Genomic DNA, 68956 nt, shown 5'->3' with positions numbered 1-68956 from the left:
AACACCTACACATGCCAGGTTCCCTAACTGGGGAACATAGGAGATGTGCTCAGACCACCAGAGCCATCGCGGATTCCGTGTCAGATTTCACCCATTCCCCGGGGGCCCAGGGCTCCGCACAGAGCCCGGCACTACCGGGTGGGCGCCAGGGTGTGGGGAACACAAACGCACGATGCAGTTACCGCCAGCCCAGGTCAGACGTCTTAACCGTTTGTATTGAAGTACGTTTGTATTGAAGTACGTTTTCTACTGCTGAATTACAGCAACTGTTTAAGTCCTTAAAAATGTAATTTAAAATTAAAAAAAAAAAAATCGGGTTTATTTTCCTTTAAAACCGGACAAAAGGATTATAGAACAGCCTTACTGTGTTTCCCCGAAAATAAGACCTAACCAGAAAATAGGCCCTAGCATGATTTTTCAAGATGACATCACCTGAACATAAGCCCTAATGCATCTTTTGGAGCAAAAATTAATAGAAGACCTGGTCTTATTTTCGGGAAAACGCGGTAGTTACGGTTCTCACACTGACGACTGCAGATATAAACGCTTCTCCACAAATCACCCCCTTTCCTGCTCCCGACCCATCTCAGGAGTCGGGGGGCACCTCCCTGGGGTAATAAAGTATGCTGAGGGCTCACTCACGTGAAACTCAGTCGTGTTGAGAACATGGCGCCCGTCTGGGCTCCAGCAGGAAGCCACCAGGCCTGCAGACCCCTCGTCTATCTTGCAGTGCCATTCCGGCTGTTCCAAAGACCATACCTATATCCATAAAGACAGAGACGCAGGATCACAAAGTAATCAGGGCAGGAATCAAGCTTAAACAACTGGCCACCAACAGATACCTTTACAAAGCTCTGTTACGATCTGGACTGGGGCCAGATTGTACCACAAAAGTCAGCCACGCTTCTTGGTGATTTCATTCTGTGGTCATTTCAAAAGGTTTATTCCCTTTGCCATCCCTAAGGCCTCATTTAGTCAAGCTCTAGGTCTGAAACGAAGTGCTACATCTTAGCACTTCCCAAAATGTACCACGCCCAAGCTGCTGGACAAAGGTCTGTAAACACTTCCTGTTATTGAATTCTATCTTTAGTTACAGATGAAGAATATTTAAGTGTTTTCTCATTGTCAAAGTACTTGAACAATGAAAGGACTTTTATAATTTTAAAAGGAAGCTGGCTTTGAGGAGCACGGCCTTTTTTCCACACCAGGAAGGCAGGGAACAGAGCCCCGTCCCCACGCCAGGCAGGTACCTGCACCAATCCCCGTTTGTACATGGCACACAGGATGAAGCGGGAGTCGGCCGACCATTCGACGTGCTGGATCTGGTCGAGGCACGTGTACAGCTGAAGGATCTGAAGGGTGTCCACATCCCGGACCACTAACCGGTACTGGACACAGGAAGCCTACAAATGGAAAAGAAAGCCCGAGTTCTGTACTCCGAAGGGAGGGACTTTTACAAACGGCATCACTCCCCACGTTCAGGAATCCTGCTTCCTTCTCGCCTTTCGATCTTGGTGGTTCCATGTTTAACATCAAGGGCACTGTCCACGCTAAAACTGAGATGAGCTGGGCGGCCGGTTGGTGCAGTGGTTAGAGCGCAGTGCTCATAACACCAAGGTTGCTGGTTCGATTCCCACATGGGCCAGCGAGCTGCGCCCTCCCCTTCCCAACTAGATTGAAAACGACTTGACACGGAGCTGATGGGTCCTGGGAAAACACTGTTCCTCAACACGCCCCAATAAAATTAAAAAAAAAATAAGGTAAAATAAAATAAAAATGAGATGAGCTAATAATAAAAAGATAAAGTTGGAATACATAAACTAGGTGTTCAAACTGTTATATTCCAGTATAAAGTATTATTTTAAACGTCTACTTGAGGTGTTTTCTACTCCTTTCCTCATTATATGTTAAAAAGTTAATGGGAACAGGAAGCAGCACAGGGACAAAGCTGTTCTGTGAACCACCCGCGTCCTCTCCTGGTTTTGTCACCTGTAGACAGTTTACGAGGCGGGATCGAGGGCTCACGGTTGGTGATGAGCTGGGCTGCAGACACGACAGCCCCCTTCTCAAAGCCTAGCTCTGAGCCGACGACCCAACAGGAGGGCAATGTATGTGTTTTAAATTCTGCAAATGCAAGGACACGTCAGAAATGTTCATTTGTCTCCTGCGAGACCACAGAGAACACATGCTGGTCGCCGCCCCGGCTGCCGACTCAGGGCTCCTGAAACCCTTGGAATTTCCTGGGTGACAGGAGCGCCTTTTGCTCTAATGAGGAGACTCTGGGTGGGCCCCTGATGGCTCCTGGATGGGGGTGAGTCACCAGGAAAACCAAGCCATTAAAACCTTGGAATTTTCAGCACCACCCCCATTCCCTTGAGAAGGGAGAAGGGGTGAATGAGCAATCATGCCTCGCTGAGGGGCTCTCCATAACTATCCCACAGGACAGGGTTCAGAGAGCTGCCAGAAGCGTGAACACACGCACAGGGAGGGGGCACCCCAACTCCACGGGGAGGGACAGGAGCTCCTGCACTCGTGACCCTCCCAGACCTCACCCCACGTGTCTCTTCATCTGGCTGTTCCTCTGTGTCCTTCATCATATCCCTTAATAATCTGGTGATGTGTTTCCCTGAGTTCTGTGAGCCACGTTAGCAAATTAATCGAAACTGAGGAGGGGGTCGTGGGACCCTCCCACTCGTCGCCAAGTCAGAGAGAAGCTGCAGATAATCTGGGTACCTGTTACTTTTGGATGAAGTGGGGGCCGTCCTGTGGGACTGTGCCCTTCACCTGGGGTCTGACGCTAACCCCAGGTAGTGTCAGAACTGAGTTAAATGGTAGGACACCCAGCTGGGGTCATGGAATTACTTGGAGAAAAATCCCCACACATTTGGGGACCAGGAGTGTTGTGAGTGTGGGCAGTCGTGTGACAGTACAGGCAGTGCACACGAGGGAAGACTGGTTTTTCTTACACACTCACATTGACTTACTCCTAGAACTGACTGGAAATGTTTGTGTTAATACTGTTTTCTGAGAGACAGTTTTTCCATGTCCATATGTGCTAATATCTGTAGCTAAGCAATTAGTTTGAGTAGACTTATCTGCTACTTATAGGTTACGATACAGTTTAAATATTAAGTACTGCTTTCTAAATGTTAATTATGTCATTTTTGTACATATCGAGGTCAACCTAGAATCAGTAGCTTGTATTTTATGAACTTCCATTTTTTAAAAAGCCACATGAATTTTCCACGAAAAAGAAGAGAGGCCAGGCAACTGAAGATTAGAATAAATATGTGTCATGAAGTTTATCTTTTCACATTGTAGCTTTGTGGTCAGTTCCAGTGAATTCACTAGGAGAGGGACTATTTGTAGGAACACTTGGGAAAACTGTATCGAATCTGTTGCACGCTATTTAAAATGGCAGCACCGACCTACCTTCTTCAGCATTTAAGATACAGCTTAGAAGAACATGATTCCAGTAACACAGTTATCTAGTGTCTCCATATTTTGACCAGGATGTAAAAACTAAAAACATACCAAAATTAAGCAAGGAGATATAATCTTTCTCTTTATAATTCAATGGAGTTTTCATAAATGATCTTTTCAAAATGAATTTATGGGGGGCACTTAGGAAAATGTACCAAGGTTTTTGGGGTGCCACTGAAACTAAAGACATTTTGTATTTTGTAGCTGAATGCTATTTTATGTGATTTAGAATAATACTTCCATAGAGAAGGCAGACATGTAACTTGGGAGTTATATTTCCAAAGACCTAGACAAGCGTAAAGGGAATACGAATAATGGCTCACCCTAAAAAGAACCATGAAGTATCAGTTAACAGAGGATAAATGAAACTAAGTACACTTTTTATCACACATGGTTTTTGTTCTAATGGCTTTCCAATGCCAATGATCACCTCCACCCCGAGATTCTGAGGATATATGCTGCTCATATTGGTATATTTCAAAACATAAGTATGGTGTGCAAGATACTCAGTGATTTTAGCACCATTCTGCCACCCGTGGAACTAACAGCTCCGATCCCGGCAGTGCGGATAACTCCCATCTAAACACAGAATGCTAGTTATTTAAACCATTGATTTGGCACGAGGCACAGACCTGCGAAGAGCAATGGAAAAGATGACAACACCGAGTGGCACCACGACACCGGTTTACAGCCAGCAGAACGACACACTCGCCTTTGTGTGACAAAAGAAAGGACGATGCCTCCCTGACTTCAAATGTGTACCGACAGCACGGTTTTTCACCTGCTGTCAACAAACGGGCACCCAGGTGCAGGGAGGCTGGCACCTGCCCAGATCCTGTGCTCAGGTCACCTGTCTGCGGCACTGCCTGGCCTGCCTGTCTGCGGCACCTGCCCAGGTCCCCCGCCTGCAGCCCCTGAGTTCCCTGCCCCGGTCCCCCGCCTGCAGCCCCTGAGTTCCCTGCCCAGGTCCCCCGCCTGCAGCACCGGCCTGAGTTCCCTGCCCAGGTCCCCCGCCTGCAGCCCCTGAGTTCCCTGCCCAGGTCCCCCGCCTGCAGCACCGGCCTGAGTTCCCTGCCCAGGTCCCCCGCCTGCAGCACCGGCCTGAGTTCCCTGCCCAGGTCCCCCGCCTGCAGCACCGGCCTGAGTTCCCTGCCCAGGTCCCCCGCCTGCAGCCCCTGAGTTCCCTGCCCAGGTCCCCCGCCTGCAGCCCCTGAGTTCCCTGCCCCGGTCCCCCGCCTGCAGCCCCTGAGTTCCCTGCCCAGGTCCCCCGCCTGCAGCACCGGCCTGAGTTCCCTGCCCAGGTCCCCCGCCTGCAGCACCGGCCTGAGTTCCCTGCCCAGGTCCCCCGCCTGCAGCCCCTGAGTTCCCTGCCCAGGTCCCCCGCCTGCAGCCCCTGAGTTCCCTGCCCAGGTCCCCCGCCTGCAGCCCCTGAGTTCCCTGCCCAGGTCCCCCGCCTGCAGCCCCTGAGTTCCCTGCCCAGGTCCCCCGCCTGCAGCACCGGCCTGAGTTCCCTGCCCAGGTCCCCCGCCTGCAGCACCGGCCTGTGTTCCCTGCGCAGGTCCCCCGCCTGCAGCCCCTGAGTTCCCTGCCCAGGTCCCCCGCCTGCAGCACCGGCCTGTGTTCCCTGCCCAGGTCCCCCGCCTGCAGCCCCTGAGTTCCCTGCCCAGGTCCCCCGCCTGCAGCCCCTGAGTTCCCTGCCCAGGTCCCCCGCCTGCAGCCCCTGAGTTCCCTGCCCAGGTCCCCCGCCTGCAGCACCGGCCTGTGTTCCCTGCCCAGGTCCCCCGCCTGCAGCCCCTGAGTTCCCTGCCCAGGTCCCCCGCCTGCAGCCCCTGAGTTCCCTGCCCAGGTCCCCCGCCTGCAGCCCCTGAGTTCCCTGCCCAGGTCCCCCGCCTGCAGCCCCTGCGTTCCCTGCCCAGGTCCCCCGCCTGCAGCCCCTGCGTTCCCTGCCCAGGTCCCCCGCCTGCAGCCCCTGAGTTCCCTGCCCAGGTCCCCCGCCTGCAGCCCCTGAGTTCCCTGCCCAGGTCCCCCGCCTGCAGCCCCTGCGTTCCCTGCCCAGGTCCCCCGCCTGCAGCCCCTGAGTTCCCTGCCCAGGTCCCCCGCCTGCAGCACCGGCCTGTGTTCCCTGCGCAGGTCCCCCGCCTGCAGCCCCTGAGTTCCCTGCCCAGGTCCCCCGCCTGCAGCCCCTGAGTTTCCTGCCCAGGTCCCCCGCCTGCAGCCCCTGTGTTCCCTGCCCAGGTCCCCCGCCTGCAGCCCCTGAGTTCCCTGCCCAGGTCCCCCGCCTGCAGCCCCTGCGTTCCCTGCCCAGGTCCCCCGCCTGCAGCCCCTGAGTTCCCTGCCCAGGTCCCCCGCCTGCAGCACCGGCCTGTGTTCCCTGCCCAGGTCCCCCGCCTGCAGCCCCTGAGTTCCCTGCCCAGGGTACCACGTCCCTGCAGCACCTGAGTTCCCTGCCCAGGTCCCCCGCCTGCAGCCCCTGAGTTCCCTGCCCAGGGTACCACGTCCCTGCAGCACCTGAGTTCCCTGCCCAGGTCCCCCGCCTGCAGCCCCTGCGTTCCCTGCCCAGGTCCCCCGCCTGCAGCCCCTGAGTTCCCTGCCCAGGTCCCCCGCCTGCAGCCCCTGCGTTCCCTGCCCAGGTCCCCCGCCTGCAGCCCCTGAGTTCCCTGCCCAGGTCCCCCGCCTGCAGCACCGGCCTGTGTTCCCTGCCCAGGTCCCCCGCCTGCAGCCCCTGAGTTCCCTGCCCAGGGTACCACGTCCCTGCAGCACCTGAGTTCCCTGCCCAGGTCCCCCGCCTGCAGCCCCTGAGTTCCCTGCCCAGGGTACCACGTCCCTGCAGCACCTGAGTTCCCTGCCCAGGTCCCCCGCCTGCAGCCCCTGAGTTCCCTGCCCAGGTCCCCCGCCTGCAGCCCCTGCGTTCCCTGCCCAGGTCCCCCGCCTGCAGCCCCTGAGTTCCCTGCCCAGGGTACCACGTCCCTGCAGCACCTGAGTTCCCTGCCCAGGTCCCCCGCCTGCAGCCCCTGAGTTCCCTGCCCAGGTCCCCCGCCTGCAGCCCCTGAGTTCCCTGCCCAGGTCCCCCGCCTGCAGCCCCTGAGTTCCCTGCCCAGGGTACCACGTCCCTGCAGCACCTGCCCGGCCCCCCCGCCCTGCACCACGGCCCAGCTCACCTGTCTGCTGCACACCCCCGGGCACCCATCCAGGCCCCTGTCAGGACACCTGCCTCCACCCCGGCCCTGCGGCCGCCCCGCGCCCCCATTCGGAGGTGCCCGCCGCCGGGGCAGATCCGCGTCTCCTGCGGAGGCCCGCCCTCGACCCAGGCCCCGCGGCCGCTCACCAGGTACTTGCCGTCCGGGGAGAACTTGCACAGCTGACTGGAGAGCTTGAACACCTCGGAGAAGTTCATGGCGGCCACCGCCCACCACGCGGGACCCCGCACTCGGGACCCTGCGCGGGATCCCGAGCCGGAGATCCTACGCGCGTCCGCCGCAACCGCCAGCCCCGAGCCCGGAAGTGACGGCAGGCGGGAAGCAGGCCGTGGCCTATCAGAGCCCCGGGCGCCCGCGCAGCATTGTGGAACTTGTAGTTCGCTTTCGAGGAGACGCCCGGCTTCTTGAGACCCGGGAATTTCGTGGTGCGTGGAGGGTGGGTGTTGTGGAGGGCGGGCGTTCTCCAGGCCCCTCCAGCCACAGTTACCAGATAAAATGCAGGACGGGCACTTAAATTTGAATTTCAGATAAACAACAAATCATTTTTAGTATAAAAAAACTACAGAGGGTTCCAAAAAATATATATACACAAGGAAACAACTATTAAAATTGTAATACTCAATATATACCAATAACAGAAGATGAATACAAGTCACGTGTGACTTCTGCAATGACAAGAGGTGCTCAAAGTGGTTCCCATCAGTGTCCAGACACTTCTGATGACAGCAAACTACTGCTTGAGTAACGTTGACCAACGTGGCCACTTGTGTACATTTTTGGGCACGCGTGTATATTTCTACCTACTGCGGGGTAATACTTATACTAAAAAATTACCCGCTTATCTGAAATGCAAGTTTAACTGGGCCTCCTGTGTGTCTGTATTTGTATTTATGTGTGGATTTCTACTTGTATGTAAATAGGTTTATGTGTAAATATACTTACCTATCAATACGCGTTTAGATGTCACCGTAATGGTGTGTATGTATGTATACCTATTTCATAATACATTTTATAACGTGCACATATATTTTATACACGGTTTATACATAAACATTCGTTTTTCTTTGCTTTTTGGCTAAATGGGGCCACCCACCTGCTGCGAGCTCCGTCCCCCGTCTCGAGCTCGGGGGCCGCGCAGGTCGGCGGAGAACGAATTCAACGCCGACTCCGCAGGAAGGGCGCGCGGAGGGCGCTCCCCTCACCCGCGGGTCCTGTCGCGCGCGCCTCTGCGCTTGGACCGCGCGGGGGCTGAAGCCCGGGCCGCCGCAGCCCGCCCTCGGTGGGGAGGAGCCACCACCCGCGTCGCGCCGCTCGGCGGACCTGGCTACACCCCCCGTCACGCGCGCCACGTCCGCTGGTCCACTTGGGACACCTGGTCTCCTTGCCCCCGAGTGGCCCCAGCCAGGCCCCGCCAAAACCGTCGCAGCCCTCCAGCTCGCGCGGACCCCGCCCCGAGCCCCGCCTGCACCCTCCTCTCACGCCCCCGCGCCCAGCCCAGGCTCCGCGCCCTGAGGCCCCCGGGCCCTCGCCCCAACTTCCCGGAACCAGCCGGTGGGGGACGCGTGCACGCGTCCCGCTGCTCCACGCCTTTTCTGCACGGCCACGCGGAGGATTCGTCGTCGTGTCCCCAGCCCCAGCGCCTCGCAAACAGTAGTTGAGCGATAAAGGTGTGAGTGTGGAAGTCAGCCAGGCGCGGGCAGGTGAGGTGCGACCCGGTGTGGCCAGAGAACCCGGTCGCGCCAGCCCCGCGCGCGCGCAGTTACCCAGGAGACAGAGTCCAGGGTCACCGTCGGGGCGGGGGGGGGGGGCATCGGTTCAGAGGCAGATGACGAGTCGCAGGAGCGTCGGGAGGCAGCGCACAGCTAGTGTCCGCGGCTGGACAGTCGTCGTGCCCCTGGGGCTCTCAGCCCAGGCCCTTTGAGGGACGGGTGCCCCTGGAAAGCCCGCCTGCCCTACCCGGCCCCGCCGCGAAGCTGGGGGAGTCTTGGGCCTGAGAGAAGCCTTGGCCTCGGGCGCGTCCTGCGCTCAGAGAGCAATTCCGTGCGCCTGACCCACGTGTCGCCGTGGACACCCGCGCGCACCTGCGCAGACCCAGAACGGAATCCGGTGCCCCAAGCCCGGAGGTGGCGGCCGGGGGAGGGAGCGGGTGTGCGCCGCGCCCCGGGGGCGTTGTCGTCGGGAGGGAGTCCCGAGGTGCCAAGAAGCGCACCTCCCCCAGGAGGAGCGCGGGCTGGGCCGAGAGTCTCTCCCAGAAGGTCCCGCAATGCCCGGCGCGGCCGAGACGCGGCCGTGACCTCGGCTCCGTGACCTCGCGCCCCTCCGCGGAGGAACCCCGCTGGAGCCACCCGGACGCAGACGGCTCCACCAGCCCCCGGCAGTGAGGCCGGCACCCTCATCCCTGTTCCCCGCGGGCCACAGCCAGTGCGGACACTCCACGGACCTGGGTGATGGTCCCTCCTACCGTGCGCGGCGCTTCCCCTGCGCCGTGAGCCCCCAGCGCCCCGCTTGCGGAGGGGCCAGAACCGGGGGGGGGGGGTGGAGAGGTGACACCTGGGTGTTGGGGACGGTGCGGCGTCCGGGGCAGAGGACGGCGTCGGGACGCGGAATCTGCCTCTCTGCGCCCACCCCGGCTCCCGCGCGTTTGTCCGCGCCCCCCAGGCAGCCGAGGGTCGCGGTCCCGTCTCGCGCCCGGCCCGCGTCCAGCCCCGCGTCCGGGGCTCTGCAGGGGCGACACGCGCCGAAAAGCGGCGGGAAAGAGGCGGGCGGAGCGCGCCCCGGGACCCCGACTCGCGGGCAGCCAGCTGTGTGGGCGGAGCGCGGGGCCGCAACCTCCGCCCTGGCCTGGGCCCCCGCCCCGCGCTGCTCCCGCCACGGCTGAGCGGCCCGCTCTGCCTTCCCGCTCCCCGGGCCGCGAAAGGCGCTAACGCTCGCGGCCGCCCCCTCCCCGCGCGCCTCCCCTCCCGGAGCCCATATAACCCGCCTCGACGGGTCCACCGCCCACCGTGCCTCCCCGCATCCCGGCCCGCTCCCGCGTGGGCTCAGGAAGGGGTCACCCGACGCAGCCAGGGCCAGCGCCGGGCCGGCGTGGGCATCGATGCCCGGGACTCCGACGGCATCAGGTAGGCGGTGCGGGGACCTGCCGCCCGTGGGGCCTGGGCGCTGCTCTGCTCCGCCTGCGGGGGCTGGAGCGCGGCGGCTCGGAAGCTGGGAGTTAGTGGGGTGGGGACACCGTGCACAAGCTGGGAGAGACCGTGACAGGGGGTCTCCCTCGGGGTCCCACCGCCTCCTAATACCTGGCTCGGGGGCAGGGAGCGGCAGGAGCCGAGCCCTCAGGAGAGACGGGGTCTTGCCCGCGGCGTGGCGGCCTCTGGGTCCAGAGCTATCGCGTTGGGGTTCCCGAGGGCCCTCCTCCTGCTCACCCTCCGTCACCCCGGCTTCGGAGGGGCGGTTCGGAGTGTGTTCAGGGCAGAGGCTCGGTCCAGGGGCAGGTGCGGGTGGCAGTTGGGAGCGTGCCTGTCGCCGACAAGCCCGCCCCGCCCCAGCGCCCACTCGCTGCTGACCCTCCGTGCTGTACGGATGCAGAGCCGTTAGCCCCCCACCTCCCAGGGCTGAGCGGGACCCAGGTGCTCCCGGGGACCAGGGCGTGATCGCTAAGCTGGACTCACCGAGTCCAGTCAGTGTTTAACCATCTAGGTTGCAGAGCGGTGTCTCCCGGTGGCTCTACGTCGGTCTGGGGTGCCTGGCCAGGTGGAGACAGGAGGCAGTGTCAGTGGTGGGAGACGGCCTCTCCTTCCTGGATCCCTTCTCTCTCTGCCCTCCTGGCCCAGCAGCCACTGTCCTCTTATCCTTTAAAACAACCTTCTTACTCAGCCTGTATTTTTGTCTGGTTCCTGAATCAATGTGTGCAAAGTCTGCTCATGTCTACATAAATAGCTGGGTGACAGGTAGACCATTGTCAACGAGCAAGGGGCCTGGAAAACAGTGAGCGGTCACTTCTGACGGGAGGCCATTTGGTCCAAATGTACTGTGGCCTGTTTATTAAATACCTGGACATTTGGGGACCATTACCCAATTGTTCGGTTTGGTTTGCTGTTATTGTTGGTGTCTATTTGTTTAGCCTGAATAACTAGCTTTGGAGGGAAATGAGTTCTGCAACCTTAAATAAATGCATTGCCCCTTTGATGTTTGTAGAAGTCCAGTCACCCATTTTTTGATTTATTCAATAAAAGATTTTTTTAAAAGCATTGCATTGAGAACCAAAAGACAGAGTGTTTGAAATTTTGCAACATATGAATTTATGGATTATGCCTGCAATTTCAAAAGTAAGCTAAAAAGGCAGGCACCTGAAGCTGTAAGGTGTGCCTGGTTAGGGGGCTGCCAGCGGTGAGGAAGGGTAGGCCTGGCTGTGGGTGCTTGTGCAATGGCCATGGGTGCTTAGCTCCATCTTGCGGTCCTTCTAGTGACGGTTCTGGAGGCCAGGGTTGCTGTGTCCAAATTCTGGAGGGTGGCCCCATGGAAAAGCCAGTCTGAGGCAGCGGTTAATCGGGTGCGTGTGCAAGTCGCAATGCTGGGCTCCAATCTCTTCTCTATTTTGTAGACACGGACCTATGACGTTACATACCCACTCTGATCCTCAATTTACCCATCTGTAAGGGTAGGAGCGGACGAATAGTCCCTGCCCCAGAGGCTTGGGAGAACAGTAAACAAGACCCTGCTTATAAAGTGCTGAGAACAGTGCCTGGCACCACAAAGTGCGTCCCCATGATGGCAATTGGCCCTAGGTGCTCCTGCAGAGGTGGGAGAGCCAGGAGCCCTTGCTGGGTGGGGCAGGGGTGGGGTGAAGTTCCCTGGTAGCAAATAGGTGTCCCCAAGGGCTGGCAGTGAGGCAGGAATGTGCCTGAGGCTTGGGCGGAAGCCGATGGATCTCCCAGGGATGCTGGAGGGAGGGTGCCTCAGTTCAGTATTTATAGAGCGTGCCCCACCCACATCCAAGAATGGATTCAGAACGTCGAACACATGCGAGCAATGCAGCTAAAATAGAGATGAAAAGGGGAGACTGAGGACTTAGACAGAGAGAGAGAAACACTGCAGAACCTGGCAGAGGTCCTGCGTGCAGCCAAGAATGGCATTCACCCTGAGATGCCGACACCCAAAGGGAATCGTTTCATTGGTGGGTACAAGGAAGCTTCACGGTCATCTTGATGGGAAGCCATTTCTGCTCACCAAATTCAACGGGGGTTTATCATCTAGATACTTCTGTAAGAGACCTTACGTACGTGATGAACTCTGGTTTGCAAAAAACCCAGAAACTTTCCTCAAATGTGCATTTCTGCTAACCAGCCCCCACAAAAGGGGTGGGGAGCATGCTTTTATTTTCCAATTTGGGCATTTCTGTGGGAGAGCCGAGTCCATATTTTAAAATATGTCATTTTCTGGTGGTTCAGCTTCATATAGGAAAAAGAAAAAGAAACTGAGATGAGTGGTTCAGTAACTCCTGGCTCCCTTGTTGCTCTACCGATGCTTCTATCTGGATGGTAAAAATCTTATTACTATGACCGATTTTGTCCTCAGGACACGGTGTGATAATTCACGCCTGCCAATGCCTCCGTGACATCCACAAACACAGAAAACACACCTGTAACTGGCAGCATCCATTGATACGTAACCGAAACATACAATGTCTTTCTTTAAAAGTTCGCCTTCTTAGGTAGGTTTTGCAGAGGACGCCTGGAAAATCCTTTCCTTGTGTGTTATGCAAAGGACAAGTGATTCTGGCTTCTAGAAAGCTCCCTCTGCCTGTTGGGGTACGCTAAGGACAGCTTACACCGAAGTCGGCTCTGCACGTCGTGCACACGTTGTCAGAAAACTTCCGTTGGGCCCCCTCCCTGTCCACTTGCTGGCCAGCATTCCTTTGCAAGGCAGACACCCGTTGTCAAAAGTGCTTTCTTTTCCAGGACAAGTTCCCCCAAATTAGAGACCCAAAGAGGGAAAGACTAGTCAGCCAAACAGTAGTTTACTGGATCTTCGCTGAATGGTTCACATTTTTTCCCTGTAACCGTCACAGCTGCCCGCAGAAGTAGACACTGTAAGTTATCCACTTACCAGGAGACTGAGGCTTCAACAGGTTGCACACTTGCCCACAGTGCAAAGCACAGGAGTGCACTGAGGACGTCCAGCTGCTGGACCCTCCTCGCTCCTGGGTCTGGCTAAACACGACACTTGGTCCCCAGACCCCCCAGTACCATGGAACATTCATGTGGGGGGGCCCTTCCAGGCCACCTAAGCCGCAAGCATAGACTTCAGAGGTGCTGTGAACTTGAACGGGGGGAACTGGCACCTTTATTTGTATTCACTTCAAGGTAAATTTCAGCATTTCCTCCGATTTTGAATGTAGACAACACACTTCCCTCATGTTTGCTCTTCCTGTGACTTTCTTTCCAGTCGGAATCACCCGTACGCACTGCGCATGACAGTGGCTGCAGAAATCTCAGAATTTTGTTTGAGCTGCTCACCAAGTGGAACATACAAGTTACTAGACCTGCTCCTGGGCCATGTCACTGGGTGTGCGAATAAAGATTCCCGCGCATGGCTATACCACGTTGGCTTTTTCAGTATTGTGGTCCCTGTGTTCGTTTCCTGGGGCTGCCATAACAAATGACCACAAACTGAGTGACTGTAGAGGTAGGAGAGGTCTCAGGAGGCGCCTTTGAGAGAGCAGGACAGACATGGGACAGAACCCAGGAGAGCCCAGGGAGCAGGAAGGGCTCTGCTGGGGACAGCGTGAGAAGGTGAGGACATCACAGGCAGACCTCAGGCTGTGGAGCAGACGTTTCGGGTGGGCGGGCACTGGAGGGTTAGTGGCGGGGACACTCTGTGAGCCCTGGACGTGGAATCAGGTTCCCCCAAGACCGAGCTCCTGGGATGGAGGCAGGGGCTGTCCCAGCACAGGCCTGGGAGGCGGGGCAGGGGGCAGTGCAGCCTGGGCTTCCAGCGCCCCATCGCTTCTGATTTCCTGTTTGGGTGCCAGGATGAGCAATAGACATGGCACTAGGTGTTTGTCATGTCTCTTCTCGTGTACTTGCTTGTCGTTCCGTGTGTCTGGGCACTCACCCCCACTCTCAGATGGGCGCCAAAGCCAGAAAGTGCAGATGATGAGACTAAGGTCAGCTGGAGGTGCCCGTCAGGCCACCCTTGCCTGCTACGCCTGGGGCACAGCACTCGGCCGTCAGGCCCAGGCTGCTGGTCCAGGTTCTGACTCCACCACGGCCGGTCCCCAGGCCCTTCACCTGTAGGCGAGGGGGTGGGGTCGTGGGCCTGCTTCTCTGTGTTGTAGGAGCCTGTGCCACCGCTCTCTGGGGAGGACCCAGCCCTTCCCTCCTGTGAGTGGCCCTTGGGGACACCCTGAGAACCCCCAAGGGCAGACACGAGGTGCCCAGGAAAGGCTGGTCCAACTCCCCTTTCTCTCGCCAGGCGACACTGAGGACCTGCGCATCTCCCATCCCGCTCTCCCACCAGCCAAGGCCTGTGCAGCCGGGGCAGCTCTTTTGTGACCCTGCTCAGGCGGCTGTCCCTGCTGTCCCTGCTGTCCCCGCCCAGTGCCAGCTGGTGAGTCACCCCTGAGGCACCCTGAGGGGTGCCTGTGGGGAGGGCCAGGGGCTAATTGCTCACCTGTTGCTCTGAGGTACCCTCCCTGGAGGGGCGAGCATCTGGGAAAGCCCCTGGCTAATTGGGCAGCTGGCTTCTCCTGGGCGCAGAGACGCCTGGGTTGCAGTGTGCCCTTCAAAATGGACAGGCGAGATGCCCCCTCACCCCCCGGGTTGTAAAGGTGATGTTCTCGGCCATGTTCTCTCTATTGGGCTGAAATAGGAGAGAAAGACCTAGGGTGTTCTCTTTTGCAGCCTCCTGGCCTCAGGGCTCACCTGGGTAGTGCCCACCTGGGCGGTGCCCACCTGCCAGACAGACTGCTCCTACACACTCCCTTGGGGCTGTGTGGGCGATAGGCCAGCGTGGGGACAAGAGCAGCTGGGCCGCCATGTGGGTCCTGCCCTCCTGTGCAGTGACGTGGGGATGGGGTGTCTTAAAGGGTCTCCGTGGCCAGGAGAGAGGTCTCACTTTTGCAGAGAAGGTGGCAGCCCTCCCCAGATGCCCTTGGGGCTCCAAAAGAGAAAGGTGTCTCCCTGGCAGGGCACATGATTAAATAAACAAATCACATGACCCTGCCTCGTAGGACTGCCCATCACTGTGCCCCTCAGTCACTGGCACTGCATGCCATGCAAACCTCTCCCGGCTCCCCAGGTGACAGAAGAAGGCGGGGGCTGGTCATTAGGCTGTAACGAGGGGGATCCCATTCCCCTTAGAGGCCCTCCTCTTTCGCTTTCACATTCGCGGTTCCGTGGTCAGTGACTGCCTGCAATTAGAAGTCTCCTATCAGTTTTTTCCTTAGGAGCAAGGCATGCTCCGACTTGCTCCTGGCTGTTAATTTTCGATCAGGGACGCTCCTTGTCTAATTATTTGGCAGTGACAAGGGAGGAGACACGAAATTGTGAACATTTCCCTGAGATTTTAGGACGAAGCTGCAAATTAAAAAAGGAGGGACTGGTAAACAGGACGCTAATTGGGTTAATATGAAAATAATGAATTCTGATTAAAATAGCAAAATAGATGAGTGGAAGATGAAGGTCAATATAATTCCAAGAGTATGACCTACCCTTCATCTGGGTGATGTGATATTTGAAAGTATGAGAATCATAGAAATAGGCGACTTTCGACAGTGAAATTCAGTGAGTAATGTATGCAAAACACGTTTGAAATGAGAAAGGCTCAACGTGAGTGGATGGTGTGTAAAACAGTCGTGACCTGGCAGGCTGCTTTTCCAGAGTTCTGGGACATTCTGACTCGGGGCCATCGGGAGTGAGGCACACAGCCCAAGTTGCTGACTCCCTTTCTTTCCTCTGCTGTCTTCCATTTTGCTTGTCTCCTGACAAATCCACTCTCATTAGAAGTAATGATAGCGTAGCCTCTGGGGAGGGGAACCGGGGTCTGGGACAGACCGTTGGGGTGACACCTGCTTTGCTCTGTGTGCACTTTTTGAAATTTGTGTTATTTGATGCCATTCCATTGACAAAAATCCCACGGTGGCCAGAGGGTGAGGACAGCCAGCTGTGGAGTCAGCCAGAAGTGGGAACAAATCCACCCCAGACCTGCAATGTGTTCATGTGACCTTTCAAATTGGGGAAGGGGAACAGGACTTTATTGGGGAACAGTGTGTACTTCCAGGACTTTTTTCCAAGTCAAGTTGTTGTCCTTTCAGTCTTAGTTGTGGAGGGCACAGCTCAGCTCCAGGTCCAGTTGCCGTTGCTAGTTGCAGGGGGCGCAGCCCACCATCCCTTGTGGGAGTGGAACTGGCAACCTTGTGGTTGAGAGGACGTGCTCCAACCAACTGAGCCATCCGGGAGCTCAGCGGCAGCTGAGCTCAAGGTGCCGTGTTCAATCTTAGTTGCAGGGGGCAGAGTCCACCATCCCTGTGGGAGTCGAGGAATTGAACTGGCAACCTTGTGGTTGAGAGCCCACTGACCCATGTGGGAATCGAACCGGCAGCCTTTGGAGTTAGGAGCACGGAGCTCCAATCGCCTGAGCCACCGGGCCGGCCCCCAAAGCTTGGTTTCTTAAGATGAGACAGGATGTGAGGCAGAGGAGAGCTGGGCCCGCGTGGTCCCAGGGATTGCCACCCCAGGCTGTCGTCTGGTCAGTTCATAGCTGGGCCTTGGGGCCTTTCAAACTGGGCTTGACCTATGGTACATGGTTGGACTTGCCATGTGGTACAAACGAATCATAGGCCCACCGTCCCTTGTCCCATACCCTGGGCCCCTGGTGGTTCAGAATTCAGATTAAAAAACAATTTATTTTAGAAAAGTAGCATAGCTGCTGAATCCTATATTTTGTAACACCACCAGTGGTCCTGATAGAAACGCCCTGCAATCGAGCTGACCCATGTGTCTGCCTCTACCCACACGGATAATCGCGCGAAACGGGCTGTGAGGACCAAGAAGAGCCTTGAGCAAGGAAAATCTTTTCTTTTCTGAGCTTTTTAGATTTCAAAATTCAGAAAAGAGAGCTGAGCTATGTGGTATTCACTGAGGACTTGGTCTGTTCACTTATCATTCCTTATTGAGCACCTGCAGTTTACCAGGCCCTATTCTGGGGGCTAGAGAACCATCAGCCTCGCCCGTCACTTATGTCAGCCTAATCCAGGACCCCCCTCCTCAGGGCCAGGCAGCACTAGTGAGAGGCAAGGGCTGATGAGGCGGGCAAGCACGTGGAGCCATGCTCAGGGTTCGCCAGGGCCCCACAGTTAGCAGTGCATCCTTTTTTTTCAGGGCCAGGGGTGGGGATGGGTCTTGATTGCCAGGCAGGATGGGCTGTGCTTGGACCTAAGACAGCAGGGCCATCGGAACCAGCTGGAACCAGCGGGGTTTTGCTGAGCCTTGGGGCATTGGCCCCTCCAAGCCTACTGTCGCTGGCGTTTGGAAGCAGGGAGAGCAGGGCCACCGAACATACCAAAGGTGTGCCAAAAGTGACAAACATTTGGCCAGATTGGTGCTCATAAGCAGTAAGACAGCTGACCATGGATTCAATTGCCAAGAACAAAAATAAATACATTGCTTGAAACACAGGAAGTATGGTGCCCAGGATATGTCTGAAATAGGCGGTTTAGTCCCGCATTTCATCATGGTTTTTCAGTCCGAGCTGTGCTGTTTACTAGCACTGTGAGGTTGGAAAAGTTACTTAGTGTCTGTGCGCCTCCATTTTCTCATCTATAAAATGGAGCGTATTGAGCAGTATGTTGGGCGGTGTATAAAGGGTTTTCTGTGTGTCCACTGAGATACATCGGACTTCCAACCACGTTTTCGGGAACTCATCATTGTTCGAGGGGCTGCTGGGAAATACTGAAGAGCTGGAGGAAGCAGAGGAGAGGAAGGGTGTGTCACAGTGAAAGGTGGGGTGGAGGGTGAGCCGTCTTAGACACCCCTACTGGCTCTCCCGACCCCCACCTGTCCACCTCACCTGCCCTTGGCTGTGAGCCAGGGAGACTTCTGATGTTGGAAAGGCCTGTCCTTGTCACCGGGCAGGAATGGGGCAACCCAGGAAGCCATTCGATCTTGAAAATGAGTCCATTTTGGCCCTGGGGCCTCAGAGCAGCATCGTGTAATCCGCACGCAGCGTGAAGCAGAGGTTTCAGCTCAGAGGCCCAGAGCAGCTTTAGGGCCCCTCCCCACACATGCGTGCACAGATGGCTCACAAGACGTGTCTCTGAACGAAGGACATTGAATGCAGAATAACGGGCTCCCAAAGGCATCCACGCCCTAATCTACGACGAGGACCTACGACGATGTTATTTCACAAGGCAAACAGCACCGTGATTAAATCCAGGATCTGGAGATGGGTGATGATTCGGGAGTGTCTGGGGGTCCAATGTCATCACAAAGGTGCTTATAAGAGGGAGGCAGAGGGTCAGAGGCAGCGGCGTGACAAGGGAAGCAGCGGGTGAGCAATGCTCTTCCAGGAGGGAGGAAACGGCCACGAGCCAAGGGATGTGCACAGCCGCTGGGAGCTGGGACGGCCTCGGACCAGAGGCTGTCCGGGAACCTCCAGAAGGAACCAGCCTTGCGGACACTCCCATAGACTCATTCTGCACTCTGACCTGCAGCGCCGTGACAGAGTAAAGGTATGTTGTTTCAGCTGCTGTGTGGTCATGCCTACAGCAGCGATAGGTGACTTAGTCAATGTGTGTCTGAACATAGTACCCTTTCCGCTCTCATCCCCATCAAAATAAGCAAGGCCTTGCTTGCCCTGGACGTCACACCGGGACCCCACTTTAACAGCGGGTCCTGGCCTAGGACAAGGGTGTCCCGGGAAGAGCTTTCCAAGCCGTGTCTCACGGTGGGGAGATGGTGAACAACAACACTCATTGAACTCCCATTGAATGCCCCACCCTGAGTGGTGGCAGCTGTCACTGTATGTCAACTGCTCTTTGGCCAGAGGTCTAGCTGAGATCATCACTCAAGAGCCATTTCCCCCCCTTTGTCTCCACAAGGATGTCAGCGGCTGTGGGAGGGAGGGCAGGGTTATGTCAACCCTAAGCGTTTGGGGCTGAGTCTCCACCCTCCCAGCCCTGAGGGCCAGCCACCAGCTTCCCTGAGCTCAGGCCTCCTCTCTCAACAGGGGAGGAGGTGGGTGGGAGGGGCGTGCCAGGAGATCACCCCACAGGAGCCCAGGGGGCTGAGACGCATCCACTCAGCTTTGAATGGGCAGGGGGGGCCCTTGCTGAGTCGCCTATCCTCCGCTCGTGCAGCTTCATGCCAGGCACAAACGTACTGCACATGGGCTCGGGCTCTGCACAGACGTCTCTGCACGTGCACCGCTGGGCAGCAGGAGCCCGGGAGCCATCACCCCACACTTTCACCAGGAGCAGCCACTGAGTGAGAGCCACTGCCCTCAGGTGACAGCCCAGACGCTGGCCTCCCCTGGCTGCCCCAGGGGGTGGAGGTGAGCGCACCAGGCTTCCTGCCAGTGTCAGTTGGACGGTGTGTGTGTGTGTGTGTGTGTGTGTGTGTGTGTGTGTGTGTGCGCTGGTAGGACAAAACAGGTGAATAGCAACAATTTCCTGGGTGGACCCAATATTGAAGAAGGCGGGTCCTTATTTGTTAGCAGCCTGACCACCATATGACCAGTGAAATGGCAGAAGGTGCTGCGGCTGGGGACAGACTGAAGCTGGAGCCAGGGACAGATTTATTGCACCCTTCTCTCTCCTTCTGTGTGTTCGGAAATCTCTACAGTGAGAAGCAGAGGAAAAGCGAGCAAACACGGGGTGGGGGAGGTACAGGGAGGGACCATGGCTCCAATCCCCGCTCCCCCTGCCCAACTCGGGTTCCCATGGGCAGGAGCGTCACCATGCGGCAGGCATGGCACCAGGAGCACTGAGCACAGGCTGGCCTCCAGCCCCAGGGCTCTCGGCCAGGCTCCACCCCACCCTGGCCAGCCCTGAGGCTCCAGGCCGCCACACCACTCCAATGTCATCACCTAGGCAACCAGGACGCTGCTGCCACCGCCTGCCTGCCTGCCGAGCCACAAGCCAGCCGGCCTCCTGGCCACCTCCCCTCGGCACCGACCCTCCAGGCCCAGGCTTGGCCAAGGTAGGCTTGGGCTCGGCCTGGCCCTCCTCTTTCAGGCATGAGCTTGGGGTCCTGTTCCCGGCCCCCTGCACAGCGGCTTCTCTGGGCCACTTGATGCAGAGCTAGTTCTGCACTCCCTTCCACCTGGTGCCCAGAATAGAGTGCCCAGGGGCAGGTTGGTGGCCAGGCCAGTGCAGGGAGGGCATGCCAGTGATTCCCCTGGCAGGACTTGGGTGACAAGGACAGGTCGCTGCTGCGTGGCACTCTGTGTGGCCCCGGGTTGGGGACAGACTGGGCGGGGACAGAAATGGCTCTGGTGCCATCGCCTACCCCTTGGACTGCCAGGAACTCTCTCCATTTCCTGCCCAGGAGGCACAGAGCGATACCCAGCCTGGCAGGTCCTGGGCTTGCCTGGCTGGGGGACACCACCCCTTAGCCTGATGAGGCCAATCTAGAACCGGCTTTCCCAGCTCCCCTCACCCGCACGGAGCCCCAGAGGCTGCCCTGGTCTCCCTGGCTTCACCTGGCCACCTGCAAAGCGACACCAAGTCCTGGACAGCAGGAGTCACTCCCTGTGTGTGGCCCACCTGCCACTGCTGTGCCACTTACATGGCTGGAGTCCTGAGGTCAGAAGTCCTCAGGGTCCCATCACACTTGAGGGAAGGGGCTGGTGTGGGGATTCTCTGTGAGGAAGGCAGTGTGCATGTGCATGTGCGTGTGTGCACTAGGTGAGCGTGCCTGTGTGTGCGTGCACAATGATGGTGGTGAGAAGGAGGGTGGGGAGGCTGAGTGGCTGCCTCTTGTCCCTGCCCTGGGCCGTTGGAGGCGAGAGATTGACCGAGAGATGACTAATTTGCAGATACGCAAATGGTCCCAGCGCACAGATGGGCAGTCATGCTTTACCCCCCACAACCCGATGCCCAGGAATACTGCCTAGATCAATCCTGCGCCGTAGGTGTGACCGTCTTCATGATACACATAAGAGAACGGAACCACACCCCCCCAACCCCCCGCAACACGCACAGCTGGTAGGCGGCTGCAGGCCTTGAATCTGAGGCGGGTTGAAGCCCTTCACTCAAAAGTGCATTAACCAATGTAAATTGACTTGGAAGGGCCCCGAGGCAGGAGGCAGGCTACGTGTCCTCCTGCCCTCCCGTTCCACCCACCTGCTCCCTGTTCCCCTGCCTGCCCTGGGCTCAGCAGGCCCGTGATGTACCAGCCAGTGTGGCCGTCCCCACGAAAACCCCACTGCATCTCTGGGAGCCAAGCCTCCCAACCCACTTCCCGAGGCGCACAGACTCAGAACCCTACCTTGGCTGAGACCTTGGGGGGCGCTGTCCCCCTCTTCAACCCACCTCACTAGTCCCACCTCCGCAACCTGAAGGGCCATCCAGGGATTGTCCTTGGCCGAGCCCTGTCTGTCGTAGCTTTTGTTGGGACATCTGGAGAGGGGGGCACAGCAGTGCCTTCCCCCCAGGGTCACTTTGAAAGTTGAGATCAAAAAGTACAGAGGGCTCTGGGTTGGGGCTGGCATAGGGTGGGTGCAGTAGATTCTGGGTGTCATTGTCAGGAAGACCATCCCAGGGCTGGGGGCAGGGGGCAGGGAGCGGGAATGAGGCAGATGCCATTCTCTGGAACACTCACGGAGGCTTCCGGAGAGAGGGATGGATGGATGAACCGAGGAACATCACAGCAGCGCAGATGAAGTCGTGTCAGATGTCAGCTGACTTCAGAGAAAGAAAAGAACATGATTCAGGAGTGAGACTGAGCGCTGGAAAGAAGCGTGGCCTCCGGAGCTGGGGTGGGGCAGCCCCACAGTGAGGAGCCCAGAGCATGGGAGGGGAGGGTCTGTGCGGGGTGACGACAGGTCGGAGTGGGGCATCGCTTTTTGAGGGATGTGAGGTGTCCTGAGCAGGGTGGCCAGGTGGGGACAACCATCCAGGGCACGGTTGAAGGAGCCATGTGCTTGTCTGGGGAAGATTCCAGATGCAGAGCAGGTGCTTCCAGTGGTGGCCATTGGCACATAGAAGTGTGGCCCCTTGGAGCAGAAAGAGGGCTGAGTGGGGGGATTGGAGGAGACAGGCGGAAAGGGCAGGGGTGCCTGGCAGCCTGGTGGGTGAGCAGGTGCTTTGTGGTCAGGACAAAACTTGACGACCCGTTCCCAGGTGTTCCCCAAGGCTCTTCCTGTGCCAGCAGCTGTTTGCCTGCCACCTGCACACACAGGCATCAACTGCCCTCCTGCTGTGTAGGGGCCACTCTTGGGTCCTGGGGATGTGGCCGTGACGGAGCCCTCAGGGGACCGACGACTCGGGGAGGGAGACGACAGGAAGCAGGGGTCTGTCCAGGGCTGATGAGGGCTCCCCGAGGGCCTGCCCTGTGACATGTTGGTCCCACACATTCTGCAGGTGCTGGGGTAGTGGTCTGCAAAGGCACCAGAGAAGGGGTGCAGGGTCACTGGAGCAAGGCAGGAGCCAGCCCCTCGGCGTCTGTGTGCAAGCCACAAGCTGGTGATTCGGGGAGGGCGGGCTGGGGCGGGTCCTGGGGGCTTCATCGCCCGGGAAGATGCCTTCTGATTCAATGCTGGCTAAGATCAGAGCCCAGAGTCCAGAGGGGTGGTGGTGAGATCCCGCCAAGTCTGATGCTGAGCTGGGGACATGAGGTGAGGCAGACACAGGGGGACCGGCCAAGAGGCTGCTGCATCATGGGGAGGGCTGAGGGGGACGGGAGGAAGGTCAGAGTCAGTCAGCAGTGGGCCTTGGATGTGGGTAGGGCCTCGACATGTGTCGGTGCAGATGGGTGGGCAAGGGACTCCCCAGGCAGGCTGCCTGGTGGGGTTGGGCAGGTGGGAATGCAGGTTGGGAGGGGGGTGGCTCTCTTGCCCACCTCCCGAGGACAAGCCAGGTAGAGTGCAGGGGTCAAGAGCGAGGATGCTGGAGCCAGACGCTGGGTTTTACTGTCCACTCGGGACAGCTGTGCGCCCTGGGGTGGCCTAACCTCTCTGCATGTTTCCACCTCATTCAGTAAAATGACCTACCTGCCGCGCTGGCTTGCCAGCCAACTGGGGCTCAGTGATGCTTTGCGGTTTTTTTTTCTTTGTTTCGTTTTGGTGCATGTAGTTTCCTCCACCAGAGAGCTGGTCTGCGGCAGACTCTTCCGCAGGGTGTGAGGGCCGTCGTCGTTTCCTCCCCAACTTTGCGCAGCCAAGGGCCGCTCCCAGCAAACGTCCCTGTGAATCCGCAGCCATTTGTAGAACCTGGAGGTTTGTTCAATCATTGTTTCTTTCTAGAAGGGCACGAAGCCCTTGTCGGTGCTGAGCCACTCAGGTTAAAAACTGCCGGATAACCTCATGGTTCTCTAGATGGGCCCATGTGCCAGAGGGGACCACCCACCATGGCCCGGCTGCTGGCAGGGACCACTTGCCTTAACAGAAGCTGGTGGCCGGAACGGAAGCTGGAGTCTTGGGTAAGAGGCCAGCAGGATCAGAAGCAGCGGCACCTGGGGGGTTCCTGGGTTTGCTCCAATCTGCTTCCACCACGAGCCCAGGAGGGAGAGATGGCCTCTTAACCGGCACCTCCAGCTGTTTCGTATTTTCCAACAGCCCCCTGCCTCAGGGTGCGGAGGCTAAACTGTCTCAGCGCCAGCATTCGGTCTCCCGGGCTGGGCCGCAGGGCAGAGGGAAGCAGGGTGCCATGTCAGGCTGCTGAAGGCCTCGGCCATGGCCCCCGCAGTAGGTTCTGCAGGGCCCAGTCTTTCTGCAGTAGGTCCAGGGCACAGTTGCGGCCAGCCCTGGCCCAGAGGCCCGTCCTGACTCCACCCCACCCCACCTCACTTGGTGAGCTGGACCGGAAGGCTGCCCGGCGCTCCTCTGGCCATGTGGCCAGGGTGCAGGCGGGAGGGGCAGGCGAAGAGGGGCACTGCCCTAGTCTACGAGGAGGGGGGCCTCCTGGTTGTTCCAGGCAGAACCCCGGGCCCACAGCTCCCCAAGGGCAAGGGCCCCCCTGTTCTGAGGGCAGCTGGGGCAGCAGAGGCCTCTCAGCACCAAGGACCCCAAGAGGCTGGGCTCTGAGTGTCCTGTCGGAATTGGGCTGGGCGCAGCCCCGAGAAGAGCACATTGTACAGGGGGCCACTGACCCCTCCACCCAGGTAGGAGACTTCTGGACGCTGGGACATTCTGCAGTCCCCTTCACAGGGCCACAGGATGACTGGAAGGGACCCTCCCGTGAGGGTCTGGCTTTACCTGACACCTCAGATTTCAGTCCGTCTAGGTTACTGAAATAAAAATAAGATAGACGGTGGGAAAGGGGCCACCAGCATGGTGATCGTGTGACTCAGAACAACTGAGATGGATTGTTTGGGGGGTCGGGAGCCAATGGAGTTCTTGGGTCTTTTCTCTGTTGAACTGAAGAGAGCGCCCTCTCCCTGAAAGCCGTCAGTGTCCCCATGACCAGGGTGGAGGAGTGTACACCCCACCTTGTCCCTCCCTCTGCTCAGGCCACGCGTCCACCCTCTGTCTCTGGGTTCTACGGGAGGGTGGGCAGCAGGAGCCCCGGCGACTAAGGTCAGAGGGTTGGGCAGAACCGGTGGGAGGGCTGTCCCATGGAGCCCTGGGAAGCGACAGGTGGGAGATGGGGAACAGGATGCCCCGCAATCCTGCCCTGTGGGCCACACAGCTGGAGGGGTGTCAGGTGATGGGAACAAGACAGGAGCGTCCTGATAAGGAGTCAGGGAGGACAGTGGCTTCCAAGAGGAGGCCGGGTCCTGGCCTGGCCTGGAAGGACACGGCGGGGCGGGGAGGGGGTCATGAACCAAGGGGACAGGGCAGGGAAGGGTCAGAGAGGACATACAGGCATATGGTAGGAGGCAGGGAGGTGACAGGTGGGGACAGGGCAAAGGGATCGTGAGAGGATATGTGAGGACAGGCAAGGGGTCCCGATGAGGCTGTGCTTCTGGCTGGGAAGCTGTGGATGAGAGACTGGGGGGCTGGGCAAAGCAGGGGGGCAGGGCAGCAGCCCCTCCAGGCCTAGAGCTTCCACCTGGAGCAGAGGGGCCCTTCGGGTGCTGGGTGCGGGGCGGGGGGTGTATGGAACAGCATCCCCTCCCCCACCACTGGTGACCGAAGCAGAAAACAGTTGAGCTGAGACCTAGAGATACTGTGAGTCACCCTGAGAAATCAGTGGAGCGTGCCTGTCTCCAGAGAGCCCCGCCTGTCTCTAGGGGTCCCAGGGCCCTGCGAGTGGGGGGTAGGTCCTCAGGCTGCAGGCCCCGGGACTCTCCCTGAGTTATAAATATTTGGGGGAAATTCCCCGCAGGGCCTGGAGCACAGGCTGGGCAGAATCAGCGATGCGATGATTCCACGACCGTCCAGCACCCCCACAAATGCCGCGCCTCATGTATCTGACACCCACAAATGTCCCACAGTCGTCCCCCTTGCCCGCGGGGGACACGTCCCAGACCCCAGGGGATGTGAAGCGCAGAGGGTCCCAGACCCCGTCATACACTGTTTGTTCCTGTGCTGACATACCTATGATGGAGTTTAATTTACAGATGAGGCCCAGTCGGAGAGGGACAACAGGACTAGTAATAAAGTAGAACAGTGACAGCCACCTGCTGGGTAGACTCAGTGCCTGTGCTCGGTCACCCTCCAGGGTCCCTTGCTGAAGTCCTCGCAGAGGCGCCACGCTTTCTGGGAAGCACGTTGCCGTCACTCGGAACGCGCTTCCCGTCCGTCTCCCACCACCAGTTCAAGGCCTTTTCCCTCCTAACTAGCTCCCCTCACGCACTGTGGCCGGGACTTTTGCGGCCCGAGGGGCGACAGCAGAACCGGCACCGATGTCTTTTTCCTTCTTCACAATTTCACAGACAGAAGATCCTTCCTCATCGTAGGGCTCAGCGACCTCAGCATATGATACTTGTCTTATTAAGGCGAGAGCTCTCGCCTCTGTACTTCCAGGAAGCACTTCACGGCTTCCCTCTGTCACACCCGACTGCCAGCACCCCCACTCCTGCGCTGTGGGGCCGATATTAAGGGAGACAGGGTGACGTGGACACAGCACTGGGAAAGCGTGACAGTCCATCTGATCCCCCAGACAGTTACTAAGTGACTAACGGGCGGGGAGCGTGTACAGCGGGGAGACGCTGGACAAAGGGATGATTCACGTCCTGGGCGGATAAAGCGAGAAGGAGCGAGACTTCATCACGCTCCTAGAAAGGCGCGATTTAAAACTTATGAATGGTGTATTTCTGTAATTTTCTTTTTTTAAATTTTTATTGGGGAACAGTGTGTTTTTCCAGGACCCGTAAGCTCTAAGTCAAGTCATTTTTTTTACTCTCATCGTGGAGGGCGCATCTCACTGGCCCATGTGGGAACAGAACCGGCGACTTGGGTGTTATGAGCACTGCGCTCTAACCAACTGAGCCAACCAGCTGCCCTATTTTTCTAATTTTCCATTGAATATTTTTGGACTGTGGTTGACTGCAGACAACTGAAAGCATGGAAAGTGAAACCGTAAATAAGCGGGTAGAGAGGATCGGAGTGTCCAGGGCAGCCTGGGGGTTCTGGGTGAAGAGCTTAAGTCTCTGCGCCTCCGATCTTTGGCTGAACGTCAGCATTTCCTCTTTCCCACACCGAGCTCCTGCTGGGGTGGCAGGTGTTCCCTGATGCCTGCAGGGACTGGGTGTGTGGCTCCGTCACTTGTGTTCTTGGGGGTCCTGGGTCTAGTACAACCAGCACTTCAGAGTTTTGCGGGGAAGCTGGACATCATAGCACCATGTGGCTTTCTGGTTCAAGTCCCATGGTGTCCTCTAGGTAAGACGGCCAGGTATCCAGACCCTCGCTGTTCCAATGACGAGCTGGAGTGGAAGTCCTGGGGAAGGCTGGTAGACAGCCGAACTGGGGGCCTGCTACTGAGGTCTGGGGATGATGGGTCTGGGGTGGGTTTGAGGGTCCATGTCCTGACACAGAGGAAGCCCCTGCTTTGCCCCATGCAGCTCGGGACCCTGTAGTGCCTGAGCTGCTCCTGGTGCACGTGGCCAGTGGTGTGCATGGCTGGTGGCACTCACCTGGCCAGGCATGGCAGCCGGGACACAGCAGGCGGGGTGCTCAGACAAAAAGGATGCCTTTCTTAATTCGAGGGTTTGTGGGAAGGAAGGGTGCAACGTAAGAACGCGGAGGAGAGTGAAAAGCAATGTCACTTCAAACATGAAACTAGTGTCCACGTTCAGGCACCTGGTCAAAGTGCGGCTTCGCTAACAGGCTCCCAGGGAGCCCTGCACAGAGGGCCCCCATCCCACCCCTGAATCCCAGCGCTGAGCGTCCACGGGGCCAGCTCCAGGCCAGCCAGCAGGAGGCAGACAGGCGATGCTGTTCTCTCTGTTTCTGTGTCTCACTCTGTCTGTCTGTCTCTCTGTCCCTGTCTCTCTCTCTCTGTGTGTCTCTCTGTCTCTGTCTCCCACAATTTTCAGGGAACCAACTCAGTGGTGTTTAGCACACTCACAATGTTGTGAAGCCACCACCTGTCCCCAGTTCCAGAACATTCTCATCACCCCAAAGGAGACCCGCACCCATTAGCAGTCAGGCCCCCTCCCCCAGCCGAGGGCAGCCACCAATCTGCCTCCTCTGGCATTGCCCATTCTGGACCCTTCATAAATGGAATCCTGGACACATGGTCCTTGACGTCTGGCTTTTCTCCCTGAGCATAGTATCTTGAGGTCCATCCACATTGTAGCATGTGTCAGGGTGTCACTCTTCTGATGGCAGAGTAATAGTCCATTGTGTGGCCCTACTGCAATTGGTGTATCCATCCATCGGTTGGTGCACATTTGGGCTGTTTCTGACTACTACGAATGGGAGATGGGATCCCGCCGCCCACTTGCTATGTGACGTTAACAAAGCTTTTTCCATCTCTGGTCTTGGAGGGTCCGTCAGCAAAATGAAGGAGGTGGAACAAATGGCCCAGACCAGTCAGGTTTCATGTCGGCACACGCTGCCCATACCGAGAGGCCACCCAATTCCTGCTTACCCACGCAGGGCAGCCTGGGGAGTGGGTGAAGGCGGGTTGCCCGGCTTCAGCTCAGCGGCCAGCCCACTTCCTCCCAAGCTTACCCCACGCTGAATTACGTGGGGGCCTGCTCCATGCCCAGTACTCAGCTGCACTGGCCTTTGGACACCTCGGCCCAGTTGGCAGTGACCTCCCAGCCCAGGAGGCAGCATGCAAGTGCGTTAAAACCCTGTGGATTGTGTGCTGAAGCTTTGGGGTAGACATGACTAAGTTGATTTCCAACTCTGAGAAAACCACTCGGCCATTCCTGCACCTACAGTTATACTGTGTGACCGCAGCAAGTCACGTAACCTCTCCTCTCGGAGCCTACGGTGGCCCTCGGGGCTCATGCCACGGCTCCAGGGACCGTGGTGGCCCTGGGGCAAGCCACAGGCCTCCCACAGTGCCTGTCTGCCTGGGGCAAAGTGACAGATTGCGGACACACCCTCCATCCCCTGATGGTCACGGGCAGGTCCAGGCCTGCCTGCTTGGGCACTGCCAGGCTGTGGCTGGGCCGAGTCCCGTGGTCCCCTGCCAAGGACCCAGAGGCCCGCCCAGAGGAGACTTCGCCTTGGCCTGAGTGGGGACGGTGGTTTCCTGCCCCTCCTTCCCACAGTGGGACAAGGGCCCCAGCTGAGTCCAGCCTGGTCACTGCTACCTCCTCCTGTGTGGCAGGGGCCACTTCAAGGTGGTACCTGGGCATGGGGCCTCTCAGGAGAGGCAATGGCAGGGACAAAGGCCAGCAGGGCGCTTGGTCGGGGCACCCCAACCCCTGGGCATCTTCCATGGTGAGGTGGCACACTCCAGGGACAGAGCAGCTTCCCAGCCTTGCCGAGCTTCCTCGTGGGGCCAGCAGTCATTCCTGTCAGGTCGCAGGACAGACCCTGCCTCAGAAAGGCCGTCTGCAGGGGACACAGCAAGGCTCGAACCCAGGGCTCTGCTCCTGCCTCTGGGGTGCCCTGCACTTGCCATCCCCAGAGCGAGTGATTTGTGATATGAGCTGTCCCCACGTCTTGGCACATTGGAGCCCCCAAGCCTGGCTCAAGCCTCCAGGCTGGAACTAGACACACAGTTACTAGTGGTGATGGCCACACGTCTTCGAGGGCTCACTGTGCCCGGACACAGCACGAACACGTTCAATCTGTGCTGCAATGGCCCGCAGCAGTCCACACAGGGAGTGCTGCTGTCACCCCCTCATAGGTGGTGGCTCTAAGGAGCCCCTCCTGCCCAGGACACCCTGGCCGGGTCTGAAGCCAGGCCTGCCCATCAGCAAGGCTGAGCGCCTGCCCGCTCACCTGGGTCTCGACTCAAGTTTCCTGCCCTGGAAATGGGCAGGATGAAATGCGGGGTGGGAGGTGGTGGGTGAAGGATGAGCGCCCCCCTGGCCTCTGCTCGAGCGGTGTCCTCGAGTGTCATCGTTGGCCCTGCCCGATTCCCCCCGACCCAGGGATGCTGGACAAGGAGCACAGAGAACGCCATCCACAGGGCTCACTCCTTCTTCCTCCCCACAGAACAAGCTGCCTCGGGGTAGGGTGTGGAGAAGATGTCCCAGTCCACCTCCACGGCCACCGACGAGGGAACCACGTTCGAGCACCTCTGGAGCTCTCTGTGAGTATTTCCTCTGAGTGGACCCCGGGCTGGACTCAGGCCAGCCTGCGGCAGAGCGAGGCGAACAAATTGGGTTGGAGCCAGGAGAGGTCCAGGGGACAGAGCCCACATGTGCTCATGCCTCCCTGGCACTCACACCAGCCCTGAGAGGCTGGCAGGGCGGGTGGGAGCTGAGGGCGGCCGGACCGAGCAGGGGAGGGAGGTCGGCCACGGGCTGGTCCGAACTCTGGTCTGGGTGGTCTGGGGCTGATGGCTGTGTGCCCTCTTCTCAGGGAGCCGGACAGCACCTACTTTGACCTGCCCCAGTCGAGCCAGGGCAGCAGCGAGGAGGTGGGCGCCGTGGAGGCCAGCATGGGTGTCTTCCACCTGCAGGGCATGGCCACTCCGTCCGTCATGGTGAGTGGGGCTGCCCTCTGCCGAGGCCTTGGGGTGGGGCAGTAGGTGTGGACTGTCCTGTCCCGGTAGCCTGCCGAGCCAGAAGGGAGGCTCCTGGTGCACAGCTTCCTCTGTGGCTTTGTCAGGACATTTCAATTGCAAAACAGAAACTGTATCAGCTTACATAACTGTCATTCCAGGGGTAGGAGTGGATTCAGGGATGGCTGGATCCAGGTATTTAACAGCTGCCTCCGCCTCTGGCCCGGCCTTCCCGTGGTGGCTTTGTTCTTAGACAGCCTTTCCTCTTGTGGTGAAGGGTGCCAGGCTCCAATAACGCCCCTCTCCCCCGGGGCTGCTTGGCCTGTAGGGCCACAGGCCCACCTCTCATTGGTCCAGATGTGGTCACATGCCCGTCTCTGAGCCTGCCCTGTTCCTTGGTCAACCTGGGTCCCCTGGAACAGGATCAGGATGGCATGGAATGGCTTGGGCTCCCCCACCACAGGGATTGAGTTACGGGGAAGAGAGTCCCAAAGGAAAATTGAGGAAGGGGAGTGAGTGGGGGCTGCAGGGGCAATGGGCACCCCTTGCCCCACTCAGGTCTTGCCATGCTGGGCATTTTTCTTGGCAAGAATGCAGGGCGGTGGTAACTGGGTGTGGCTGCATCCCTGCCTCTCTCCAGCCACCCCTGGCCAGGACGTGGGTGGCAAACAGGTGGGACACAAGGGGGACCCCTGGCCCTGGGAGAGGACCGGTAGTCCTGCTGTCCCCGGCACCCCTCTGAAATGGCCTCCTTGGACCAGCCCCGCCGGACCCTGGGGCTGCTCGGTCCTGCCCACCAGCCTTGTTCGCCAGGGCTCCCTCAGGTGGGGAGCTGTCGAGGGAACTTTGCTCCATGTGTGAGGGAAACAGAAACCCCGCAGATACATCCTGCACGCTGCTTGCTGGCTTCTGGCCTTCCTACAGTTGAGGGTGTCTGTCTCGGGGGCACCAGTGCCAGGCCAAGGGCTAGGACACAGGAGGCAGGCAGTGCTGGGGACTCTGGAGGCCAGGAGGGCACGGAGCCTGGAACCTTCCATAAACCCCCTCTTCCAGAACGTGGAGCCCCTCACCCAACACACCCAACATACACCTGTCTGAGGCACCTTGGGCGGCGGGTGCATAGTGGGGGCTGTGGGGGCTCCAGTCACATGAACGAGTCAGGGTGAAGTGGGGTAAGGGAGGAGGCAGCAGGGTCCCGTGTCCTCCATCTGTGTCCATTTCAGTGCTAGGCTGGCAGGACCCGCTGGCCCCCATGGCACTAGGACAGGGCAGCTGCTTGGGCAGCCACGGGCCAGGCTGTGGTGGGGTCCGGCGGGCAGCGAGCCTCTGTGATGCCTGTACCTTTGAGGACCCTCGGGCTGAGGGATTTAACTCCCTGGCCCAGCCTCCTGTCTCTGCTAGGAGATCATCAGGGTGGAATAGCCCATCTGAATTTAGCACCTGCTAGACTTCCATTTTACAGGTGAGGAAACCGAGGCAGATGCTGGGAAAGGTGGGCCTGGGATGGGCCAGTAGTGTCGTCCTACAGCAGGATGAGAAGGGACACTCTCTGAGCGGCCAACTGCTCCCCAGGGGCGAAGGGTCCTGAGCCTCCAGCCCCCTTCCTGGACATCAGTGTCCCCTCTTTTTGGGATTGGTCTTGGGCAGGCATAGTGACGCTCAGGGCTGCAGCGAGACCCCACAGACGTTTCCTTTTTTGGAGCCAGTGCTGCGGCTGGACCAGCCCTTGTCCAGATCTCATCATGTCAGCATGCAACCATCAGGGAGCTCAGAAGCACAAGGTGCATCACACACGGGTCCTACAGGGACCGGGGCGCCTGGCAGAGGGGTCACTGGGGTCGAGGCGGGGGCCTAGGATCCCACGGCTTCACTCTTTACTGGTTTACTTGAATCATAAGAGCGGGAAGGGAAAAGCAGGGTCACTCCAGCAGTCAGTTCTCTAGATCGCAGAGCTTCCTGGAAGGGGAACCCGCGGGTGGGGCAGCCTGGCTCCACCCAGTTGTGCGGTGGGCACTGTGCTTATTGGAGAAGGATGTCTGAGATGGACCCCTGGGCCATTTCAAGTGTAATGTCAGGCACTTGCATTCTCGTGACAAAGCTAATTGTCAGGCTCTAACACTACCTTCCCTCTGTGGTGGGACAGGAGCCGCCACCGGGCTCCAGGGCGTGGGGACCCCTGAATGCAGCCTCCTAAGAGGTCTGTCTCCCAAGTTCCAGACGCCACCCTCACCCAGCCTCCAGGCTCACCCCTCGAGGGCAGAGGTCTGGGGAGACCGCACAGACTCAGCGCCAGAAGGGCGTCCTGCGTGCAGGGAGCCCGAGGGGCCACTTCTGGGTTCTTGCAGGTGGGGTACGCTCCCCAACACCACCAGGAGTGTGCCTGGTACTGAGTCTGGGCGTGGAGGGGGAGACAAGCCTCTCACGAGCCATGGGTAACGAGGGTGGGGCCAACAACCTCTGCAAACAGCAAGAGAGCAAATCTGTCAGGTAGCAACACGCCTCGTAGCTAAAGTGGGCCATGAAATACCTGTGTGCAGAGCTCAGTCTCAGGGGGGTTCCCTCGAACTGTGCTGCCCGGCCAGCACCCTTATCCTGGTCCTGCCGGGCCCCATCGTGACAGCAGTCACTGGTCCGGGCTGGGCACTGCCCATGAGCTTGCTGCAGCCCACCCCTCACACACAGACGGCCTGACGCGCCAAGACTCACAGACAGGCTCGGTGCAGCCCAGGCAATGAGGGCAGCCAGCTTCAGAGACCCAGGGCCTGGCTGCTCTGCCCAATGCATCCAGGGGCTTGGAGCGGGGGCTCTGTCCCCCCATCCTGGGGCTTATCCAGCCAAAGGGCATGGCTTAGGCAGGCACAGTCCTCACCTGGGGGGCGATGGTCTTCTGGGGCTGTGCCTTCCATAGTCTGGGGGGGCCTTGGGTCTCCCCCCCTTGGCTGTGCTGCTGACCAGGCAGGTTCCTCCAAGCTCTGACGAGGCATGAAAGAGAGAGATGGAGGAAAAGGGAGCCGGTAGACGCTCAACTAGGCTAACTGCCCCCACTTCTCCTTAGACCCCCTGCCGTCAATCCCTCCTCCCCTGTCTGTTCTTCAAGAGTTCCCTCCCTCCCTGGGTCCTTTCCCGCCTCTCCTGGCTCCTTTCTCTGGTGACAGCTGTTGTGGGCAGGTGGGCCACCGTGGGTAGGGCTGCAGCCAGCAGGGGCCCACTGCCCAGGTGCCACCAGCAAACTGCACAGCAGGACAGACGCCGGGGGCTCAGAGATGCCAGCAGCCTTCCTGGGTACAGAGGGGTATCTCTCCCCAGGCCCAGAAGGGAGGGCACCGCTGGAGTGTATACACCTCAGAGTAGGAATTGTCAGGAAACTGGGCAGCCCCCAGAAGGGGACAGGTGGGCAGGCGAGGGAAAGGCTGTTCCCTTCTCAAGGAGAGTCTGCAGCACCAAGGAAGTGTGGGGGTGGAGCTTGGGGGCAGGGAGTGGGCTCAGCTCTTTGATCTTCTCGGGGACCCCCCCAATGCCCCTCCCCCAGCACTGAGCCCTTCCTTCAACAGGCTTCAGTGGGAAGGATCTCTGGTGTCCACAGAGCTGAGCCCTGCCTGGCCCAGGACCATTTGCCTGTGGGTGGTCAACCCACCAAGGGTCTCAAGGGAGTAGAAAGTGGCTTGGAATCCCCACTGAGTAAGAATGAGAACAGCAGGTGTCAGTTGAAAGGGCTGTGGGGCCGCCTGGAGGAAAGAGCTGGGAACCAAAGCAGGAGAACGCGAAGTTCAGGGCTCCATCTCCAGCACCTCTGGCCCCCGGACAGCCAGGACTTGGGAGAAACACACGCAAAGTGGACGCTGCACTTTCACAGCTGGAAACATGTGCCCAGGCTCACAGTGTGGAGACAATGCTCATTCTCAGGCCCCCGGGAAAAGCCGTCCCCACTGCTGTGCATGGGAGGGTGTGGGGGTGCAGCCCCTGTGCCCAGGACCCTCTGCCTTCGGTGTTTGCACAGGGGCTGGACAGAGACGGCCTCTCCCACCTGACACCGCCTTCCGCTGGGCAGCTCCTCTGGGGCCCAGCCTTGTGGCCTGCAGGCTGGAGCCTGGGCACCCCAGTGGCCCACAGTCCCGCAGAGCCCTGGCCTTCCTCTGCCGAGGTCTGTGCCTGATGCCTCCTCTCCTGGGTGTCCGTTATCTATTGCTACATAACATGCCTAGTGTCTGCAAGCAACACCCAGGTGTCCGCTCACAGCCTTGTGGCTCAGGAATCCTCCCCGTATTCACTGCGTCCCTGTCAGGGTCTCAGCAGGCTGCCCTCAAGTGTCGGCCAGTACAACAGTCTTGCCTGAGGCTGGGGGACCTCTTCCCGGCTCCAGTTTTGGGCAGAATTCAGTCCCTTGAAGCTATAGAACGTAGGTCCCCACTTTCTTGCTGGCTGGTGACCAAGGGCCACCATTTCCAGCTCCGCCATCCCCTGCCACACAGCCCCTTCACAACCCGGTCATTTGCTCCTGGAGGCCACATCTCCCTTCCTCTTTGAAGGACTCCCCTGATGAGGCCTGGCCCAGCTGGAGAATCTCTTTTGACCAACTCACTGTTGACTGGTTTGTAACCCAGGCTGGGTGACCTATCACATTCACAGAGCGCCCTCGAGGGGCGGTGCAGGCCATGGGGCCACCTGGGAGTGAGCCCCACCTCTGGGTCATCCCTGTGCTACCCTGCCCATTTCCGGCATCTTTCACCGCAAGTTCTTTTTCCTTTTGCTTTCCCCTTTCTGCTATTCACAAAACTGGCACGATTAAGAAGCGGCCGCCCTCCCCGGCCCCTCTCCCAACCAGCCCTGTGCATGGAGCCCCAGCTGGGGCTGTTTTCCAATCACTGTTCCCTTGACAGGTGAGGACACACTGGAGATGTCGGGGAATTTGCCCAACTTCACCCCTGACTCTGTGTCCCTCAGGCAGCCCTCCTGCCCAGCACCATCCCACAGGAAGCACACAGAGGGACAGGCCCTCCCCGTCGGTCGGGGTGGGGGCTCCCCATCTGAGGGCAAGGGAGTCTCCAGCCAGAGCCCCCCACCTGCAGACCCCTTCCCAAGCCCCTGCCCACCCCACAAACCTCTGCTTTCCTCGACTGTCTCCTTGTGAGTGGGGGCATGTGCAGTGGGATCTAACAGCCCCGGAACAAGAAGTGCAGGCCAGCAGAGTCACGCTTCCCACAGCTGTCCCCACGGCGCTGAGCCTCAGCTGGGGCACCCAGGCCAGCCCCTCGGGGACGGTGCCTGGAAGCTCGTCCTGCCAGGCTCTCTTTCCACCAGCTGTGGGCTGTGCCTCCCTCCGCCTCAACTCCTCAGGAGGCTGGAAGTGGTTGGGGGTTTAGCCAGAACATGCCAGAAAACGAGGGTCTCCGGGCGTCTTTCCAGCACCTCGCAGGGTTTTAAGCTCTTGTGTGAGGGGATAGAAGCGGCTGGGGGCTTAAAAACCTGAGGTCAGCAGTCCACATTCACGTGATTTATTTGTGTCTATCTGACGCCCCTCCTGAGTCCAGCAAGGGTCCCGACCCCTGTGACAAGGGCAACTTTGTGTCAAAGATGGTTAAGTTAGAATGGAGATTCCGACTCCCCAGGAAGGGAGCGGTGGTGGCCCCCGTGATGCCCCTGCTAGGCGGCCCCCGACGCAGAGTCCCCCGCATGCTGAGGGTCCTGCAGGTGGCACCCTGATGGGCAGGGCCCCAGCGGTCTCCTGCTGGGCCACCTCCCTCCGCTTCAGGACTCAGTACTAGCAAGGACAAGACCAGGGCATGGCAGGTGGGCAGCCTGGAGCCTGTGGGCTCTGGGTTCTCCCACTCAGTCTGCTGCATGGGGCCACCCCCGGGCTGCTCTTTCCATCGCCAGGCTCCCTGCGGGGTCTGGGGGGCAGCAGTCTCCCCGAGTGTTTCTCCTCTCCACTCAGCCCTTTGGGGTGGCCCCAGTGGACTACACCATGTTCCCTGGGCAGGAGGGAGATGGCTCCGCCCCAAGCGCCGGGCCACCCGACCATCTCTTCCTTTGGTTTGGCCTGGCCTTGCCGACAGAGGTCTCAGGGGCCAGGGCTGGTCCCCTCGTGTTCAGGGGTGGAGGCTGGTGGCTCCCAGGGCCTCCGGGGGGCAGTGTCTCAGAAGGAGCAGGTGGGGCTTATTGTGGAGCAGCCGCTGGCCCAGTGCGCCGCCCCCTCCCCGGCAGCTCCTTGGTGCGGTCCAGCACACCAGTGGGCAAGCTGAGGCCTGCCTGGACTCTGATGAATAGTCATGAGGGCGAAGGGGTGGGCGCCCGTTTTGTTGTTAGATGCAGCGAGTTGACAGGACTAAGGGAGAGGGCGAGCGAGAGGGTGCCAACAGACAGCCCACCTGTCCTGCAGCGTCCTCGGCTCCCGCCCCGCTAGCTGCACAGCCCCGCGCCCGGGCCCACACCACCCGCTGGCCACCACTCTGCCCCTTGCGCCCTGGCCACCCAGACCCATGCCTCGTTCCACAGCACGCCAGCTCCCCGGCGTGTGCAGACCCCCACGCGCCCACCATGCTATACGTCAGTGACCCCATGCAGCACTTCGCCACGGTAGGTACTCCCTTCACATCTATCGGGGACCCTGTCTCCATCTTTCTCGGGGGCCTCGGTGGGGCTTTCGCCAACGTGGAGGGCTCAGAGGCGTGTTCTCTTGTCTGTGCCCTGGCCGGGCACCTGCTGCCAGGTGGGGCGTGGCCATCCAGGGTGAGCAGAGGCAGGCAGGAGGCGCTGGGGGCGGGGGCAGGTCCCGAGCATGGAAGCAGGTATCTGTCCATCCTGGAGAAGCTCAGGGGACCGGTGTCCACTGGCTGGGCAGGACCTGCCGCAGCCAGGGAGAGGAGGGCGGGAGGGTGTCTGGTCAGCGCTGGGTGGCTGCCTGGAGGCGCGGGGGTTTCCGAAGCTCCTTGGCTTGGGGTTGATGGCTCCGTCCCAGGCTCAGGGTCCCCTGGAGGTCACCTTTCTCGCCGGAGCTTGGGCTTGAGGCCACCATACCTGTGCCGGGGCCAGGAGCCTCCTCACCTGGGAACCTGATCGTTTGACTGGACAGGAGTGCTTCTTGCTGGCTGAGGGCTGGCGAGGTGTGGGTCCAAGCTCCAGGACCTACAGAAAGCTGGCCCCACAGAGGGACATCTGGCCCGGCAGAGGGAAAGGAAGGGACTGCGGCTTATACCTGGCCCCTGTGGCCTGAGCCCCGGGGACCTGAGCTCATTTCCAGACTTGTCAGATCCCTGGGGCCAGGCAGGTATCAGGCTGCTAATTGAACAGGTTGGGGCCGGGGGTGCAGCTGCCCGCACATGGCCGTTGTCCCTGCAGGGAGGCAGATAGATGAGGGGCCGTTGGTACTGAGGGGCATGGGGGACTCTTGTCTACGCTTTCCCTCCAGTAAAGTGGGTGTCTCAGGATAAGCCAGGTGAGGTTTGTCCCGGGGCCGGGGTGGGAGCTGTGGACCCGCCGCTCTATGGACACGGACGTCACCTCCCCACATGAGCTGTGGGCAGCAGCAGTCAGCCACGCCATCGCGAGGCTTCTCCGAGAGCAGGGGCAACCATGTCCATTCATTCATTCGTCCTTTCTCCCAGCAAGTGACTATGGAGCTGCCTTGATGTGTCCATGCCCCGGCCAGGTGGGCTGGGCTGGGTCAGGCTGACTTGTGAGAATGCCTCCCTTTCTTGTCTCTGTCCCAAAGAGACAGTGTGTGTGACCCGTCCCACTGCGTGAGCATGACCAAGAGAGGAAGTGGTATTTGGGCCAAAGCACCTTAAGCCCCAAATGAAGAGCGAGGTTGAACTTGAAAACTTTTAGGTCACCCTGGTGGTTCCTGAGAGCCCACCGGGCTGACCCACCTTCCTGAGCACTGGTCACCTGTGTGGGAGCAGCATGACAGGACACAGCGCTTTGTGCCCTGCGTAGCGTGGAGCGGGGCCACACCTGCTCCACAGACAGTTCCCACAGACAGAGACAGTGCAGCCGCAGCAGCAGGCCTTCAGAAGGGAGAGACAATCAGGGTGTCCGGAAACACTTACTAAGCGCCTACTGCATACAAGGCCTACGGAGGGAGAAGGGACATAATCCCACACAGCTCCAGAAGGACCCTCTGCTGAGAACAGGCCACAGGAGGGCAGGGCCGATGCTGGGAGCCATGGGTCCACGTGGGATTTGCTGAGGGGCTGGATGTGAGGGGAAGGGTGACTGACGTTTAGACCTAAGTGACTGGGGGAAGGGAGTCGCCATTTATTCAGATGGGAAACTGCAGGAGGGGATTTGGAGAGAACAGTAAGCATCTCCTTTGGTTGTGTTGTGTGTGAGACACTCATCAGCTATCACTTGGTGAGAAAGAGCAGCAGGCGCCACAGAGTGGGGGGCGGGGGGAAGAGGAGACAGTGGGGGCCATGGGAGGGAGAGCATGGAGTTCCTGAAGCCCCCTGAGGGTGGGAGGGTCCAGAGTTTCTGACCTGCTGAGCAGGACGGGCCTGAGAAGTGCCACCAGGTTGCCTGGACCGGGGACATCAGGGGAGTTGATGGGAGGCACAGATGAGGGATGGAGTTTGAAGATGACATTCAGATTAGGGGCAGAGGAGTCAGGAAACCCGCAAGGTTTCTTATCCTGAGCCTTGTAGATGGGAGGGGGAGTGTGGGCCACGTTGTCTGAAGCTGCCACTTGGACACTTTGGAGAATGTGTCTGTGGAGCAGGAAGGGGTGGGTGGAGATGACCAGTGGGGAGTCCCACATGGGTGGCGGTTACTGTCAGGGCTGGGCGGGGGGTGAGTAACCAGAGGGCAGAGAAGCAGACCTGGGGCCCAACACGGGGGTCCCCAAATGGGAGGGCAGAGGGAGAGACACCACAAAGGAGACGAGAGGTGCAGGCTGGGACGCCTAGAGACGGTGCCGGGGATGGGGGGGCCTAGCCGGAGGACGCTGCTGGCAGGTGGGATGCAGGGGGCTCTGGGAACCCCCAGGAGACACTTCTGTGGCTGAGCTGGGAGTGGCCAAAGGGGACACGGGGCTCAGCTACAAGGCATCCTCTCCCTGCCCTTGGGCCACGGGGCACCAGGGTGGGATGGACTGCTCCAGGAGGGAGACACCAGGGCCTCTTTCAGGGGGCACAGGGGTCATTCACTCTGGCTTGTTGCACCTGAGACACTCCTCCTGCCCGGCCTCTGCCCCCTCCACCAGGTTCAGCGTTTGTCCCTGCAGTTCTGCTGTGCCCGCCTGTCAATAGCCCCACCTGGAGGTCCAGTAGGAACTCACCTACCAGCTCAAGCTGAGCTCCCACCTTCCCCGTAACATGTCCTGTCTCAGCTAGTGGAAAATCCACTCCTCCTGCTCAGCGGAAACCTGGGAGCTGCTCTTGAACCCCTTCCTGAACACCCAACATTCCGTTTATTAGGAGTCTGTCAGCGTGCTGTCCGAGTATGCCTTGCCCCCACGAGACTCCCGTTGCTGCTTTTGACTCAGGAGCCGGAGGTCCCTCCCTCCAGCTCAGCCCTGGGGGCTGCTGCCTGCTGCAGTATGGAGGCTCTGCCTCTGACCAGTCCTGCACTCCGCCATACCCTCAGCCCTTTCTCTGGCCACAGGCCCTCTGCTCACTGGTCTCCAGCCTGGAACCTTCTGGGGGCCGCGCCCACTACCCCGGTGGCATCTTTCACCTCTGGCAGAGCTCCGCTGATACCTTCTCCAGAGCCCCCGGCCTGAGCGCCCCTGCCCCTGCCCTGCCCCACCGGCTGCCTTTGTCTTCAGCCTGTTTTGAAGCTCCCCCCAGCCCGCCCCTGCACACTGGCTTGCTCGCTGGGGGGTGAGGTGGGAGGCACAACCACACCTGCATGCCCTCAGCTGCCTCTCAGCACCTGAGAGGGTACCCAGGAAGTGCTTCTGGAAGGACTGAACACCCTCCCTGCCAGGAAGCTGGTCCCATCACAGAGCTGGGGAGAGGAGCTGGGGTCAGCCTGTCTGTCCACTCTAGAGCCCCGAATTGGGGGGTGAATGCAAAAAGCAGGAGCTGAGCTCTCAGAGTAAGTGCAGGCTGTGTCTCCAGCTCGCCGCTCCCTCTGCCCGAGTGCCCCCCACCCCTATAGCTCTTTGTCGTTTATCTTTGGGCTCCTGCTCCTGTGGCCTTCACACAGGGCCATTGCTGGTGGCACACCCGTGCTCCTCCCCCGAGTCCTTCACTCGTCACCACCCAGATTCTCCCTCCAGCTGGTCACTGTCACTCTGTCCCCCGAGGAGAGTGCCACCAGCCCACCGGGCCCTGGATTAGCCTCTGCAGGATGGACAGAGCAACAGACAGAGGAAGGGGTGGATGAAGGCTGTCAGAGTGCCGCCTGGGTCAGGCTGCAGGTCTGCAGACAGCGGGGGGAAGGCTGAGCAGCCCTTAGCGGTGCTCAGGGAGAAGGGGGGAGCCGGCGCCCCACCCCTCGCAGCGCACCCCACCTTTATTTCAGGTCCTTGGCACCCTGGGAGGTCGGGTCTGGACGGGGGCTGTTTCCTAGTGGTTAAATTATGGCCGCGCACCCCGTGGGCCGCCTGCCTGCTATGGGCAGCTCTGCAGAGCCCGGCAGGGCGTCCCCCAGACCCGCCAGGACCCAGCAGATGCTCTGGGTTCTCACTCGTCTCAGTATCGCCATCTGCAGGTGGAGGCGGGCAGAGCTTTGGTGGCTGGGCTACGAAGTCCTGCAAACACACGCCTGGGGGCCGGGGCTTCTGGGGGCACGTTTCCCTGGTGCGAGGTGTGGAAAGTTCCACATGGCCCTGGCATAGGATTGGGCAAGGCTTGCTTCAGCCCCGGGTGAGAGTGTATGTGCATATTTTCAGGAGGAGAGGGAGCCTTTCCCCCAGCACATGTCAGATCTTGTTGGCATTTCCATCCGTTTAATCAGACTCCGGGAGATGCTGTGGGAAATACCAGCAGGATGGAGGTCTTGCTCTGAGTGGGATGGGTTATCTTGGAGCTGAAGCCAGACTGCATGTCAGTCACTTAGCTCTGGGTGAGGTGGCACCCAAGCCCAGACATGCCTGCGAGAGAAGATCAGGGAGTTTGAAGTTTCATACTCTACTTTAGAAAAGACTGGTGTTCTCCTGGGGGCAGTGGGGGTCAGAGCAGACCCAGCAGGGCACAGGGCGGTGCCCCGGGGGCCTGGCGGACCCTGGAGACCAGTCCCCAGGTGCCCACCCTGAACCATGATGCAGTAGCCGACAGGTGATAAAACCCACGTATGTCTGCCCTGCTCTGAGCTCCTCTTTCGTGTGGGGAGGTGGATGACCGAGACCCCGCAGAGCAGATGCCGGCAGTGGGGAGCAGAGAACTGGGGCCTCGTCCCAGGAGGCAACCTCTCAGCGTCTGCGCGGGAGGCAGGGCGCCAGCCCAGTGGAGACCTGGGGAAAGGCCCCGGGCACCACAGAGGCCCTAGCACCCAGTCCCCCTCCAATTCACATCCACACTCTGGTCCCAGGAGGAAGCCACGGCCGATGCTGTTCTCCCGCTTTCCTCAGAGCAGGACCACACCGTCGGGCAGGGGTGAAGGGCAGGCTCGGACCGCAGTCTCCGACCTGTGGGTCTTGCCATGTGGGCTCAGCTCCATCCCCTGGCCAGGAGGGGCCAGCCAGGCCAGGCTGCTGGAGGAGGCTTCCTGGGCAGGTGGGCTCCGAGCAGGGTCTGAAGTCTGAGGGCGTGAGAAGGGGCTGGAAGGTCAGGGAGTTACCAGCCAAAGGCCACGGGGTGTGGTGAGAATGAGCCAGGAGGGGCCGTGCGCTAGGCCTACAGTGGGCAGCTGAAATGCGTGCAGAGGCCGAGTGTGGAGGGGCGCCGAGAACACTGTTCATTCAGACAGTTCACTCGGGGCTGTGATGTGGGGGGTGGGGGTGCATTGGCAAGGCCTCAGTGCAGCCTAGGTGCACAGCGGTGCTGCAAGCTCACGGATGGGGGCACAGCAGATGGGGCTGTGTGGGGGCACGACCTGCCAGGTCTGGGGAGGTCACAGTAGGCTTTGTTTTGCGTATGAGCCTCTTGTTTTCTTTGGAACGGCTTTGAATATCTTTGTTCCCCATTGCCAGGAGTCTCTGGAGGGACGGAGAGCTCTGATAGCACCAATTCAGCAGCTAGGCTGCCCTTTCTGGGCATTTGGGTGTCCCTTGGGTGGTCCTCCTGAGCCCGGCAGAGGTCCCAAAGGCAGAGGAGTCTGGGCAGGAACCCAGGTGGCTGTCTCCCACGGGCTGCTGTCCGCACAAAGCAGCTACGGGCTCCAAATTTGGCTGGAAGATGTGCTCTAGGTTCCAGAAGGGCCTCCCTGGGGGTCGAGGGTGTGACATGCTGAACAAGTTTAGTGAGGACACCTGTGGAAGCCCTTGGCTGCAGGGTTTGTAAAGGTGTGAACAGTTATTTTGGAGGTGTACAGCCAGAGGGAAGCAGACGCATTCCCCCACCATGCACCCGAGAAGGAACACCAAACTTGAGCCTTGAGTGCCTTCTGGTGCGGTGGGACCTTCAACTCTGCTGCACACAGGACCCCTCTTCTCTTAGACATGCACACGCAGCCTGCTGGTCCCAGCTAGGCCCCTCCTGAAGGAGCAGGGACCCAGGCACAGCCCCGAGAGCCACTGCAGGCTTCTCTAGAATCCTGCATTTAAGCCCCAGCCCACTGCCACGGGGCAAACCGGCACCAACAAGGGTACCTGCCATCAGATCTCCCAGCCTCCGATGGCAAACAGAGTGGGCCCTTGAGCCACGCAGCCATGCCACCAGAGAGAGGCAGAGCTGGGGCAGGGCTGGGAGGGTTTGGGACAGGCGGGGGTCCTGGCACTCCCTGGAGGCAGGACCACAATGTTGTCCGGGCTCAGAATGTCACCTGTGTCTGATGGGAAGGGAACAGGACTCTGCAGAGCTACCCTCCTCTGGCTGGCTGAGATGCTGCTAGATGCCCTCTGTAGGCATTTTAAAGAGCTGAATGTGTGCAGGTGCTGTCCTATTGTATGTACGGGTCCTCTTCTCCCCCACCAGTGTGTCTCCTGAGGGGAGAGGAGTTTCCGGTCAGCAAGTGCTTCGTGTTCCATCTCTCAGAGATGCGCCTCACACACTGGCTCTCCTCAAGGCTCTGATGAGGTCTGCAGGAGAGCAGCACGCTCGTGCCTAGAGCACACATTGGGCACCGGGAACTGACCTCGGGGAAGCTGCCCACATGAGCTGCCTGTGTCCTGGAAACTCAGTGCGTTCTTAATATAGAAATCAGAAATGGAAACAGTAAAATAGTGTCTTCACTAGAGTTGTAAAACTCTAGTGGAGAGAGAGACATTTGCTCACCAGGAGCTCCGTGTCTCTGACGTCAGACATTCGTGTGACAGGCCAGATTCCGGGCTGCGAAGAAACTTTCTCCTACCCCAGGGGGATGCTCCTCCCCTTCCCAGATGGTTGGAATTCTAGAAACACGTGTCGGGTCCCGGGTCCCTGTTCATGCTGGTTGCCGGCTGCCTGCTATCACTACCGGACAGGCTCTTTTGCACTTGTTTGAGTCGTTTTGTTACTTCTGTTTCTTACTGAGTTCCTTCAGCTCCTTTCTCGGTGTGGAAGGAAGGCCACAAACCATGACCAGCTGGTACATTCTCTGCAGAAGGGGACGTGGGCCCAAGCAGGCCAAGCCGCCAGAGAAGGTCAAGGTCTTTCTAAAGCCAGACCTTCTAGGGGAGCCGCTCAGAGACCCTTGGGGTCTTGGCTGGGCTGCAGTGTGTGACAGTTTCTCCTGACCAGACCTTGAATGAACAGTAAAAACACTAAAAGCATGAAGAAGTGCGGATGAACGCAGGATGAGTAGGCTGGCCTGCCCCTGGCTTATAATAGAAGGAACCAGAACTGTGTTTCCTCGACGTAAAAGAAGGAACCAGAACTGATGTGTTTCCTCGACGCCCTAGCTCACCTGGGCAGGTGGGGGAGGGGTCGGTAGTAAGAACAGTAGACACACTGTGAATTTGTCTGCTGGCGCTGTTCTCAGCTCTTTAGTGTATGAACTACTGGGCCCTCACAGAAGCACTGGGTACGAGCCCACTGGCTGTGTATCATGACATTCACCACTCTACACAGAGAAGTGGGAGAGGAAGCCCCGGACAGCAGGGACAGATGGAGCCTGGAGGCTTCTAGAAGGAGGTGAGGAGATGAAGGGCATCCCAGGAGGGGAACAGCACGAGCCAAGGCCCTGTGTGCCCCAGGGCGGCTGGAGGCAGGGCCTCCCCGGAGGCAGTGATCAGCGCCCTCGGGTGCAGGCCTTGTCTTCGAACCTCTGCACCCTGTGGCGGGGCAAACAGATGCTTCTTCCCTGCTCAGTGTTCCCCGGCTGCCCCTACTCTCTCCCCATCAAGTCCCTCCCGCCGGATGAGCCGCCCTGAAGCAGAACCTCTGGGGACATACCTAGAGGAGCGTTAAGTGTTACTGACAGGTGTTTTCCTTACGTCACACACTGCATTGCACCCAGGTCCACGAGGGCCCGTCTCTGATGGGTCCCCTGGGAGGTTTGACTGCAGAGGGACCTTGACGTTTGCCGGCAGCTTGGCCTGCTTGGGCCCCTAGAAAAATAATCTCCGCCCTGAGAACACTGTGTGGCACCTACATAATCGGCTTGGTCAAAGCCCGTCTTCACTCGCTGGCCATTGTGTGGCTGCTGGCGTGCCCACGGACGCCGGGAAGCAGGCGCTCAGGAGGGAGCTGGGACACTGATGTTAACACAATTTATTTCCTATCTATAGCTGCCAAAATCATTTGAGGTGGTTTACAATTTTTAAATCGATAAACAGATAAAAGGGAATACTTGTAAAATGCAGCTCACCATGGAAGGGCCAAGCCCGTGGAGCAGGAAGGCCCAAGTTCACTGGCGGTTCCGGTGGGGGCCGAGGAGGGTGCAGGGAGACACCCCTGCCGTCACAAGTTGGTGGCCAGAACAGGAGTGGGTGTGCTGGGTCCACATGAGTTTTGGTGTCTGTTTGAGTTTTGGGGTCTATTTCACGCAACCCTGAGTTTCTGAGCATCCAGTTGGGTGCCAGGTGCCACACGACAGGTGAAAAATGATTTACGTCTCTGGGGCCCTGGGGGGTCCCGCTCACCCTAGCCTGGTGCTCAGACCGTCCTCTGAGTGAGTGATTGGGGGTCAGGGTCCCCTTCCTGCTCCCCGGTGTGACCGGCCCAGCCTCAGTTTCCTCATCTGCAGCCCCAACCGTGTTGGGCTTTCGTGTGATGAGGTGACGTGTGAGTGTGGCAAGGTGGGCTCCCTGGGCCTGGGTAGGGTCCTGGGCAAGAGGAGCTCCTCTTGCTGGAAAGTCACAGGTTAGTGTTTCTGGGCTCTCCTGATCCCCACAGGAGGCCCAGACTGGTGACATGGTGGCAGGGTTGTGTTGTGGTGGGAGCTAGGATGGGTCACCCCCAAGGGCAGCCCCCTGGGCCTCGCCCCACCACCCCACTGCTCCTGGGGCAGCCGCCTGGTTTCCCTGGGACTCTTCCATCGTTGGCAGAGGACCGCTCCCTCCCGTCCCGAGAGAGGGGCTTCCCAGGCACTCAGGACATCCACCCAGAGGCTGGGCCTCTGCTCACCCATCCCCACCTGCAGAGCAGTGGCCGCCGCCTGAGGTCTCAGCCCCCAGCCCCATCCTGCATGTGTGCCACCCTGTGTACAAGCACACGCATGCACATGGCCCCAGGGAGACTGCCTGTGAGTGCCGGGGAGCACGGGGCATGCACAGGACGCCTGCATGGAGGGCAGGTCTTACCCCCGGTGCCCAGTGTTCTGCTCCCAGCTGGCACAGCATGCCAGGATGCTTTGTGGGGCAGAAGGACCGGAAGGCTTGGAGTGGCCACCTGGCCCTGACGTTGAAGGCTCGGGGTACCGTCCTGCCCTGCTGGACGCCTGGCCCAGCCCCTCCCAGAGCCCCTGGTCTGAGAGGCAGGACTGGTGCAAATCCTTTACCTGGTCCCTGGAGGGAAGGCCCCCCGCCAGCTCCCTCACCCCGCTCGCTCTCTCGGGCCCTCCTTGGGTCGGGCCCAGGAGCCCTGTACGCACATGTAGACACATGTGGGCCGCCGCAGGCCAGGCGTGTCCTAATTAGCCCACTCTCTTGGGAGTTCTTATTGAAAACAAAACAAACCAAAAAAGTCCTGGTTTTGCCTGGGCTCCTGCCTGCTGCCAAGTGGGTACCGGCCCGGCTTCCGGGGCCTCTGGTTCTGGAGGAACCCCCACCCTGCCCAGGGCGTCCACAGTGCCATGTTGGCCTCTGCCTGGCGTCCAGGCTCCCCTGCCCTCGCCCTTGGTCCAGGCAGGGCTGGCCAGGCAGAGTCCCCCAGCTGTGCAGAGACTTGCCTGTGGGAGGGGGGCTTTCAGGAGCCGCGCAAACCCGCCAGGCCTCCTCATTCTAGGTGGGCTCCCTGCTGCACAGGACAGAACGCTCTGCCGCCTCCTGGGGGAGCGGGTGGAGGCACCCCTGGGAAGCAGGACCCACGGAAGGAGCAGCGTCCACCTGGCCAGTGCCAGTGTCGCCTGGCTCCCCTGGGGAGGTCTGATAGCCTCCCAGGCACCTGGGACCACAAAATGCCACTGAGCCTGCCTCTCAGAGGGCCAGAGAGAAGAGGGCTGTGGGTCTGGAGGGCACACAGGGACGAGGGGTTTCTGAGTTTGCGGTGTGCAAAGCAGTGTCTACCCATCTTGTCAGCTGCCCGCATGCGCAGAGCCTGCCTGCTAGGAGCCTGGCTCCTTCTCGCTCGCGGGCAGCTGGGTGTAGAGATCCTATCAGCCTGTAGGTTCAGTGACTAATTCTCTGGCACCGGCCTCAGATCAGCAAAGAATGTGGACAAGTTAAAATCTGAACAGCATTGTCGTGGGGCTGCCTCCTGTTTCTCCTGAGCAGGGAGCCAGAGGCGGAGGACAGACCGGGAGCGCAGGGCTGGGCTGCGCCCACTTGGGGACACGGCTGAGGCCAGGACGGGGGCAGGCTGCCTGCAGCCCAGGGCCTCGAGGGCAGGGCCGTGGCTGTCATCTGGGAGAGAGCGATCATGGGGACTCTGGGGCATGGGCAGGCGGGGACCCCCGCCCTCCCCACCCAGAAACCACCAGGCTCTCAGCTTCTGTGCGAGCAGGAGGGGCCAGCTCACATCCTGTCCTCCTAACAGTACCTGGGAGAGCCGTCCAGCCCCCATCACACTCACCTCTACCATTCATTCATCCATTCATTCATTCATCCGCTACTCCACTCATTCAGCAGACCACTCGAGTAAGCTCTTTGTATTGAGAAACGCTCTGCACCCCCAAAGAAGGTGTTAATAAGAATAACAATGACCCCCGCGTTGGCCTGGCAGACACTGAGTGAGGATCCAGTCCAGTGCCGTCCAGTAGAAATGGAATCTGAGCACATACATAGTTTTGAATTGTCTAGTAGCCACATTAAAAAGGGTGAAAAGAGGGAGTGAGCTCTGAATATCAGGGTTGCCGGTTCTAATCCCACATGGGCCGGTGAGCTGCGCCCCCCACAACTAGATTGAAGGACAGCGACATGGAGCTGATGGGCCCTGGAGAAACACACTGTTCCCCAATCTTCCCCAATAAAACTTTTTTTAAAAAAAACAAGGGGTGAAAAGAAACAGGTGGAAATAATTTAATAATTTGTTTAGTGTATGGGAAACTATGCTCGATTCACTATGTAATCCACATGAAGTTGTGAACGAGACATTTTATTTTACGTTCTTTTCACGGTACTGAGCCTTTGTCACCAGGTGCCCGTAAGCCCCCAGCACAGCGCAAGCCGCACTGGCCACGTCCCACGTGCCATGTGGCCAGTGGCTGCCGTTACAGCTGCCCCACACAGGGGGCACGCCAGTCACAACTTCTGTCCTTGTGGGCCCTGCAGTCCAGTTGGGTAGACAGAAACCACGGGCCCACAGAAGCAGTGCATGCCCCCTGGGGCTTCGAGAGCACTGGGGGTCCCAGCGCAGGCCCCCGGGAGTGGGGGCGCTTGTTCTACGTCTTCTCAGAGGGACGCTGTGGTTCCCCCTCCGCTTTCAGCAGCCCGGGGCCAGGAGAGGTGAGGCCCTTCCCTGGGTTTTGTGTGCAATTGTTTCCTTGAGTTATACTTCACGTGATACACCACAGCCCCACTGCAAGCGTGCAGCTCAGTGGGAGTTCACTGTGTACCCCTCACTGCAGTCAATTGGGGAACATTTTCAGCCCTTCAAAAGGAAGCCCTGCACCCCTTAGCCGTCAGCCCCGGCCCCCCAGCCCCAGGCAACCACCCATCTGCAGCTGTTTCTGTGGTTTGTCCTCCTCCCGGGACGTCCATATAACAGAACCACACAGTGTATGAGTGTCTGGCTTCTTTCCCTCGGCAGGTTTTGCATTTCCTCCGGGTTGTAGCACCTATCAGTCATTCGGTTTGTTTAATGTTGCAGTAAGAATATTTCATTGTATGTGGCCACAGTTTGTTAATCCCAATGGTGGGCTTGGGGCTTTGCAGGTAGAGGCACAGGAAGTCAGGAAGATGGTGGGGAGCCCATTAGACAGCGGTGGGAGGGTCTGCCTGACAGGGGCACCCCATCCCACTGGTAGATGGGCCCCTGGGTTTATGATGGGCCGCAGCTCTGGAAGGCCAAACAGAAAAGCCACCAGAAGACACCAGGCATGGAATAAGTCCAGGCGGCTGAGCTGCCCGGGGCCACCGGAGGACTTTGCAGCAGCCTCGCCCAGTGTGGCCGTCCCCGGGGATGCACGGTCGGGCCTGGCAGCTCAGCTCCACTGCCAGGCCAAGATCCATGCTGGGAGCGGTGACCGTCCCGGAGACTGGATCATTCCAGGAAAGCCCCTGCCTGGCCTCCAGGAGGCACGGGCCGTGACGTTGGTAAGATTCTGCCACACGTCACCTACCTCCGCCTCCCTCATCACCTAAGTTTTCTCCAGGCTGGGCAGACTTCAGTAGAACATGTTTGCTACTGAAAAATTTCCTCCCCAGGCCAGAAGGGGGTCTGGGGGCTGCAAAGTCCCTTGTCATGGACACACAGGGAATGTGTGTCCTCGGGTGTGTGAGCTGGAGGGGACTCCAGGTTACGAAGCCCAGTCCTGCTCAGGTGGAGAAAAGACGGGGGCAGAGAGGGCTGAGCCCAGGCTGGGAGAGGTGGAGGAAGGCGCTCTCGTTTTTGCATTTGGAGGAGGCAGCGAAAGAGGCTGCCATCTCTGAAGAGGGGCAAAGGGGCCCCTGCTCTTGCTTCCTGGTCCGGCTCTGCCCCTCCACAGGGACCTCACGCCCTCTGCCCACCAGCGGAAGCCCCCAGTCCACCATCTCCACTGGTCCTGAGGTGCCGTCTTGCCACCTCATGGACAGCTGGTCTCCCGTGTCGTCCGCTGAGGGCCACCACATCACCCCATCAAGTCACTCCCACTCCGTGCCTCAGTTTCCTCATCTATAAAACAGAGATACTAGAAGTGCCTGCCTCAGGCCTGTAGAGAGGGTTAAGTCAACCTGGGAGCTGCCGTGACACAGACGAGGAAGGATCTCAGCATTTGCAGATAGAGGTCATCGGACCAAGGCCAGCCACTCTGTCCCCTCTGTACCCCCTTCCTGCTTGGAGGCCCCGGATTAGGGAGCGGTCTTCCTTGCTGGTAGGATCGGATCTGCTCTGGATTTGAGGAAGTACATCTCGGGCAGTGCCCCCCCTCCCTCGCTGGGGCCCCCCCTTAAGCTCCTGGTGGGGGCTGATCCATCCCCAGTCCCCGGACCCCACAGAGGGTGACCCAGGGGACACCCCACATAGTGCAGCTCAGAGGTCCTATTCCTTCTGCGTGTGGCCTGGGGGAGGGGCTGGGCTCCAATGCCCGCGATGGGCAGAGGGTGTAGACCACGTGGAACTCTGCCAGCAGGAGAAACTGGGCTGTGGGGCCATTCTGATGAAGATGAGAAAACCCACCTTACAGAGGCCCTTGGAAAGTGGCTTTGGGCTCCGCCCGAGCTTCAGCCCCCACCCCAGCCCCCATCTACATGGCCGGGTCCCCCGGGGCCTCTCCGGCACCCCCTGCACCAGCCCCTGGGAGTGTTCACTGCATGTGGGGATGCCCTCTGCCCTGGCTCCTGGGGGCGGGGGTCTCCGCACTTCTCGCTATAATGGGGGACTGGAGGTGAGTATGTCGGCCTGCGCCCCTGGAGAGTCAGCTGGAGTGTGAGAGCGCGTCCTGGGCTGGGGGCCACCCCACAGGCAGCTCCTTCCAGGTGTGCTCAGTGGAGCCCCAGAAACCCTGGCACCCGGGAGGCTGCTGGAGGGGGGAGGGCGAGGTGAATATGTCAGTTTATCCCCACACAAGTAGTGACCTGTCAGGGAGGGGGGACCAAGGAAATATTTGGGATGACGGAGCCGCTGGCCCTTTAAGGCTCCTGTAACAGGACACCTCCCTGACGGGACGGGCCTGGCCTCCACTCTCCAGCCTGACTGTGTGTCTCCCCCTCCCTCCTCCCACTTCCCGCCAGTCCCAGTTCAATTTGCTGAGCAGTACCATGGACCAGATGGGCAGCCGGGCGGCCTCGGCCAGCCCCTACACCCCGGAGCACACGGCCAGCGTGCCCAGCCACTCTCCATACGCACAGCCGAGCTCCACCTTCGACACCATGTCGCCGGCACCCGTCATCCCCTCCAACACTGACTACCCCGGCCCCCACCACTTCGACGTCACCTTCCAGCAGTCCAGCACAGCCAAGTCAGCCACCTGGACGGTGAGTTGTGCCCCCGCTCTCAGCGGGCATCCATAGGACGCAGGGCAGGGGTGGAGGCGCGTCCTGGGCACTAGAGAGGGCCGCGCACGCCTGGCTGTCCAGCTGTCCGCACAGGGTTCCCGCCTGGCCGGTGCCGCCCCACCAGGAGGAGCGTCAGGCAGGAGGCGGTCTCGGGCTGGGCAGTCTGGGCGTGTTCACCCCTCGGCCGTGTGGCCAGAGCCGGCCGACCTCCCACAGGGCCGCAGAGGGGATGGACGGGGCTCCCAGCGAGCCCCTGGGGGGCGGAGGCTGGCTGTCCTCATCCTGACGGCTCTGCTGACGTCTCTGTGCTCAGGTTGGGGCTCTGCTTTGAATCCTGTCCTGCTCGTGCAGGAGGCGGGAGGTGCTGAGGCCGGGTCCACGGGGCTGCCTCCTCCAGGCAGTGTGTGGTCGGCAGAGCGTCCGGTGGTTGGCGGACGTGGGCTTGGCCCACACGCCGTCTCTGGGTTGTCACCTGCACGCGTGGGCATGAGGCAGGGAGGTCGGGGAGAGCCACAGCACTGCGGACTGGAGGTCTGGCCCCCTGCTATCATGCCAACTTGGACAGCATCCTGCGCACCTGCGACCTCCGAGAGCTGGGCCGTGTGCTAAGTGCTTTCAGTCTGTATTAACTCTTGAAACGGCCCAGCAACCCACGAGCTAGAATCGATTATTGTCCCATTGTACAGCCAAGGACACTGAGTCACAGGGCAGGAAAGTGGCTGCTCAGGGTGCTTGTGTGGATGCTAAATGGGCGTGCTGGCACGGGAAGCAGGGGCTGGGCTCCCGGCTCTCAGTCCCTACCCACAGGGCAGCACTGTCCGTTTTGCAGTTGGGAGAGAAAGGGGATGGCAGGACACCCACTAGCAGGGTAAGGACAGCAAGCATGCTGGGACCCCCAACAGAACTCAGGCTCGCCTCCGAGGGCGGGGCATGCAGGGCATTGGGGCCAAAGGCCCCCTGGTCTCCTGCCCACCCCCCGGAAGGGGGAGCGTGAGCCCTGTCCTGGCCCCCAGCAACGCACACCGGGCAGTCCCACAGGACAGCCCCAGCTTCCCCGGGGAACAGCAGCTCCCCTGGTGCCAGTCCCCACCTGGAAAAGGACCTTGGTCCCTGTGGGGTGGCTGTGTCCCCGCTCCCATGGGAGCAGTGAGCAGGTGACCCCAAGGCTCTACCACTTTAAGAGTGGGGTGCCCCCGTCCCCACTGCCCTGCTGCCTGAGGCTGTGGTTTTCCCTGCTTCTGGGGGGCCGGAGGTGGGGTGGAACCACAGGTAGCCTGGGTCAGGCTTTGCACGGGCCAGTCCCAGGTCTGGGGTCAGGCCATGGTCCCCTGTGGCTGTTTCTGGTCCTTGCTCAGGCTGTGGGCTCCCCAGGCCTTGGCTCAGCCGACTCCAAGGTCTCCATCGGCTGAGAGGGCCAGCGACCACTGTGGCCCCGTCAGGGCCCGTTTCCTCCCGTGGAAATTACTGCTCTAGCTCCTTTCATTGCTGCCGGCTTAGAGGAGGTGGTGCCCATGCTCAGCACAGCAGGAGCCGCCAGCCACTGGGTTTGTCTTTACTGTTATTTCCTGGGCGGGCGGGCAGGGTGGTGCTGGGGCACCAGGAAGCCGGCCCTCCTGGACCTGCCAGAGGGTCCTCTCCAGTCTCTGTTGCCTGTGGGGTCCTGGTCCCCACACGTCAGCTTTGAAGTCTGGCTGGGTGACAAGAAGCCAGGTCAGGAGGCCCCCGAGGCATCCCCACACTTGCACACATATGGCGACAAGAGGTTCACTACCGCTCCTGTTCCATATTCAGACTTGTTCCCTGAGCCTCTTCTCTCCCTGTAAGGGGAAGGGTCCTGGTCCTTTTGGCACCGAACTCTGTCATCAGGGCCTGGCAGGCACTGCAGGGATCCTGGCTCCTTCCCTGTGTGCTGCTTGAGGATGCTGGTGGGGTCTCTGCAGGGTCTGGGGGGTCTTGGAGAGCCTCGGATAGTCTGAGCTGGTCTGGGAGGAATGGGAGCTGCCCCTCTGCTGGCTGCTTCCCCCATCCGGGGGCCCCTTCACCATGGCCACCAGGGGAGCGGCCACGAAGCTGTAGGGGCTCATGGCTTGGTCACAGTTGCCCTGGCCCTAAGTGGCCCCATAGAGGTCATTTGCCAGGATGGAGGCAGCCCTGGCCAGGCTATCAGGGGGCAGGGAAAGGCTCAGCTGTACCTGTGGCTCTGCCTCTAAGCTCCGGCCCCCACACCTCCCCATGCTGGAGCAGTAGTCCAAGGCTCTCCACTCTGGGAGCTGAGCTGAGGGGTGGGTGCTACCCCCAGGGCCTACGGCGCCCCTCCCAGCCCTTATCAGCGCAGGGGGTGGAGGTGGGACAAACATTGATAATGAGATTTTTGGCACCTCTGGCTCTCTGGGAGCAGACCCCCCACAGGCTCCTCTCCCTGCCCAGGGAGGGGTGGGCGGGCTCACAAGCGCACAGCTCTGGGGGTCTGACTACGGGCGCTGCCCAGACTTGTGCTCAGGCCTCCTTGCCACGTGGTGTGAGGCCCCTGCCACGCCAGCTGCTGGTAACTTGATAGATAACTCTTATTTTTCTCAAGTACAATTCCAGATTGACTGCTGCCTTCATTCCTCTTCCTGCTCAGGACAAACACTGTCCCCAGCCCCAAGGGACAGACCGCAGCTATTTATGGGGTCTTTGGACTCTGCCCCAGCCATGCAGTTCACTTGCCCTGACCAGCTTTCCTTGGACGTCACACCTCGCAATGTGCTCCTTGGGCACTGGGGGGCCTGGAGCCCTCAGCTCACGGGCCGACACAGCACACACGTGTATACAAACACACACAGACCCACATGCACACGTGCAGGCCTCTCTTGGTCGCTGCCCAGGGTTCTGACATCCCCCCCACCCCCCTAGAAGGCCAAGAGGAGGTAGATCTCAGGTCACTGAGCAGCTGGAGAAGGGACTTGTGTCCTCCTCCAGGAGGCTATAAACCAGGGACCAGGGCCACAGACAGGGTGAGGTGGGTGTTTGGCCAGGGGGGCGCTGCCCAGAGGGAGGGGTGGAGCGCCCCCCCACCGCGGGCTGCTTGTGAGCGGTGCTGGCTGAGACCTGTCCGTTTCAGGGCCCATCTGGGCTTTGCGGGGACAGACACCGTGAAAGCAGTGTGCCCTTGGGCACTGATGTTTCTTGGCCGGTGGCCGGTGGAGCCAGGTGACTTTGGTCCTGTTCCATGCACCCCCCCCCCACTGGGGATGCTGGGGGGTCAGAGCAGGGACAGGGCCCTCAGCAGCGCTTAGCCTGGCCTCTGGGTCTGGCAGCCCCCAAGGGTTGGCAGTGATGGGGACAACGGGTGACAGGAGTCCCAAGGAGCAGAGCGTTGGAACAGCACAGTGAGAAGGGTGTCTGGACGCTGTCCAGCCCAGATCAGCCACTTCCAGCTCCCAGGCTGGGCCTTGCCAGGGACGAGGGCAGTGCCTGCATTTAGGAAGTTTGGGAAGGGGCTCCGAGGTCAAGCAGGAAAGAGTCCTGGCCCAGCGTCGGGGGCACCGCCAGGGGCTGAGTGGCCCTGCCAACAGCTTGCAGGGCAGGCAGCCTGGGGTGGGTGGAACGGTGAGCTTGTGCAGTGTGATGGCACAGCTGGTCCCTTGGGACCTCCAGACAGCCTGGCCGCAGCCCCCAAATGACCTCCAGCTGCCCCCAGACCAGGCAGGGGGGTGTGTGTCCATCCTGGGGGCCAGTGCCACTCTCCCACCCAGGCAGCACATATGGAAGGAAGGCAGGCGGGAAACACACAGGCCGCATGGGTTCCTCGGGTGGAAGGCGGCTGAGTCAACGTTAATGGATCTGGGAGAAAACTTTCCAGCCCCTCGGAGGTTTGCAGGCAGGAGAATAACAGCAGAGGTGTCCCAACACGACCGCGGTATCAATTGCGTTATCCTAAAAGTTTATGGAATGCATAAGTGGAATTAATACCTTTTACTGGCACCAGGAGCAATTATGCGTGTTTAAGCCGAGGGAAGCGTCCTAACAGTGTTTATTGTGGAGATGAAACGCGGATCATTAGGGGGAACAAGAACACTGGGAGCGATCACCGCAGTTGCTGGCACTGTGTGAAGTTCTGCTGGGCGGGGGGGTGTGGGGGGAGCACCCTGCTGGCCTGGCCTGGGTGAGGTCAGCGCCCCAACTTGTGGCCTGAACTGGGGCTCAACTTCTCTCTATTCCCTCTCCAACCGCTGGGAGAGCCCCTGGACCTGGAGGTCACAGAACTTGGCCTTGGAGGCCTGAGTGGGGCCGGGGAGGGCCCAGCCCTGAGTCCCTGGTGGGCAGCCCCCCTTCACAGCCCCTGGTCCTTGCAGGGACACACGGGAGAGCCCTTGGGAGACGGCAGTCAATCCCACAGGTTTGGGGCTGGGGGCAAGGGGCACAAAACAATCCAGGTTTGATGAGGAATCATCCATTTTCTGGAATTGTTTCCGACATGCGGATAGGCCCATGGACCCTGGTGTGTGATCAGTCGCACCGACAGTAAGGGGGCAGGGCCCCCACGCTGCAGGCTCCACCTTAAGCACCCCAGGGACGTGTTGTAGGCTCTTGTGTTCGCTCCTCTTTGCAGATGAGGAAACCAAGGCTCATGGAGGGCAGGTCCCTGCTCAAAGTCACCTGTGAGGGAAGGGTGGGGCACGCGTGGCCCCTCAAGACCTGGCTTAGCAGCCACTTGGTCCATAGGGATCAGATGGTTAGAAGCCCACACTCTGCCTCAGTGCTCCACTGGACACTTACAAGGTTCGGGGAAAACCTCAATTCCATCCAACTAGAATTAAAAGCTGAACAATGGCCACCCCCACATCCCCAAGCCCACTAGAGACCATGGGCTCCTGTCCCGCTGGCCGGGAGTGGAGCTGATTTAGAGCAAAGAGGTGGCACTCCCTGCTTCCTGGTCACAGGGTGTCTTTAACTGTGGCCCTGAACTGGGAACTTCCCTGCAGCCTCGGTGGCAGGGTCAGAGGCAGGAGGGCCCCACACACAAGGCTCCCACTGGAGCCGATGGGACAGCCCTCCAGAGAGGACACCCTGAGCATCTGCCACAGCTGGGGCCATAGGCGGCCTGCCTCCTCTGCCTCCCACAGCCACGGGCAGCTGTTCCAGCTCCAGGCCATCCTGGAAACTGCAGGACGCACAGGGAAGGAGCTGGCCCAGGAGGGCCTGCCTGCGCCAGACCCACGGCCGTGTCCAGATGGTGTGTGCGGTCAGGGGCTCCCGGGATGGTCCTGCGAGGGGAAGGTGCCACTGGCCCCAGCACCCTGCCTGCGTGGGCTGAGCCTTGCGATCACCACGGCTGACAAGGCCAGGCCAGCTCAGAAGATACAAGTGAGGTGGGGGTGAGGGTAGTGGGGGCCCCTTCTCCCGGCAGGTGACAGGGTCCACCCAGCAGTGGGCAGGGCTGGGCTGGTCACCCTCCCGTGCTGCGTGGGTCCTCGCCAGAGTGCTTCTCCATCGGCCAGCCAGGGGTGGCCACTGCAGGCAGGGACACCCACCTCTTGGGAGACCTCTGTGGGGTCTCCAGCTGGAAAGTCAGAAACCAAGCTCAGGGGCAGAGGAGCCTGTACTTGGACCAGGCTGAGGCTGAGCTGGCACGACGGCCACCCTGGGAGCGGGAGTGGGAGGGGTGGCTGTTGGCGGGAGAGCTTCCTGAAAGCCCAGCCCTGTCCCCAAGGACCCAGAACACATCTATCTGCTCACCCCTCCGGCCTCTTCAGGGTCCCGGGGGAGGGTGGGGGTGGGCGGCCAGAAGATGTGCCTGGGTTACAGAGTAAGGGCGGATGGAGGTCCAGACCCAGCGTAGCCTCCCGGCTTCTAGCCCCCACCGGCCGCTCCCCTCCCCTCTGGGCCCCACCGTCTCCCGCTGCCCGGCCTTTGGTGTGCGCCTCAGCTCCTGACCTGCTGGCACGCTGGGCCTTCACTCTGCACCACAGACCCGGTGCCCACTGCCTGTCTCCTGGGTCCGCTCAGTGCATACCTGCTGCCCACATCCCCCACCCAGATCTTAGCCCAGGACGGAGCCACCGGAGCCACCCTCTGCCAGCCTGTAGCCACACGTGGGATGAGCAGGCCCCAGGCCCATGGTCGGGGGCACAGAGGGTCCTGGGGGCTCCCGCTCACTAGTGTGGGACCTAGCAGGAGGACGTCTCGGGGAAGACTTCCCGGCTCCCGAGGGGTGTCCTCTCCAGCCCCCGACCCACCTCCCCAGAATGGGCAGCTTCTTGTCCATAACCTCTGGGGCAGCCCCGGGCAGTGGTCAGGGTCCCTGGTACCCTCAGAGCGTGTTTCCACCTCCTGCTCTTCCCTGGGCTCCAGGAGCGAGGAACCCGGCCTTCAGCTGGCATGGGGGGGTCAGCAGATGCAGCCGTGCCTGCCCCCAGCCAGGGGCTCCTGGAGAATCTCGGCAGTCTCTTTGATCCAGAATGTCTGCCAGGCCAGGCACTGGCCCCAGGGCGCCCAGGCGCGCCCTGCAGCCTCCAGCCACCAGGCCTGTGGGCATGTTGGGGAGTTGCTCACGTTTCCTTGTGCATAGACCCTCACTGCTCTTTCACTGTGGGGCTCCGAGGCAGGCAGGGTGATTGTCACAGGTGCCCCCACCTCCTCCCCAGGCTGGAGGCCCCCCTCACATCTGTCAGAACCCACCCGGTGCTCCCAGCAGCTCTCCCCTGAGTGAAGACACGAGAGTGGCAGTAAGACTGCGCAGTGAAGGGCAGGAGGCCCCTGAGGGTTTGGAGCAGTGTACGGTAGCTTATGTCACCTTGGGTGGCCCCTGCTGACCAGGAAGGAGGAAGGAGGGTCCCTTACCTGAGGGGACTGACATTGGGGGCCGGTGACCTGGGCTCCCTGTGTCTCTGAATCCACAGAGCGTCCGCCCTCTTGCCAAGGGAGCAGCCATAGAGCTCCTAGGACGTGGGGCTCTGGCTCAGGGGCCCTCCGAGGGACCTTTACCCAAGAGAGGAGAGAAACATAGCACTGAACACGCACACACACAGGCACGCAGGCACGGAAAGCTGATAAAAGTGGGCTCTAAAAAAAATCATTTAGAAAATAAAAGCCCCCACTGCAGCCCTGTCTTCCAGAATCTGTTGTAACAGAGTCGCCCAAGCTGGTTAACGGTATTTGCGGTTTGCAAGATGCTACACGTCCCTGGAAAATGACAGACAAGTTATTATCACCTCTCCACTCTCCTCCTGCCCAAACCTGCCCATGCCGGGCACCCAGCTGCTGGGGAGGGGGCGCGAGGAAATTAACAGCCACAGCACCCGAGCCCACCACCCGCTTGCCCAGCGTCCCTCCCCCCAGCCCTGCCGGGCCCGGGGCTCCCAGCCAGGCAGGGCCATCATGGACTGGGTGGGGGGTGTCCAAGGAGAGAAGCTGGTGGGGGAGGGCAGGGATGGGCCCACCCCAGCATTTGGGCAAACCATTTCCTGTAAGCACGAAGGAATACAGCATCCCGGAGCAGGCAAGTCTAGACGGCTCTGTGTCAACAGCCGAAGATAAATAAGATTTTATCAGCTCAGAATCTGTTGAAACACATCCATCTAGCGGTTCTAGGGAAGGAGAGGCGGGAGCAGGGTGGGGAGAGAGGAAGTATCTCCGCGTGACCTTTTCAACAGAACAGCCGACGACCCAGGAGTCCTCCTCCCTGCCCGGGTTCCTCAGAGGGAACCCAGAGGCCTAGGAGCTCTGGGAGGAGGGGACGCAGCGGAGGCAGGGGTTGGCTCTGGCCTGTCCCTCGGGCCCTTTCTCTTATAGGTCACCCAGTTTTGGCCATCCCAGGCTCCCTTCCGCCCCCAGTCACCTGTGTCACCACCTGACACAGGGCCCTACTTGGCCTTGCGTGGGTGGGGGCTGGCAGGTGTGTGTGCCCGAGGGCCACCAGATCAGACAGCTGGGGCAGCACCAGGCTGGGACCCATAGTGGGGAGTGAGACCAGGCCTCACCGAGGACGCAGAGGGAGGGAGGGTGCCCTCCTGCCTCCAGCCTGGGGCCTGAGCCCGCTCCCCGTCCGCTGCTTGCCCCGGTGAGGACTTACCCACCCCGCACGGCTCTGCGCTTCCAGCCAGCCCAGCTCGGGGATGGGCGGGCCACCGCCGGCCGCCTGGTACCAGGGACAGCTCCTGACGGCTCCTCCCCGGGGCGGCCCCCGGCCTGTCGCCACTGGAGCCGCTCCTCCTACGTTTTCCCGGGACCTCGGGCGGGGAGTCCAGACCCCACAAGCACCGCTGGGCCCCCCACGCTGCCTGGGCTCCAGGGGGCTTGTGCACCGTCCCGGCCTGGGCTCAGCGGAGAGCTGCCCTGAGTCCCGGGAGCCACGGTCTGCGGGAGCCGCGGTGGAGACCTAGGCTTCTGCGGAAGCCGCCAGTGGGGCTGCAAAAGCTGTGAAGCAGCACCCCCACTGTTCGGACCCCCGGGGCTACCAGGGAGCTGCAGGGGGGCTGCCGCAGGCACCTGTGGCTCAGCTGTATCTGGAACCCAAGTCCATCCCTGCAGGAACTGGCTGATGAGCCAAAGTGGCCTCTCCCTCCGCCCTCCCTACTGAGCAGTGTTGGGGCTGCCGAGGAATGTGGTCGGCGACAGACTGGTCACTTCTCGCCCACCCGCCCTAGCCCACCTGGGCCCAGGCTTGTTGGGGCTAATGACCCATCCCAGGTCATGGGTAGCACCAGGTCAGAGAACTAACGGGTCCTGAAAGTGGTCAGCCAGGAGAGTGGGGCCCATTCATTCCCTACTCCTCCCCACCCACAGGCTCTCTGAGGGTGCGCTGCATGCCCCCTCCCCAGCCCAGGTCACTGCACTCCCTGGACACCTTCCCAGACACAAGAGGGTGCGCTGCCCTGGGCTCCAGGGGATAGGGCGCCTGGGAGGGGCAAGCCCCATGGGCACCCAATTCCCATTCTTGAAGGGAGAACGAAGGGACTTATCCTGCAACAGTGCTGAGGGAAAGCTGAGCAGGGTCCCCGTCCCCGGAGGACAGGAGACTCAGCCCACTTGTCACCAGGCCCCCTAGAGCCCCAATCCAGGGAAAGGTCACAATTTCAGGCTGGATTTCAGGCAGGGAGGGGTGGCTCACACTGCACAGGGCCCCTGGCTCCTGGGCTCAGGGTCAGCTCCATCTCCCCACGTCTGCCCCTCCCTTGCTTTTCCTGGACTTGGACTTGAGAGGGTATGAGGCCCTGAGGGCCCACCGCGTACCTTGACGGCCAGAGAGACAGCACTGGTAGCCAGTGGGGGCCTTAGGTGTCGAGGTCAGGGTACCAGGCCCCCAGCTTCCCTGGCAAAGGTGGGTTGGGACCAGCTCCTTCCTGGTTCTGCCAGCAGCTCCTTGTCTCTGGCCTGTTTCCCCAGCGGTACCAGGGTGAGGTGTGATTGGGCTCCCTGGGGCCTTGTGGCCGGGCTGAGTCCCTGGGGGCTTGTGGGGGCACAAGCTGCATCTCAGACCTGGCATGCTCCCTCCTCTTCCTGGGGGAAAGGGGCATGAGGAGCCTTGGATTGGTCTGCAGGACCCGCCAATCGCTGGGGGTGGCCAACTTGGAAGTGAGCTGGGTACCCTGTCGGCACCAGCCACGTCCCCTCTGAATTCACGGCAGCCAGCCTGGGTTCTCAAGGTGACCTAGATCCCTAGGGACTGTCTGCTGGGGCAGAAAGGGCATCACCGACCCTCCCTGAGGCAGGCTCCTGAGCTGGGGGTCCTGGGCCTTCACGGTCAGAGCCCACCACCCCACCAGTGGCCAAAACCAAGCCACAGCGACTAGCCCCTCCCACTCTGTGTTCCAGGAGCGCCTTCCTGAAGCTCAAGGGCATACGGGTACTTAGCCCATCAGAAAATAACACATTTCCTCTGCACACGTGTCAGAAAAACCTAACTCTGGGCTCTTAAAACCTGAGACTCCACGTTGCAACCCCTCCTTCACACTCCTGCAGTCTAGGGGCTTACGGCTCACTGTGGGAAAAGCCAGACTGGACTTGGGTGGCTCTGGCTCCCAGCGCCCCTCTCCAGGAGCACCCTCCCGCTTTCCCGGCCTTTACTGCCCTTGTCCCAAAAATGAACACCATAGTACCAACCTGTGCAGCTGGTGAGACCCACACAGAAAGCACCCAGGCCTGGCTGCAGCGGGCACCAGAGCAGCTGCTCTCATTGCGCCCAAACCAGCCCGCCGGCTGCTGCCAGGGCCCACCATCAGAGATGGGGGAAGGGAGTCCTAACTGCAGTGGACAGCCAGGCGTCCCCTGTGGGGGCACAGCCAGTGAGGGGGTGGAGCTGGGACGGCGGCCTCATCCCAGCCCCCTCCCCTCTAGTACTCCCCCCTATTGAAGAAGCTGTACTGCCAGATCGCCAAGACATGCCCCATCCAGATCAAGGTGTCTACCCCGCCGCCCCCGGGCACTGCCATCCGTGCCATGCCAGTCTACAAGAAAGCGGAGCACGTGACTGAGGTCGTGAAGCGCTGCCCCAACCATGAGCTTGGGCGGGATTTCAACGAAGGTGAGGGCCCCCTCCCCAGCCCCTGTGCCCCGTAGTCTGGGAGACAGAAGGTGCAGGTGGGAGGGGCTGACAGTGTGGGCCCAGCTCTTCCCCCCATTTCCTCCCAGCACCACCTGGGGCCTTGGGTGCAGGTACCCCCAGCAGGGCACAGCAGGGCTGCTGGGCCAAGCGCCCCGAGGGCACCAAGGCTGCCAGCCGGAGTCCCACGTGCCAGGCCCAAGGGGCTGGGCCTTGTGGTCCCGTGTGCATGACACACCTGGCCCCAGGTGGCGGCCCAGGGCTGAAGCAGCATCCCTCCTGCAGGACAGTCTGCCCCCGCCAGTCACCTCATCCGCGTGGAGGGCAACAGCCTCTCGCAGTACGTGGACGACCCCGTCACTGGCAGGCAGAGCGTCATGGTGCCCTATGAGCCCCCACAGGTAGGTTGGGCCAGGTGGGGCCTGGTGCTCAGCAGTCACAGGGCGGGGCTCCCAGGCAGACACCCTCGTGTGACCTCGGCCAGCACACTTGTTGGTCCCTTATCCCCAAGTTAAGTCCGTGCCATGGAGCGCCTTCATCACCCTCGAGGTCCCACACCTGCCGCGACCTTCCCTTGGGCCCACTGGAAGCACTGGCTCCCCATCTGTAGTGAGGGGTGGGCCCGACCACCTCTGAGCTCAGCCCTCATCGGTCCCCTTTTCCCGCCTGTCCATTCCCCACATGGGGCTTGAGGTTGGAGGGGCCGAGGCCTGGAGGACTAGAGCCTGTGCGAGGAAGAGGGAGGGCAAGAGGAGGAGAGGAGAAAAGAAGGTGAGACCCACGCTCAGAGGCATGGCCCAGATAGGGCCTGGAGATAAGGGTTGAAGGCTGGCAGTGCAGGGCGGGCTGCAGGACGTGGGCAGGGGCGAGAGGCCCTGAGCAGTCTGACCTGGAGCTGAAGGCAGCGGAAATCCTGACAGTGCCACTCTGGGGATGATGTGGGGGCCTGGCTGGGGTGAAAAGCTGGCAGCGGAGAGAAGTGAGGGTGGAGGGACCGAGGGGTGATGGTGGGATGGAGAGCAGCATAGGAGGTGGACAGTGGGTCCCAGCTCTGGGCCCCGTAGCCATGCTCCCCAGGTGGGTAGGTGACAGTGAGCCCTCACCTTTCCTCTACCTGGTTCTGAAACCACCCCCTAGACCCCCAACGCTGTACCTGGTCCCCCAGGCCTCCAACCCTACACGTCACCCCCCGGCTTCCCTGGGCTTAAGAAGAGCCCTTATGTCAGTGGGCCCGGGTCGGAGGCTGGGTGTGACCACCCTGCCCACCCACCCTCCCGGTTCCAGGCCTGGCCGGGAAAGCACGGCTCTGCCGCCCCCTGGTGGCTGCCACGTTCCAACCGTTTTGTGACAGGCTAGGTTTTCCTAAGCCAGTGATTGGCTTTTGTATCCTGACCCAGGGCAACCATGACAACCGTCCATTTTGTGGTCAAGGGTCCTGGTTCATGTCTCAGAATCCTGGGAAATGGGTGTGTGCTAGGCTTGGCGGTCCACTTGGATAGTTCTGGTCACTCCCTCTGCCAAAGCAGTGCCGTGCGCCCTTCTGCCCAGGAGAGCCCACAGTGTGCAAACATACACCATGCTCACAGAGGCCTGGCACATGCCCACTACACCCCGCCTCCAGGACTTGACCTCCAGCCTGTCAGGGGAGATGGTCAGGGCAGCCAGACAATAGCACTGGGTTCTGCCCAGGAGCAGAGGCCACGTCTGAGGTCACTTGGTACCCAAAGCCAGCACAGCACTTGACACTCAGTGTTCTGCATGAAGGGACAGGCGCATGGGTGGGTGGAGGGATGGATGATGGATGGATAGAGGAGGGAGGGACGGAAGGAGGGAGGAAGGAAGGAGGACGGATGATGAAGGATGGATGGAGAGAGGGAGGGATGGTGGGTGGATGACAGAGGACCACAGGGCATGGCCCAGCCCCCAAGCCTACGCTGAGCCAGGACTAAATCTGAGGGAGGGGTGCTTCGAAGGCCAGCAGCCTCCACCTTAGTGAGGTGGGGCCTGCGTGCCAACACCACAGCCCTCGCCCACCTCCCGTGTAGGTGGGGACAGAGTTCACCACCATCCTGTACAACTTCATGTGCAATAGCAGCTGTGTCGGGGGCATGAACCGTCGGCCAATCCTCATCATCATCACCCTGGAGACCCGGGAGTAAGTCTGAGTCTCGTTGGATGGGGAGCAGGGACTTGGGCCTGTGCTGCCAGGGTCTGGTGTGGAGACAGGCCAAGGGCAAGGAGGGGTGTGGGGAGGGACCCTGCAGGGGTGCTGCTGGGAGGGTGGGACCTCGCTTAGCTGCAGGGGCTGCTGGGAGGGACCTGGGGTCCCAGAGCAGCTGGGCACTCAGTCCTGACCCCTTGGCCCATCACAGTGAAAGGTGGGCAGGGAGGCCAGGCAGGGCTGGGGGGACCCGAAGCTCACGGTGCTGGCTGTGCCCCCAACAGTGGACAAGTGCTGGGCCGCCGGTCCTTCGAGGGCCGCATCTGTGCCTGTCCTGGCCGAGACCGCAAAGCTGATGAGGACCATTACCGGGAGCAGCAGGTCCTGAACGAGAGCGCGGCCAAGCACGGGGCCGCCAGCAAGCGCGGTGAGCGGGGCAGCCCGAGTGTTAGTGCCACGCGACCCTGCAGGACGGAGCCAGCCCTGCCGTGGGGACTTGGGTGAAATGCCGGCAGGGCGCACCGCGAGCCTGTGTCCAGGGCACAGAGCCAGCCCCGCCCACGTGGCCACCCCTGGGTCCAGCTCTATCTAGCATGGGCGGCAGCCATGGGCTTGCACATCCAAGTGGGTTACTGGTCCCTGGGCGAGGTTGGCTGGCACGACGTGGGGGTGTCCTACTGACTTGACTGCGTTGGCCCACCTCCTCCCTGGCCTTCCAGCCTTCAAGCAGAGCCCCACTGCCATCCCCACCCTGGGCACCAACGTGAAGAAGAGGCGGCATGGGGACGAGGACATGTACTACATGCACGTGAGTGTCCCGTGTCTGCAGAGTCTAGGTTGGGGCACTGGGGGTGGGCAGAAGTGGCCTGTCACCCTGAGAGTTGAGACCCAGGGCTCTGCAGGTGGCAGGTCCACCAAGGGAGAGCCAGGTCCCAGGGAGCCAGACCAGACAGGGCCAGACCACAGTGAAGATTGGGGTCTGCCAGGTGGGCAGCTCTGCATGAAGTGGTTCCAAGTGTGGGCACAGCATGTGGGATGATGGAGCCTGGGGCGGACTCCGAGTGTGGGCACAGTATGGGATTATGGAGACCCTCTGGGGGCATTCCAGGTTTGGGTCCAGCATGCGGGGTGATGGAGACCCCATGGGGGGCCTCCAAGCGTGGGTACAGTGTGTGGGATGATGGAGACCCCATGGGGAGTGGAGAACCAGCATTAGGAAACCCATAGTTTTAGAGTCTGGCAGGTCACATCACTGTCACCCAAGTTTACAGGACTGTCACGTGGTGTGACCACTCCAGCTGGTGGATAAAATCAGCATGGGCTTGGCTAGGCCTGGCCTTCCATATATGAGCTTTCCATTTTTTGAGTTAAGGATTCCTGCCCTAGCACCCACAGTGTGCTGAGTGCTTGGGGAGGGGGGGAGGCGGGGTGAAGGCTCAGGAGCAGGTAGGGATAGGTGTGGTCTGTGTGGACAGAGGAGATGGCCACCTGCTCCCGGGAAGGAGGAAAGCAGCAGCACGGCCCCCCAGCCTGTGGGGTACTGGAGAACGCACAGAGCTGCAAGCCCAGGACCCCCGAGGCTGGCAGTGGGGGTGTGGGGCCGGGAGGAGCCCCACATGCACCTAGGCACAGGGTCGGCCTGTCTGTGCTCAGGTGCGGGGCCGGGAGAACTATGAAATCCTGATGAAAGTCAAGGAGAGTCTGGAGCTGATGGAGCTGGTGCCACAGCAGGTGCTGGAGTCCTACCGGCAGCAGCAGCAGCAGCTCCTGCAGAGGCCGTGAGTGCAGCCCCTCCCGCCTGGGCCAGGGTGGCACCGGTGCCAGCAGCACCAGACATCCCTCCTGAAAACATGGCCTCCGGCACAGGCAGCGAGGCCATGCGGGCGTCCCCTCACGGGAAGCCTTCCTTAAACTCACTGGTCACGGCCACCACTACGATCCTCTGTCCCACCAAGGGGTCCCCCTAAATGTCTACTGTGGAGGGCAAGGAGTGGGTGGTCAGAGTGATGCCAACCGCCCGGTGCTGAGGGCGGGAGCTGCCCCCACCTCCCTCCACTCCCAGCTGGGTCCTGCTGACAGCAGGCCAGTGGCCATGTCGCGGGCAGGGGGCTGAGCGAGGAGGGAGGCACTCTCTGTCATCTCAGCTCAGGGTTTCCATCCCCCTGTGGCAGGGGCACTACGTGGAGGTGACCTGATGGGAAAGAAGGCACCTGTGCTCTTACCAACAAGAGTTGTCACTTTCTGAGCAGGAGCCACCTGCAGCCTCCATCCTACGGGCCTGTCCTCTCGCCCATGAACAAAGTACACGGCGGTGTCAACAAACTGCCCTCGGTCAACCAGCTGGTGGGCCAGCCTCCCCCGCACAGCTCAGCAGCCGGGCCCAACCTGGGGCCCATGGGTGAGTCTCTTGGGCACGGGGGGCCCAGGGTGGGTTGGGGAGGCCCAAAGGGCGGGCCTGGCTCCAGACATTCTGCCCAGCTCTGGACCCACACATGGGACTCTCGACAGCTGCCTCCCTCCAGCAGCTCTGGCCCACTGGCAGGAGGCAGGGCCACCGATGGTCCCGTCCCTTCCTGACCTCGGGAAGGGCTGCATCTTGCCTGACAGTGCCACCTGCCTTTTGCCAGGCCCCGGGATACTCAACAACCACGGCCACACCCTGCCGGCCAACGGCGAGATGAGCGGCAGCCACAGCTCCCAGCCTGTGGTCTCGGGGTCCCACTGCACCCCCCCTCCTCCCTACCACGCCGACCCAAGCCTGGTCAGGTAAGTGGGCCGCTGCCGGGCCCTGCCACTAACCCACTAACCTCGGCCCCAGTGTGGCTCCCAGTGTCTACACGCTGTCCCACCTGTCTCTGTCTCAGCCGCTCTGCCATCTGGAGAACTGACAGAGGCAGAGAAAATCTTGATGGGATATCCAACAGGTGCTGGGAGTGGGGAGCCCCAAAGTCAGGGGTTCCTTGGAGTGTGCCCTGGGAGAGCACGTCCATGACGCTGTGGCCACGTGGGCACGGGTAGCCAGGAGTCACCCTTTAGGAGGCAGTGCCTGCCTAGCCAGGCCCCACAGCTGGTCCTTCGAAGTTAACGCTGTTTTATTTCGCAAACTCTCTTTGCAGTTTTTTAACAGGACTGGGGTGTCCAAACTGTGTCGAGTATTTCACCTCCCAAGGGTTACAGAATATTTATCATCTGCAGAACCTAACGATAGAGGTAACAGCCCCCCGGCCCTCTCCCCACACCCCCAGACCCAGTGTGCAGGACCCTGTCACATCTTCTGGGGTGGTCACTCCGCTTGCTGCTCTCGAAGTTTGGGGGGGGAACCTGTGAAATTTGGGAAGCCCTTCTTCCCAAGTCCACTCTGTATCCTCACCTCTGGCTTCCGTGCTGAAATCCACTCGAGTCTGGGCCAGCCCAGCTGTGCGGGTGGTGGGCTGGGCAGGACGGACCCCTGGGCCTCCAGCAGCTGGACCAGCCATGTGGGCCTGAGTGTCTTCTCTCGTGCCTGGATCTCTGGCACCTCGTGGCCAGGCTGCCGTTGATTTGCGGGGACAGGCTATTTCCAAGGCACAAAGAATCCTGAAGGCAAAGGCCAAAGGGCCTTGGAGCTGGTCTAAATCAGGGACACAGGGAGAAACGCAGGCCCAAAGGCGGGACACGTAACACGGAAGGCCCCGGGTTTGCAGCGTGTGGGGCTGGAAGTGTCCTGGCATCACACAGACCTTGGATCAAACAAGAATGCCACCAACAGCTCCTCTCCTACCCTGTGAAGGGCTGACCCTGCTGGAGGGCTGCCCTGGGCCACGCACGCGCAGTCAGACAAGGGAAGGCTGGCTGCTAGCCCCGTAGACACAGCTGTGGCTGGGATGGGTCCCAGAAGGGGCTCCAGCTCCGTGGCCCCGCAGCGCTCCGCAGGCCCTGCTCCCCAGCCATCCAGGCTGGTCCCCGGCCCAGAGCCCCACGCCAGACATGCGGCTTTGTCAGAGGAAACTGGGGCCACTGGCTCCGAGGGTGGCCATGTCAGCATGTACAAATGTCCCGGTGACCGGCAGCTGGGATGGCAGCTGGCTTGCTCAGTGCTAACCTTCGCCTCAGCAGCATGATGCGTGTGCTTGGTGTGTGTTGGGGGGATAGGATTGCGGTGATCAGGTCTGGTCCCAAGGGGCAGGTAGAGGAGAAGCCCGGACAGGAGGCTGGGAGGCAGGCGGTCCTCCGGGGCCTGGTGTAGAGGGGCTCCATCTGTCACTCTGACTGTGGAGGGGTCCCAGACAACCCAGTAGTGACCTCAGCTGCACACAGGAGCGCGCCGGCTCTCACAGGTCACTTCTCAGCTTCCGGCCCCCACGGGGTGTGGCCAGCCCGTCCGCACGGGTGGGTCCGGCCCTGCCCTCCCGCTAGGCACTGGCCCCCCTGTTAAGGTCCAGGACGGAGCGTGGCCTTCGGGGCAACGGGGTCCCTCGCCTCCCTCCTGGGCCTGGGGGCGCTCGCTCCGCAGCGGCAGGGTGGCCCCCAGAAGGCGGTCCCTAGTGGGCGGGGCGGGGCGGGGCCCGCGGCTCCGCCTAACGCGCGCGGCTCGCGCAGGACCTCGGGGCGCTGAAGATCCCGGACCAGTACCGGATGACCATCTGGAGGGGCCTGCAGGAGCTGAAGCAGAGCCACGACTACGGCGCGGCGCAGCAGCTGATTCGCTCCAGCAGCAACGCGGCCACCATCTCCATCGGCGGCTCGGGGGAGCTGCAGCGGCAGCGCGTCATGGAGGCCGTGCACTTCCGCGTGCGGCACACCATCACCATCCCCAACCGCGGCGGCCCGGGCGGGCCGGGGGGCGCGGGGCCCGACGAGTGGGCGGACTTCGGCTTCGACCTCCCGGACTGCAAGCCCCGGAGACCGTCCATCAAGGAGGAGTTCCCGGAGGGCGAGGCCAACTGACGGCGGGGCCGGGGCGCGCACAGCCGGGCGCAGCGGGGAGCGCGGAGCGGGGGGAGCGCGGAGCGGGGGGAGCGCGGAGCGGGGCCTGGGCGGCGGCCGGCAGCCCCACACGCCTGGCGTTTTCCCTTCCTTTTTGTCAAAAACTGCCCTGGGAGGCAGGACTCGGGCTGTGCCCAAGAAGAGGCCAGGTCCAGCCTGCACCGGCCTCCCGGCCGCCCGAGGACAGTGGGACTGGCCGGTGGGGACTCGTGGGAACCAGCGGGCCGCTCCTCCCGCCTCGCCTTCCTGCAGGACCTGCCGCTCCCGGACGAGAGCCTGGGAAATAAAAAGACCGTCCCCTCTGCTGATGGACTGCCAAAAAGTATTCTTGGAAGTCTCGTGGATCTGGGCAGCAATGAGCGGCTCAGTGATTGTGTCTAAAACAGTGTATTTTCAGGTAAATGCTCCGGACTGTCTCTGTCCAAGGCTGGGTCTTGAGGGTCAGTCTGTCCCTCGCACACGTGGCCACTAGTTAAAACCCCAGTGCCGCTGCCTTACAATACCTGCCTCAAACCAACAGCAGCCCTTCACTGGACTTGGAGGCCTGGGAGGGCACTGCCGAGGACACGGTCCTCCTGGGAGGCGGGGAAGCTCCTGGCCAGTGGCCACGCGCCGCAGTCACCTCGGTGACCCTGTCAGCACA

The 68956-nt window shown here is 60.5% G+C and overlaps 2 protein-coding genes across 8 annotated transcripts in view; one reads left to right on the top strand and one right to left on the bottom strand.

Annotated features, from left to right (window-relative positions):
* Positions 1 to 6983, bottom strand: part of WRAP73 (WD repeat containing, antisense to TP73) — a 16703-nt gene extending 9720 nt beyond the window's left edge. The window contains exons 1-3 of one of the 2 annotated variants that reach the window (XM_081055055.1): positions 6809 to 6983; positions 1251 to 1403; positions 643 to 759 (exon numbers count right to left, since the gene is read on the bottom strand). In XM_081055055.1, the coding sequence (XP_080911181.1) occupies positions 643 to 759; positions 1251 to 1403; positions 6809 to 6877 (339 nt within the window). In that variant the 5' untranslated portion in view covers positions 6878 to 6983. The remainder of the gene's footprint in view (positions 1 to 642; positions 760 to 1250; positions 1404 to 6808) is intronic. The other variant, XM_081055056.1, reaches the window with a different exon arrangement.
* A 22448-nt stretch (positions 6984 to 29431) lies between these two features.
* On the top strand, positions 29432 to 68393 carry TP73 (tumor protein p73; the record flags this gene model as incomplete). 6 transcript variants are annotated; one of them, XM_081055766.1, is made up of 13 exons in its annotated part: positions 29432 to 29496; positions 29769 to 29892; positions 50399 to 50641; positions 60983 to 61169; positions 61473 to 61588; positions 63233 to 63342; positions 63633 to 63775; positions 64068 to 64156; positions 65002 to 65126; positions 65598 to 65746; positions 65976 to 66114; positions 66465 to 66558; positions 67927 to 68393. In XM_081055766.1, 13 exons carry the CDS (start codon positions 29432 to 29434, stop codon positions 68272 to 68274), a joined length of 1932 nt encoding a protein of 643 aa, XP_080911892.1. In that variant the 3' UTR covers positions 68275 to 68393. The 6 variants fall into 6 exon arrangements, with proteins under 6 accessions (XP_080911892.1, XP_080911894.1, XP_080911893.1 ...); XM_081055771.1 differs by lacking the exons at positions 29432 to 29496; positions 29769 to 29892 and adding an exon at positions 36430 to 36483; XM_081055768.1 differs by lacking the exons at positions 65598 to 65746; positions 65976 to 66114.
* Between the last annotated feature and the right edge of the window lie 563 nt (positions 68394 to 68956).

The sequence above is a fragment of the Rhinolophus hipposideros genome (genome assembly GCF_964194185.1).
Source record: "Rhinolophus hipposideros genome assembly, chromosome: 8".
NCBI classification, from domain to species: Eukaryota; Metazoa; Chordata; class Mammalia; order Chiroptera; family Rhinolophidae; genus Rhinolophus; species Rhinolophus hipposideros.
This window is presented reverse-complemented; position numbering and strand designations above follow the sequence as displayed.